This window comes from Apium graveolens, chromosome 1, assembly GCF_009905375.1.
Source record: "Apium graveolens cultivar Ventura chromosome 1, ASM990537v1, whole genome shotgun sequence".
Taxonomy (NCBI): domain Eukaryota; kingdom Viridiplantae; phylum Streptophyta; class Magnoliopsida; order Apiales; family Apiaceae; genus Apium; species Apium graveolens.
Window position 1 is genome coordinate 124,051,532 of NC_133647.1, and position 72,089 is coordinate 124,123,620.

Sequence of the window (72,089 nt, forward strand, 5' to 3'; positions counted from 1 at the left end):
CTTTCAAGAACTGAAGCAGAGGTTGGTGATGGCCCCTATGCTGGCGTTGCCGGATGGAAAAAGGAGATTTTGTGATTTGTAAGTGACGCTTCGCATAAGGAATTAGGGTGCTTCTTAGCACAACAAGATAATCGCGTCTGCGTCAAGATAATTAAGGTAATATGAAATTCGATATCCCCGCCCATGAGCTTAGGCTCGTGGCAATAGTTTTACCCTAAAGATTGGAGGCACTACTTGTATGGAGAGAAGTGCGAGAATTACCTAAGCCATAAGTGCTCTAGTACATTCTTACGTAGAAAGAGCTCAACATACGCCAGAGGAGGCGGTTAGAGCTAATCAAGAATTATGATTGGGAGATTCTTTATCATTTAGGGAAAGCCAATATGGTGGCTGATGCCCTTAGTAAAAAGGAGAGACTCAAGATGATAATGTCTTTTGGAGAGTTTATAAGAGATTTTGAGAAAATGGAAATAGTAGTGAAGGTAACCGGAGCCGGTACCGAAAAGCTGTTTGAGATAGCAATACAGCCCGAATTATTGGAAAAGATCATATTGTGCCAGAAAAAGTTATGAATGAAGGGAGAGAGCCAACAAATAGATAAGAGGTTAATACCGAGAAAGATGAGAAGGGAATAATGAGGTATTCCTACAGAATTTGGGTTCCAAATGTTCAAGAGCTTAAAGATGAGATCTTAGATGAAAGCTAGTTTGAGGAATAAGATTTAGAGCAAACCCTGAACGTGATAGTCAGGGAGGTCGCCATCAAGATAGAAGGAACCCATGACATAATGGAGTGGAAAATGAGGATTTTAAATTAAAAGATGACCCCAATTATGGGGAGTAGGATGAAACATTTCATACTAAGGAAACAAAAAGTCGAGTAAGGAAAGGAGACCCGAGATGGTACCCCTATACGGCAATTCATGGACCTGTCTAAAGAGAACTTAGACTATTATCCCCAACCACCACCCTGAGGAGACAGTACGGTGAGAAATTCTTTCAGGACCTTTAAGTCGCTAAGCTCTCAGAGTTCCATGGAACAAGCTGACCCAGCCGAGGCAAGAGCCTGGCTAAAGGAAATAGAGGAATCATTTGAGATTCTAAATGATTGACGAACCACAAAGGACTGTTTTTGTCACTTACCCTCCTAAGAGAGAGGCCACCCGCTGGTGAAAGACCAAGAAAGGCACGGAGCCAGAGGTTATAATAAACTGATTTAAGTTCAGTCAATTGTTTTAAGAAAGTACTTCCCAAGGTTATGGAGATAGTGTAAAAGCTTTAGAGACAGAACAAAGGCAGACGAGTATGATGAATTATGAATCTAAGTTGTAAAAGTTATCAAGATTCGTTCTGAGGACACGAATCCAGAATGACGGGATTTATGAAATCAATGTTTATGTTATGTTGGTCCATGAAATAATGATAAGAGAAAGGAAAATAAAATGAAATTGAAGTGGAAAGGAATATAACGGCAATAGAGTTTGAGGAATGATAAGGGAGTTGGGTATGAGGAAACCCTAAAGACTCGTAGCAATAGACATAGAAAAGTATGCATTCATGAGGATGAGGGTGATTCACCATGAGTTAAAATTGATGGTTGAAAGCATAAGAGTTATGTATATTTTATCCCCTTTAAGTTGGGAGGATTCGAGGAAACCTTGAGGTAATTCGAAGGATAAATAATGAGACGCGGATAGACTGAGGAGACAAGAAAGTAAGAAATTAAGAAAATTGGATGAAGGAAGTGACCTTCAAGAATGGGAAATGTAAGACCGGTGGCTTGATACCCAGAAAGGGAGACGCCAGGTATGAAAGATATCCCAACATTGAGGTGACTGTTGAGATAAACAACAAAAGTAAATAAGGAATTATTAAGAAGAAGTTCACGTTGAACACGACCAATATCTTCCAGAACATCCTTGTTATCGTTACCAAATTAGGCAAGACAAGCGGATAACCGTTGTTATCTTTTGGAGGCCATATGAATTGACCTCAATTTGAATAAGGATGCTATTATGAAGTTAGGTATAGACTATCGAGGTGGGAATGATGAATATGATAATCTATCAAGGAAATATGACTTGATTTATTCGTGGAAGGATGCAGGTACCTTTTAAAGGTGGAATTAAGGATAGAGCATTGGTAACTTAAAATGAATCCTAGGGGACTGCATAAAGGTTGGCATGTCACCCTTAATAGGGACAGTATAAGTTTTGACAGTATGATTGGGAAAGGGTTAAGGTAACAACAACCTTTAAGAATCAGTGGAGAAATTTTGCAGAAGTATATAGACAATGGTTCTACTATTAGTAAATGGTATTGTGATATGCCCTGTATCTAGGGAATACAGGAGGAACGATTGAAGGATAACCTTAGAGGTTTTATAAGGAAAAAGGTAATATTCAAAATTCTCAAGAATAGAAATATGGATAAAGGAAATATGACGTAATTATAATGATGCCAAGTGGGGCACGTGTTAAACCACAAGAAAGTATGGATCGAACCAGTAATGGTCGAAATTGTTCAGGGCAATTAGGACTAAAAAAAAAAATGTTCTAAGTATGATTGAGAGTCAGTCTTGACAGTGATTAGCCTCTAAAGACTGAGGCAATAACTTATGGAAAAATGGTGATATTTTTTTTTCCCATCTGATTTTAAGGAAAACATCTTCACTCAAGCAGTGATCGGAAATAAGGTAGAAAATTTATTTGGAGGTGGTTAAAATGACATTGACTGTAAGGAAATTTTACTATCAGGAAAGGCCAAAGAGGTGGCCGACACTTTAAAGGTAAGAGAATAATTATAGGCGCGTGTGCCAAAAGAATACAGTGATGATGGTTAAAAATTTGAAGGTTGAATTATGGTTTGGAAGATTGACATTCCTTCTGATGACTGTGCAATATCCAACCGTAATAGTAGTTGGTAAAAGTTTAATTCGTGTAATCGCCATGAACGGGCTATCTATCTTAGGAGGTCCTATCTTGGGATAAGCCAGGACCATGTTTCCAAAAGGACTAGACGAACCTTTGAGTTAAGTCTTCTATTTAAGGCATATGATTAAAAATGGTATTAACCTGCTATCGTTGCTTTGATTGAAACTCTTCTGCAATTTTATCTGCTTCATGTCATGAAAGTACGTCAGAGTTTGGAGTGTTCTTCATGAATTGTGATTGGTGGTTATGTTAACTCCTTAGGAGAATTTGATACGACATGTATAGACTCCGTATGGTTAGATATTAAGATTTTATGGAAAAATGAATGACGACAGTAGGTCAGTGGTGGACCATAGTAAGGCAACAATGATTCTGCGAGTATTGAGCTGATTACAACCGTGAGAGTTGTATTGGAATGGGTGTTGAGATTGAGTACCACTAATCGGGTCGTGGTAGTGTATAAGTTATCATTGATAGACTAATTAAGTAGAGTATCTACCTAGTGAATAATTATTCTTTCTTATCAATAGAGAGTCGTATTATTATACGAGGAAGGTTGCGGTGCAAGCATAGAATTCTAGTAACGATGATGTATAGAATGAGATCCCAGATTCGATTTTCGATGTCGAGGGAGTTTCAAAGGTGATTATGTATAAGCTCGAGGAAGAGTGTGGGTCCATAGAATGATGGACGGGATAGCGAAAATATTTAGGCATGGGAAATACGAGGCTATAATGCTTGATGCTGATATAAATACGTATATGTTTTGTTCTCCTATGACAAACCTCTATAGTTCAGAGGTAGGTTCCAAGCCAGATATTTTGTGGCAGTATATTTTTTTTCATATATACAATTCTCTTCAGTTCGTTCTTTTCTCTTCTTTTCATTTCATGTAAGCTGAGAAGAACAACCCTTCCAAAAGGGGAGGTATTGTCGAATGACTATCTATCTGTGTGATAGAAGCCGAGTAGGATACCAGCTATTGTTTAATTGCTTGTCAAGTACTAAAGGCTGGCCACCTTCTGTACTAACTATGCGATATAACAAGTGTTCATGATCATAGTGATCTCTCAACAAATTCCTTTACTTCTATTTGATTGATCAAATTTTGGAAAATAGAAACAACTGAAAAAGGAGTAATAAAGTGGTGGTAGTATGCAGAATGGGAACACATTCGTGATACTAAGGTTGACGTGGTTATTAAAAGGTTATAGAACGCTAACGAGCAAAAGTATAACCAGTATAATATTAGGAACGGAAGGTAGTAGCGATTACGAACTGGAAAAGAATGGGTATTGAGAAGCAGAAGCTCTAATGCTAAAAGCAATAATGAGAGTCTGTGCAATAGACTTGAAAGAATTTGGAATGATCACTTAATTCGGATTGAGTTATCTTACGACAATAGATCATATGTCATTATCGAGATGTCGCCTTATGAGATCCTTGAGGGAAGACAATGTCGATCTCCCTTATGTTAGGATGAAGTTGTAGAGCGCAAGATGCTCGGACCCGCAGTAGTCCAAAGGACCAAGGATGTGATAGATCTAATCAGAGGACGGCTGGTAGTAGCCCAAGATGGACATGATAAGTATGTTGATTTGACACGAAAGGATAAAGAGTATGAAATAGGGGACCTAGTAATGATATAGGTATCCCTTAGAAAGGATTGATGAGGTTCGGAAAGAAAGGAAAGCTAAGTCTACAATTTGTTGGACCCTTGGATATATTAAGACGTTTGGGAAGTTAGCATATGAGCTAGCCCTAACCCCGAACATGTAGCAGGTCGTAACGTGTTTCACGTATCAATGTTAAGGAAGTGTAATTCAGATGCCAGATAAATAGAGGCATATGAGCGCATAGATATACAACCCGATGTAACCTATATGGAGCAACTAGGAAGGGTTATAGAGTGAAAAGGAACAAGTGCTTAGGAGAAGGATTATCAAACTAGGCAGAGTTTGGTGGTAGAACCACAATGTGGGAAAATTGACTCGAGAGTTAGAAAGTGTAATGCTAAGCAAGTATCCCCATTTGTTTTCTATCTGATTCCGGGACGGAATCCTTTTAAGGAGGGGAGACAGTAATAACCCCAATTTTGGAGAAATTTTGAAACCCTTATGAATAGTGTTTTTGCTGAACGAGAAAACTTTTCATGCCACGCTATGTAGGGGTTCTGTTATTGATCTTATGGGATATTATTAGTACTCTATGTGGTATATAAGTGTATGTAAAGATCGTCAGAATCCAATTCCGAACACTTTGATTTTTCCCGGAAATCCACAAGATACGGAGAGAATTGAGTATAAGGTAACAGGATAAAAAGGATTTAAATTAAAGGATTATAAGAGAGGATCATAAAAGGAATACAATATATTGAGAAAGGTTAAGGGAACCTAAGTAATAAGATCCCGGGTATGATCCCTCAAACGATAAACGAGAACGAAAGATAAGCGAACCGTAAAACAAATAAGTGACCAAGAGACAAGCTTGTACAAGAAGCCAGGGATTGTGACATCATCAAACCACAAGGTGTGGACAAGTGGGAGCATTATGACATGTGCAAGGTGACACAAGCATGACATGGGAAGGAAGGAGGTGTGGTGGCTTTTTAACCACACAAATTCAAGGGCAACAAGGTAATTAACTAAATCAAACACAAAAACAAGCCAACCAAGCCAAGCAAAATCATTTTCATCAAAATCAAAAAGAAACCAAGGCATGGTTCATCATGCTCTCGGCTTTTTACTATTGCAAATGGGCAAGAATTCAAAAACTCAAGATCCAAGCCTCCTAAATTGGTGAGTTAATTCCCTAATCATCTTCATGCTTAGTTAGGGCTATATCATGAGTTTAAGCCATCAATTCCTTCTCCATCTTCTCCATTTAATCAAAGAAGAAGACTATGAATAGTGTTTTCAAGTTTTTAACATGAAGTTTTTCTTGTTTTTCTTGAAGATCCAAGCATTCTTAAGACTTCTCAAAGCTTCTTAAGGCTTCCTAGCTCCTCCCACCACTCAAAGGAAGGTATACCATCTCCAAACCCTAGATTCCTATATATTATAAGATGATTTTGATTATTAGGATGATATTGTAGCTTGTTGTTGTGATTAGAGTTTGGGATTTGAAATGGTAGTGAAATGGAATGGTAAATGTTGTGGTTTTGATTAAAAGAACTTAAGTATGATTAAAGTTAAGCTTAGGCATAAGTATGAATGATTAAATTGAATTGTTTGGGGTTGTTATGATGTGATGAGGATGGATGTTGGTTGTATGTTGGATTTGAGGTTGATTTGGAATGGGTTTAAAATATTGGAAATCGCGTAAATATAGCCGTCGTAACGTCCGATTTTCTTTGGACTGTTTTTGTGCATAACATTAGGACCCGAGAAACCCCTGCTAGATTGTGCACACTGCCATGTTTAGATAGCTCATGTTACGAGCTTCGTTTTGATATGTAGTTCGTTCGATTCCGATGCACGGTTTAGGAGAAACGACCGTTTCAAGTAACGGTGTTTCGCGAAAGAAACTTTTCCCCTCGCCTTACTTTGAAACATAGGTTAAAGACCAAAAAATGTTAATTAATGTATGAAACATTTATGGTAAGTGTGTTAGGCAGTTGGTAAGACACTCGCGAAGGAATCGCCTTAAAACTTGTAAAGGATTAAATTATTAAAAATGGTGGAGCCGAGGGTACCCGGGTGACTTAAGCAAATCAGTAAGCGCAAAACAAGCGTTAGAGTCTAAGTTAGTTAAAGTATAGATTTACAAGTGACTTTGGTTTAATTCCAACTTACTTGTTGTTTATAGGTTACCAGACTCGTCCCGAGCCTTTTATCACCCCAAGTCGCTCAGGCAAGTTTTCTACCCGTTATAACTGTTGTTGTGATGAATATATGTATTTGCATTATCTTGCGATAGATGCATGTTGGTTAATTAGCAAATGATGCAATATATTGAAGCATGCTGCTATGGTATATATATATGCATGCCTGTTTCGCATTCTTTCCATATATATATCTGTTGGTTCAGTTGATAATACCTATGCTAGAGGATAGCGGTAACTTGCATATACCTTAGTATAGGGACCCAAAGGTGAAAATATTTTCTAAAACCGGGAGTCGAGGATCCCGAGTAGATTTTGTATATATGGATATGGATATATATATATATATATATATTTATTTATATATATATATATATGGTTATAGTTTTCCAAACTATTAATCGAATAAGGTTTATTCGATAACTTTAACTTTATTTTATTATTGAATATTATTTCGAATATTATTCGAAGGCGTATGACTCCTTTTATTTATTTATCTGAATATTATTTGAATATTCATTCGAAGGCTTATGACTCAGTTTATATTATTTAATGAATATTATTTGAATATTCATTTGAGGATCTATGACTCCGATTATTTGCTGAGGTATATCCTTTATTTTATTAAAGAATAAGGTGTCAATAATCAAACTTATTTCCGATTATTCAAATAAAGATAATACTTTCATATAAGTATATCTTTGGTTATTTAATGTTTATTTCAAGTATAAGTTTTAATACTTCTACTTCAATTATTTTTATAAAGATTATTCTTTATGGGAATATTATTTAAATAATAATATTCAGATATTTTCTAATATATGGGGACTGATTTACTTCATTAAATCAGCTTTACTCCAAACACTCTTTAAAGTGTTTTCGAGTCTTCAAAATGATTTTTAAAAGTTAGAGCGGATCCCAAAACTCATTTTTATATTTAAGATCTTCCTTTTAAGGGGATTTAAATACTCGCTCAAAACCTGAGGGATCCGGCTCTATGGTGTATTTTATATTCGCAACAAGGTTGCTGTTTTGATAAATGAATTGATTACTTGCCCAATGTTCGGGAAGTAAGCCCATCTAATTGAGTCGGCATAAGCGACAGGCCGGGGTACGGTCTATCAAAGTGTAAGTGGCTGGGTGGCAGTCCATCAACGCGTAAGAGGCCGGGTGGCGGTCCAGCACAAGGTCCTTTTGTGGCCAGGGTGATGACCGGTGGGGGATTCATCCATCTACTAGTAGAAAAGGTTACTTATTGGTATCTTTGCCTGATCAGCAAGATATCTGGTTTATGCCAAAATTCTTTTCCTTTCCAAAATTCATTGGATATTAGAACTCTGTTCATACTTTACATGACAAAGATTTTCAGGAAATGTATGAGATATATATATATATATATGGATATATATCAGGACTTAATGAAGTATCTCGTAACTTCATTATATATAATGATATTTCAAAGATTGAATCTATTCAAGTCTTATCTTGTAGTCTCATCTATGTGATGAACCTTTGAAACTGATTATAACTTGAACGGGGGTAGTTCAAGTAGTATTTGGTAAAGATATAAGTATTTTGGGGTATCTTGTAACTTCATCTTTTAAACTTATATCTAATTAATAATTGTCTTATGAATGACAAAGATTTTCAGAAAAACGTTGAGACAAGGTTAGATATATGAGATCACCTTGCAACGATATTTTTTATACAGTTATACACTGGGACTTTGTGTATATTATGCATGGAACAGGACTTCCAATATTTTGAAAAGTATATATGTATATATACTGAATATTTTGCGACTTCATCGCATTAAGATATCAAACTTGGTTCATTTCTTTTGACCAAGACTTTCATGAGTATTATGAGTAGGCTCATATATTGTAAATCATTATACATATTATTTTGGTGGGCTTGCTGCTCACCCTTGCTTTATTTCTTCATCACACAACAACAGTTAGGAAAGATGGCCAGACTCCAGCAGACCCAGCACAAGCGCGTGGGAAGCGTCCCGCGTCTTCCCGTTGATGTTGTAGCTGCTATAGCTGCAGAGGTAGATCTATTATAGATCAGACCATCTACTTTTGAGAATCAATTATGTATAATTATAACTTGTGGCAGATAATGGCAATTAACTGTAAATTTATCAAGTAATCATTTTGGGTTGTAATAACTTTTAAATTGTGGATTCAAAGACTTGTACTTATTTAAATTTCATCTCTGAGACTATAACGGGTTGTGGTGTGTGTTAGTGTGGGGTCACAGCATAAGGTTATTTATTATTAATTAAGTGAAGTGATATTGTGGAAAGAAAGACCGTGACGACCCGGATCCCCGACCCCGGATCTGGGGGCGTTACAAGTCTCATTACTAGAGATGCTCAATTGGTCTTCTAATCTGAAAAATCTTCTAACTCCTTTGTCATCCATGAAGTCCATCAGCCAGTAGGGTCTTAGATGCACTCTTCTCCCTGTGTAAGGGATGATTAGAGTCTTTGGGAGTGCATCTTTAGCTCTAACACTCCTTAGCTCTTCAATCTTCTTCAGTACCAATCTTCTTGCAGTAATATTGAACCCAAAGTTCTTCTTAAATGATGAATAAACTTTAATCAGTACAGCTTGGCTTTCTTGAAGGATCCTGTGAAGTGGCCACTGAATCTCCTTTCCTCCTTTGTACTTGAACACTAACCTTTCAGGTAGGTTTCTGTATGCATCAATTCCTCTCACTTCATCTAGTTCATCTAGATAGAGGTTTAGATCAAAAAATTCTTTGATATCACACAAGTACATGTAATCTCCCTTATTGACTTTGGATTGTGCTTTGACTACTGATTTGGATTTGAGAGGTGACAGCTTCACTTTCTTGACTGCTCTTGACTTTGTTCTCTTTGGCTTGTTAAGGATTGACAAATAGAAGTCAGGAATTGGTATGTTCTCCCATTCTACTGGTTCATCCTTAGGCACAATTGGTTAACTATGGATGTTCCTGTAAGGATCTACCACCTTGATATCTTCAAATACCATAGAGGGTTTTTATGCTTGAGTTGTAGTTGGAGTGGATTCCTTGGGAAACTGATTCTCCAATTCCTTATCACCAATGTCCAGTTTCCTTTTAGTTCTTTTGGCCAATTCCTTGATTCTTGGAGATTTATTCTGTTGCTCAACTTGCTTCTTAGATTCAATAACTTCAGATGGCTGAGCAGGAATTTGTTGTGATGAATTTACAGCATGTAGCTTGGCTAAGATAGCAATTTGCTATTTCTTTTATTTAGTCTTTTTAGCATCCAGAGCATCTTGCTTCTTTTCCTGCTTCAATCTAGCCTTTTCTTCTATCTTTGCTTGAGCAAATTGAGGATGTCCAGCCATCACACAAATTTCTTTCCCATTCCCGAAAATTTTAGCAATTCTCCTTTTTGAAGCTGAATCAGCTGGATCTTTGTAGAAAGCAATTGATCTTGACATAAGCTTCTTTTCATCAGGCTTAGGTGTCTCATACACAGTATCCAAAGGGTTCTTCAATGATGATTTTGAGTAGTTCACCCTTGGTTTCAGAATTGTTTCAGCCTTTGGAGATTTGATGCAGGATGGCTGTCCTCTTTCCAGATAGTTATGCTCATCTCATTCACACTAATTTGCTTGACTTGAGAGTGATGGATGGCTGACCTAACTGGCTCCTTGACAAGTTCAAACTTCTTTTATATTTCCTCATCAATCTTCTCCCAGTTGACTAAACTCAACTTCTCCTTATCAGCTGCTCTTATGTTGGCTGCTGCTGTATTGATCAGATCTATACTATCTGTAACTAGTGGCTTTGAGATAGTAATTGAAGGCACAATTACTTTGCTGATTTGAATTTGAAGCCTCTCCCCCTCACTTGGTCCTTTCTCCCCCTTTTTGTTATCATCAAGTTGAGTAGAGGAGGAGGTTTGAGCAGCCACCAATTTTTGGAGTAGATCTGTCTGTTGGGCTTGATGAAGATGAATGGATGTTAAAGATGCTTCCATGGCTGACATTCTTGTGTCCAAGGCATCTATCTTGGTTGCAAGATCAGAATTTTTCCTTAATTACACCTTGATGTCAAGCATTGTAGCTTCTGGAAGTTTAGAATCCATCTTTTCTAAAATGGCCTTCTTCATCTCCTCTATATCACCCTTGATGGTGTTTACATCCCTAGCATGTTGGAAGCCTTGGATTTGTTGAAGTTGCAGGGAGGCTAGATATGCCTGAAGGAGCTTCTTGGTGCTGGCATTAGTAGTGGTTTGAAGAGCAGTGTTTGTCTGATTAATTAGCTGGATCAGGGTTGTCTTGAAGTAGTGCTCATCACAGTACTTTGAAAATGTCCATTATGGCATACCTGATCATGAACTTGAACCTACTTCTCCCCCTATGTCCATTGCCTCATCTTCACTATCCCCACTCCCATCACCAAAGAAATCAGCTGAACCACCAGTCTCATAGTCCACATCACCAGCTGTAGAGGGAAAAGTTGTGATGGCATCCTTAGCTCTTATCATAGACTGTGTGGTATGCACCAAATTCAGCATCATTTTTGCATTATCATTGCCCTGTTCAGCTAAAAGTTGATAAGCTGGAACAGGGTGAGTAAATGCCTCAGCATCAAGGGAGGTGGAATCTATAACAGCTTTAGGATACTGAGATAGTCCCTCCCTATCTGCATCCTGGACATTCATTAACTCACTAGCAATGACATCCATCCTTATAGCTCTAGTACTGTATTTCTCTCGTTTTCTCCCTTTTGTTGCATCAGGGTCTCACCCTGGCTCCCCACCCTCACACCCTCACCTTCACCTACTACGTGGGGACTCCTCTCACTTTCTTTTGCCAATCCTGAAGAAATGGATTGCATAGTGTCACTAATTTCCTCTCCTTTTCTCTGGGAGCAACCCAGACTCTCACTCAAAACACTCTTCTCTCTCAATCCTAATAGTGATTGTACAACCACTAAATCTTCTGCACTTGAAATAAATGAAGTTTGAAGCTGTGCAGAGACACTCGACGGATGAGTGATATCCATCGAGTGAGTGGTTTTGCTATCCGACGGATAACTGCTGTTAAGCTTATCCTTCAGGATACAATCACTACTCGATGGATGAGCAATATCCGTCGAGAGAGTAGAAATGAATGAACTGGGAATAGAAACTATTGTTGACTCTGTGCTGATTGAAGATATTTTGGGCACAGATGATACAACAGTTCTTGAAAGAATTGGCAAGTGAGCCAACAAATCATCTAAAAGATGATGCTCACTTACACTAGATTTTGGCTTCCCCAACAGAGTTAAAGAAGTGGAATCAGGAATTGATGTGTTTATCATATCCACATCCAGAGAATTTGTTGGTGAGTTTGGTGTTTGAGGTGCTTCTATGACTAGAGATTTTGGTTGTGACTCCACATTTATTGGAGCCACATCAAACTGAATTTGTGAAGGTGCAGTGATTGTGTCTTTAGCACCAGTTTGCACAGTGTATGTACCCTGTGCATCCCCAAGGGTTTTAGATTTCTTCTTTCTGGCATAAGTTTGTGGTGAGCTTGTGTCCCTAACCCTCTTGGCCTGTGCTCTTGGTTGAGAGCTTTGTTCAATAACTACATCCTTTTGGGAGGATGCAGCTAGAAATGAGCTTTTATCCTTTTAAGCACTACAGTTTGTTGGGAAACTGCAGTGTGGCTAGGCTGGGATCCACTCAACTCTCCATCCTTATCCTTAGGGTTTCTTTTATGTTCACCCCTTCCCTCACCTATCTTTCCCTCCTTCACACTCCCCTATTTGGTTTTAGTGGATTTTGCAACTGGCATCTTTTGAGAGATACTAGAGGGGGCTTTCTTAGATTTGGATTTTGAAATAATTGCAGGTTTGGTGGCTTGGGTTGGCAACTGTTGGATCATTGACACCGTTGCCATTGCCATACTAGAACTCAAAGAAATTAGTGAGGTTGGAATAGTGGTAAGGATAGATGAACTTACCTCACTTACCTAAGGTGCTTCCATTACAGGGAAATAGAACAATGGCACATCCTTGTGATGATTGGCCCTGTTCAAATCTGCAATGAGCCTTCTCTCTTGAACCCAACAAATCTAATTTGTTGTTTGGGTTCTCAAGCACAATCTCTTCACAGAGGTGGTTAGCTAACATCATAAAGAATCTAGCATAATACACATGTTAGTCCCTTAACAATATAGCAAGAATTACAGAAGGGGGGTTGAATGGAATTCTTGAACCTTTTTCTTGAAATAAAAATGTTCAACTCGATTATAGATATATTTGTTTTGATTAGCACAATGCGGAATGTAAACTTGATTGAATCAAAACATAAGTAATTAAAAATAAGAGTCTTTAAAAACTTTCTGGTGGATTTAAACAATTCCACCAGAGATATATATAATATATCGAGAGGACTCTGTGTGCAGAAATGATCACAGCTGCTTACAAATGGAACTACTGAGAATACAGGAAATGCTAAAGATTCTGCTTACAAAGATTTCTCTGTTTTTGTGTTTCTCAGCTATCTCAGTTATTTTTCTATTTGCTACTCTCTTGGTTTATATAATACCAAGATTACAAAGTCAGAAAGACTGAACAAATATAAAATCTAACAGTCTTAAGCTTTGTTACTTTTCGTCCTCTATTACCCAGTTAATGGGCTTCCACAGTGTGTTTGTATACATCTCAACGGCTGTGTGTCAGCTTTCACTGTTCAACTGCTGTTTGAATTCTTCATATGATCATCCGTCGACTTTCAGAACATCCGTTGATGGTTTAATTGATCATCCGTCGACTGCTATATTAAACATCCGTTGATAGTCATTTGATCATCCGTCGATGGCTTTGTTAATCATCCGTCGGTAGCTCTTTTGGCACTTGACTCTATTTCACTTATACAGAATCACAAGACATCAATTATGTATAATTAACCAACCTATTCTCCATATCTAGTTAAAGTCAACATGACTTATATGCTACTACAGATTCTATACAAAGGTGCATACATAACTGTGTTACAAACTTATTATTACATAAGCTACTCACTCGATGGATAATAAGTTAATCATCCTGAACATATATCTTTAAAGATAAGTAGATAAACTGAAAGTGCTTCAATTAATTAAAATGTGCAAGGTTTGGCTGACAGTCAATTCAAGATGCTCCTCTAGCCTGAGCAGATTTTTCTAGTTCCTTGAAGGTCTGGATCTTCTTCCAAGCTTTATGTTATTTTCTTCAATTTGATTCTGGAACTGCTTGTGGAATTCTAGTTCATCAGATTCTGAGAGATCTAGCTTTTCTTGCATTTCCAAGAGAGTCTCATTGCTAGAGATACTCAGTTGGTCTTCTAATCTGAAGAATCTTCTCAAACCCTTTTCATCCATGAATTCCATCAGCCAGTAGGGCCTTAGATGCACTCTTCTCCCTGTGTATAGGATGATTAGAGTCTTTGGAAATGCATCTTTAGCTCTAACACTCCTCAGCTCTTCAATCTTCTTCAATAATAGTCTTCTTGCAGTTACATTGAACCCAAAGTTTTTCTTGAAGGATGAATAGACTTTAATCAGCATAGCTTGGCTTTCTTGAAGAATCCTGTGAAGTGGCCACTGAATCTCCCTTCCTCCTTTGTATTTGAACACCAACCTTTCAGGTAGGTTTCTGTATGCATCAATTGCCCTTACTTCATTCAGTTCATCCAGATAAAGGTTTAGATCTGAAAATTCTTTGATGTCACACAAGTACAAGTAGTCTCCCCTGTTGACCTTGGGTTGAGCTTTAACTACTGACTTGGATTTGAGAGATAACAGCTTCACTGTCTTGACTGCCCTTGACTTTGTCCTTTTTTTGGCTTGCTAAGGATTGGTAAGTTGAAGTCAGGAATTGGTATGTTATCCCACTCTATTGGCTCATCCTTTGGCATAATAGGTTCACCATGTATGTTCTTGTAGGGATCCACCACCCTTATGTCTTCAAATACCATAGAGGGCTTTGATGCTTGAGTTGTAGCTGGTGTGCATTCCTTAGGAAATTGATCTTCCAATTCCTTGTCAACAACATCCAGTTTCCTTTTTGTTCTTCTAGCCAATTCTTTCTTCCTTGGGGATTTCGTCTGTTCTTCAATCTTCTTCTTTGATTCAGCAGCTTCAGATGTTTGAGAGGGAATTTGTTGAGAAGAATTCACAGCCTGTAGCTTGGCCAAGATAGCAATATGTTCTTTTTTTTGTTCAGACTTCTTTGCATCTAGAGCAGCTTGCCTCTTTTCCTACTTTAATCTGGCTTTTTCTTCTTTCTTTGCTTGAGCAAACTATGGATGTCCAGCTACCACACAAATTTCCTTTCCATTTCTGAATATCTTAGTAATTCTCCTTTTTGAAGCTGAATCAGCTGGATCTTTATAGAAGACAATAGATCTTAACAGAAGCTTCTTTTCATCAGGCTTGGGTGTCTCATACACAGTGTCCATAGGGTTCTTCCAAGATGACTTTGGATAATTTTCCCTTGGTTTAAGAATTATTTCAGCCTTTGTAGACTTGATGCAGGAAGATTGTACTTTTTTCCAGATAGTTCATGCTCATCTCATTCACACTGATTGGCTTGACATGAGAGTGATGGATGGATGACTGAACTGGCTCCTTGACTAGTTCAAACTTTTTCTGTATCTCCTCATCAATCTTATTCCAGTTGATCAAACTCAACTTTCCTTTTTCAGCAACTTTCAAATTTGCTGCTGCTGCTTTAATTATATCTATACCATCTGCAACTGTTGGCTTGGAGATTATAATTGAAGGTACAATTACTTTGCTGATTTGTACTTGAAGTTTCTCCCCCTTACTTGATTCTCTCTCCCCCTTTTTGTTATCATCAAGTTCAGGAGTTAGGCCTTGTGCTTTAGCCAGTTGCATGAGAAGATTTGTCTGAGTCTGTTGATTTTGAAGAAGGATAGCCACTGAATTCTCAATAACTTGAACTCTGCTTTCCAGCTTGGCTAGCTTCTTTTCTGAATCTGATTCTCTCCTCAATCTTAGTAGTAGATCTTGCATGGTACCATATGGCATTACTGAATCCAGCTTCTCAGAATTGTATGTCTTCAAGTCAGCTATATCTCTTTTGAGTTCATCCACACTCATATTCTGTCTTAAGTGTTGGATCTTCACGAGATGTAGAGAGTCTAGGTGAGCTTGAAGAATAGCCTTGGTACCAGCATCTGAAGTCTCCTGAAGGGCCTTTTGAATAGCCACCACTTGCTTGACCAAAGACACATCAAATTGTCCTGGTGTAAATTCCTTTGTCCATGCCCATCCAGGTAAATTTAAAACAGAACTTGGGCCTTTATCTCCCCCTAAGTTCATGCTTCCATCCAAAGAAACAGAGTCATCATCATTAGAATTTACTCCAAATTCTTCAGATGGCTTACCAGCTTGAGAAGGCATCCTATTGACAGCAGCTTTATCTCTTTGAAGAGATTCTGAGGTGTGTACTAAATTCAATGTCTGTTCTGCCTCCACATTGCCCTGAGCAGCCAACAATTGATAGGCTGACACAGGATGAGTAAAAGTGTCAGCATCCAAGAAAATGTTATCAATTTCAGCTTTGTAATGTTGCTGAAATTGTCTTCCCTTTTCAGCATCATCCACAATCATTGACTCACTAGCAATGGCTGGACCCATCCTTATTTCTCCTGTACCTGCCTTTCTCTCATAATCTCTCTTTTGTTGTATCAGGGTCTCACCCTGGCTCCCCACCCTCACACCCTCACCTTCACCTACTAAGGTGGGACTCCTCTCACTCACTTTTGCCAATCCTGAATAAATGGATTGCTGAGATTCATTCTTTTCCTCTCCTTTTGTCTGGGAGCAACCCAGCCTCTCACTCAAAGCACTCTCCTCTCTCAGTCCTAAGAGTGACTGTATTACCACTAAATCTTCTGCACTAGAAATAATTGAAGTTTGAAGTTGTGCAGAGACACTCGACGGATAAGTGATATCTATCGGGTAAGTGGTAAAGCTATCTGACGGATAACTGCTGTTAAGCTTATCCGTCGGGATACAATCACTACTCGACGGATGAGCAATATCCATCGAGAGAGTAAAAATGAATGAGGTGGGAAGAGAAACTATTGTTGACTCTGTGTTGATTGAAGTTATTTGAGGCACAGATGTCACAATAGTATCTGAAAGAATTGGCAAGTGAGCCAACAAATCATCTAAAAGATGATGCTCACTTGCATTAGATTTTGGTTTCCCCAACAGAGTTAAAGAAGGGGAATCAGGAATTGAAGTGTTTATCATATCCACTTCCAGAGAGTTTGTTGGTGAGTATGGTGTTTCAGAGGTTTCTATTATAAGAGATTTTGGCTGTGACTCCACATTTATTGGAGCCACATCAATCTGAATTTGAGAAAGTGCAGGGACTGTGTCTTTAGCACCAGTTTGCACTGTGTGTGTGCCCTGTGCATCCCCGGTTGTTTTAGATTACTTCTTTCTTGTGTAAGTTTGGGGTGAGCTTGTGTCCCTAACCCTTTTGGCATGTGCTCTTGGCTGAGAGCTTTGTTCAATAGCCACATCCTTTTGGGAGGATGTAACTAGAAGTGAGCTTTTGTCCTTTTTAAGCACTGCAGTTTGTTGGGAAACTGCAGTGTGGCTAGGCTGGGATTCACTCAACTCTCCAACCTTATCCTTGGGGTTTCTTTAATGTTCACCCCTTCCCTCACCTAACTGACCCTCCTTCACACTCCCCTCTTTGGCTTTGGTAGATTTTTCAACTGGTACCTTTTGAGAGATACCAGAGGGGGTTTTCTTTGACTTGGATTTGGAAATTACAGTTGTTTTGGCAGCTTTGGTAGGCAACTGTTTGGTCATTGTCATAGTTGCCATAGCTACTCCTGAACTCAAAGAAATTGAGGAGATTGGAATAGTTGAGGGTATGGATGAACTTACCTCACTAACCTGAGGTGTCTGCATTACAGGAAAGTAGAACATTGGCACATCCCTATGATGGTTGGCTCTGTTCAAATATGCAATGATTCTTCTCTCTTGAACCCAACAAGCTAATTTGTTGTTTGGGTTCTCAAGTACAATCTCTTGACAAAGATGGTTAGCCAATATCATGAAAAATCTAGCATAATATACATTATTTCCCCTTTTGGCTAACTCACCTAGTTTAAAACCCAACTCATACAAGACAAGGTCACTGAAATTGTAAAATTTATCTGTAACTAGCATGTATAGCATGTTAAGCATGGAAATGTTCACAAAATCAAAATTACTGACTTTTCCAGAGAAAACTTTAGTCACAACATCACACATGAAACTCCATTCTTTCCTAAGACCTAATCTTCTAATCTCACTTAGCTTATTACTAGGAAGTGCATAATGCATGGAATTAAGCATATTAATAATATCAGTGTCAGTGTGTGGTGAAGTTACATTATCATCAGGAATTTTGAAACATGCTTTTATCACATCACTATTGATACAAAACTGATTACCTTTGATAGTTAGAGTGATGGTTTTGTCAGTAGAGTTGTAGATTGCAGTGGTCCACATCTCTTCAACAACTTCACAGTAAACTGTGGGTGATTCAAGCATGGCATAACTTAACTTGCAGTTCTTCACGAAGTCCATCATCTTGTGATAGTCTTCTGATTGCTGAATACCCTTATTGACCAAAGCAGTGAAGTTGTTCTTCTCATAAATGAACCCAGTCTGAGACATGATCTTTACTACATGTGCCATTGTTAGAGAATGAAAGCTTGAAGAGAAAGAGGATATTTGCTTGAGAGAGAATAAAATAAAAGCAGTTGAATTTGAGAATGATAAAAGAAAATAATTAGAATGAAATAAGCTTTTATACTATCTCAAAAACAACGGATGAAAATAATAAAGAAAAGTAAATTACCCAATAGAAATTGCCTAAATTAGCCGTTTAAAAATAAACTGTAAAAATTCCACCCATTATCCGTCGTGTAATGCTTACAAACTGTAAGTATACTCGATGGATAATGTTCAGGGAATTAACGGTTAAGATTTAGACACTTCGACGGATGAGGATAAACTGTTATCCGTCGAGTTTTAAAAGATTCCAGAAAAGTAATTGATTTTTATTTGAACATAGTACATCGACGGATGACTCAACTCGATGGATAATGGTCATCCGTCGAGATGCAAATTTTGACTTAGCCAAAATTTCACTCATGACTAAAAATCAGTTAGATTTCTGGCTACATTTCAACTTGCAAAATAACTCAGATAGATTCAAGAGTAATTAAGCATACCTAACTCACTTACCAACCAAGAAAAGGTGGATTCATCCAGTGGCTTGGTAAATATATCTGCAAGTTGCTTCTCACTTGGAACAAAATGTAACTCTACAGTACCAATCATTACATGTTCCCTTATGAAATGGTACTTGATATCTATGTGCTTTGTCCTTGAATGTTGCACTGGATTTTCAGTGATGGCAATTGCACTTGTATTATCACAGAAAATAGGAATCCTCTCAACTTGCAAACCATAGTCTAGCAATTGATTTTTCATCCATAAAATATGTGCACAGCAATTGCCAGCAGCAATATATTCAGCTTCAGCTGTAGAAGTAGAAACTGGATTTTGCTTTTTACTGAACCAGGACACAAGCTTGTTTCCTAGAAATTGACAAGTTCCTGTTGTGCTTTTTCTGTCAATTCTGCAACCTGCATAATCTGCATCTGAATAACCAGTTAGATCAAAACCAGAATCTCTAGGATACCAAATGCCAAGTTTTGGTGTTCCCTTGAGATATCTGAAAATTCTCTTAATAGCTATCAAGTGAGACTCTCTAGGATCAGCCTGAAATCTAGCACATAAACATGTAGAAAACATTATATCTGGCCTACTAGTTGTTAAGTACAGAAGTGAGCCAACCATGCCTCTATAGCTTGAAATATCCACAGACTTTTCAGTAGTGTTTAGTTCAAGCTTTGTTGCAGTGGCCATGGGAGTTTTTGCAGATATGCAATCCATTAGATCAAACTTCTTTAAAAGATCAAAAATATATTTAGTTTGACTAATGAATATTCCATAACTAACTTGCTTAACTTGTAAACCAAGAAAGTAAGTTAGTTATCCCATCATACTCATTTCATACTTACTTTGCATCAGTTTGGCAAACTTTTTACAGAATTTCTCATCTATAGAGCCAAAAATAATATCATCTACATAAATTTGAACAAGTATGCTAGAGCCATTAACATTTCTGAAGAATAAAGTTTTATCTACAATACCTCTTGTGAAGTGATTTTCCAAAAGAACTTTGATAAAGTGTCATACCAGGCTCTAGGTGCTTGCTTCAGTCCATAAAGTGCTTTCAGTAGATAATAGACATACTCTGGAAAATTTGGATCTTCGAAGCCAGGAGGTTGACTAACATACACTTCTTCCTCCAAATCTCCATTCAGAAAGGCACTTTTGACATCCATTTGATAGACCTTGAAATTGGCATGGGCTGCATAGGCTAAGAAGATTCTGATGGCTTCAAGTCTTGCAACAGGAGCAAATGTTTCATCAAAATCTATTCCTTCTTGCTGGAAATAGCCTTTAGCAACCAATCTAGCTTTGTTCCTTACTACTATGCCATTTTCATCCATCTTGTTTCTGAATACCCATTTGGTGTCTATTGGATTCTTTCCTTTAGGCTTGGGTACCAGCTTCCACACTTTATTCCTTTCAAATTGGTTTAGCTCCTCCTGCATAGCTAAAATCCAATCAGGATCTAACAAGGCTTCTTCTACCTTCTTTGGTTATTCTTTTGACAGAAAGCTGATGTATAGACATTCTTCTTGAGTTTCTCTCTTGGTTTGAACTCTAGAAGAAACATCACCAATAATCAGTTCAAAGGGGTGATCTTTTGTCCATTTCCTTGGTTGAGGTAGATTAGCTCTAGATGAAGAGACCTCAATGTTGTCTTGATGTGTGATTGAGTTTTGATTGCTAGAAACTCCCCCTGAGTTTGTGGATCTTTGATTTGAGAAAGGGGTACTTTCTACGGGTGATCTGCCTTGACTTCCTGCTCCTTTTGATAACCCGACGGATGGTGAATCTTGAGTACCGACGGATGAGGCAGGTTGTCTACCGACGGATAACACAGATTGCCTTCCGACAGATGAAGCATTTTGCAACTCGACGGATGTTGAGTCTTGTGCTTCATTGGTGGTAGATTTGTCTACATTATCCTTAGACACTGTTTCTTGATCACTTTCATCATCACTTCCATCACTGACCATCTCAACATTGTTGAATTTGAGGCTCTCATGGTAATCTCCATCTCTCAGTCCTTCAATCTTTTTATCATCAAACACAACATGTATAGATTCCACAACAATGTTGGTTCTTAGATTGTAGACTCTATATGCTTTACCAACAGCATATCCAACAAAAATTCCTTCATCTACTTTAGCATCAAACTTCCCATTTTGATCAGCTTGATTTCTTAGAGTATAGCATTTACAGCCAAAGACATGAAGAAAGTTTAGAGTTGTCTTCTTGTTCTTGAACAATTGATAAGGAGTCATGCATCTTGCTTGATTAATCAGAGAGATGTTCTAATGTAGCATGCGGTGTTTACAGCTTCAGCCCAGAAATATGTTGGTAATTTTGATTCTTCAAGCATTTTCCTTGCAGCTTCAATAAGAGATCTGTTCTTTCTTTCCACTACTCCATTCTGTTGTGGAGTCCTTGCTGCTGAAAACTCATGCAAGATCCCATTTTCCTCACAAAATGCTCTCATGACATAATTCTTAAACTCAGTTCCATTGCCACTCCTGATTCTTCTAACTTTGAAATCAAGATGATTGTTAACTTGCCTTATGTGATTGATGATGATTTCACTAGACTCATCTTTAGACTTTAGGAAATATGTCCAAGAAAACTTTGAGAAATCATCTACAATTACTAGGCAAAATCTTTTCTTTGAAATTGACAATACATTGACTGGTCCAAACAAATCCATGTGAAGCAATTGCAGAGGCTCTTCAATTGCTGAATCAAGTTTCTTCCTGAATGATGCTTTGATCTGCTTCCCTTTTTGGAAGGCATCACACAGTCCATCCTTTGTAAACTCCACTAGAGGAATGCCTCTTACTAGTTCTTTCTTTACCAGCTCATTCATGGTCTTGAAGTTTAAATGGGATAGCTTCTTGTGCCATAGCCAACTTTCATCTTGACTTGCTTTGCTGAGAAGACAAGTTACAGATTCTGCTTTAGTTGAGTTGGAGTCAGCTAGGTACACATTTCCTCTTCTCACACCAGTGAGAACCACTTTGTTGTTTTGATTATTAGTCACAACACAGGCTTCTTTATTGAAGGTTACTGAGTTGCCTTTATCACAAAGCTGGCTGATACTCAACAGATTATGTTTGAGACCATCCACTAAGGCAACCTCTTCAATGATGACATTATCCTTTGAAATCAAGCAATATCCCACAGTATAACCCTTGCTGTCATCTCCAAAAGTAATACTTGGGCCAGCTCTCTCCTTAAACTCTGTGAGCAGGGTAGAATCACCAGTCATGTGTCTTGAACAACCACTATCCAAGTACCAAAGATTCTTTCTGTTTCCGTGCACACATCAAAATCAAATCAAGTTGATTTTGGTACCCAAGTTTCCTTGGGTCCTGCCTTGTTAGCTTTCCTCTTCTGTTTCTTAGGTTTTATCTCATTTGACTTAGGAATTTCAGATTCTTCCTTAGTCAATTGGGTTGTACCTTTGAAACCACTAAATGCAACAGAATTATCATGCATGTTATGGCTAGCAGGGAATGGCATGCTTGGTGTAAACATTTTATTCCAGTAAGGCATGCTAAATGGCATTTGAGGCATATTGTATGGAGCATAATATGGATTAGGTGCAAATGACATATTAGGAAACTGTGCATTCATATTCTGTGTAGGCATAACATTAACAGGCATGGGAGGCATGGCATTCATGTTAGGAAATTGAGGCTGAACAGACATGGGAGTAGACATGGCAGATTTGCAATTAACAGACAAATGATTTACACTACCACACTTAACACAGATTTTTCTAGGAGCATATTTATCAGGTGTGTAGTTATTGTGTTTGTTAATCCCTACTTTACCACTTCTATTGTTTTTCTTTTTAGTCTATGTTTTTACCTCTATTTTCTCAAGTTTGTCACTTAACTGTTTGACAGTCATGTGACCAACATTAGCCTTTTTCCCTTTCTTAGCTTGACTTGACTCTCCTGAAACAAAGTTCTTGGAAACAGACCCATACTTATCATTCAGCTTGATTAATTTGGCTTTGCTAATGGGTTTGCTTACAATCGACGGATGAGGATTTTTATCATTCGACGGATAACACTTTTTGTTATCCGACGGATAGTCCTCATCATCCGTCGAGTCTATATCTGTCAGCAACCCATCTACCAAAATAGGTTCTAGTTTCTCTTTATTCTTTTTTCAGGCTTCATCATAAAAAGACTCAATTCCTTGAACTTTGGTGATTTGAGCATGAACATCCCTGGATGTTTTCCATGCTTTAATCACCTCTTGTTCACGCTCGAGCTGCTTCTTCAAAATTTCTTCCTTTTTCATGGACTCAGTTAATTCCTCCTTGGAAATCTTACACTCAAGTTTTAGTTTCTCAAACTCAACAAACTGAGACTCAAGCACATTATTCCTCACACTTAAAAACAAGTTGTTTTCTTTGATTTTAGCATTTTCTTTAGTGAGAGACTTAAGTGTAACACGCAAATGATACAATTCTGTAGACATGTCATTTATTACATCATTACACTCAGCTTTAGATAAATGTGCAAGGTTTGTAGTGATTACCTGATTGCTTGAGGAACTTGTCTCTGTTTCATCAGACTTGGCCATTAGGGCTAGATTGACATAGCTGACATCTTCATCTTCATCCAAACCATCAGCTGCCCAGTCATTCTCTTGTGTAATAAAAGCCCTTTCCTTCTGTTTGAGTAGATCAAAGTATTTTCACTTATAATCCACAGACTCAAACCTTTTCTTACTGGAATCTGACTTTCTACACTCATTTGCAAAATGCCCTGCCAAGCCACATTTGAAACATTTGAATTTTGACTTATCCACCATGTTTCTATTTGGCTTGGCTGCTCCAAAGTTCTTCTTGAACTTGAGCTTGGCAAATCTTCTTGAAAGAAATGCTTGGTGCTCATCAATATCCTCCATGTCATCTTGGCTCAATGAATCTTTACTTTCTGCAGCTAGCCCCTTACCCTTATTCTCACAGACCTTTGAAGTTGATTCTACAGCTTACATCTTCACTTCCTTCTCCTTTTCCAGATCAGCAACTAGTGCAATGGATCCTCCTTTCTTCTTTCCTCTCTCCATTCTTTCATCCTGCTCTATCTCAAGCTCATAGGTCTTAAGAATGCCATACAGTCTCTCCAAAGTAAACTCCTTATAATCTTGTGAGTTTCTCAATGAGACTGTCATTGGTTTCCATTCCTTTGGAAGAGATCTGAGAAATTTGATATTGGAGACTTTAGTGTGATAGACTCTTCCATGCAACTTAAGAGCATTTAGTAGTTTTTGGAATCTACTAAAAATATCAGTGAGTGACTCACTTTCTTCATTGTGAAAGTGCTCATATTGCTGAATCAGGAGCTGTATTTTATTTTCTCTTACTTGCTCAGTGCCATCACAAATTATCTGTATTGTGTCCCAAACTTCCTTGGTAGTTTTGCAGTTGATGATGTTATCAAACATATCTGCATCAACACCATTGAAAATAATGTTCATGGCCTTTTTATCTTTCCTGACTTGTTCAATGTCAGGATCAGACCATTCATGCCTTGGCTTTGGAACAGATGGCTCGTTTCCTGTTGCAGCTCTCATTAGAACATGAGGGCCTCTTTCTATGCAGTCCACATAGGCCTCATCTTGAGAAAGCATATGAAGATGCATCTTTACCTTCCAATGATGGTAATTATCTTTATCAAGAAAAGGAATCTTGACTCCAACATCTTTCTTGTTCATCTTGCTGAATTATTTTGATCTTTAAACTCTTTGTAGATTAAGAGCCTGCTCTGATACCAATTGTTAGTTCCTTAACAATATAGCAAGAATTACAGAAGGGGGGTTGAATGGAATTCTTGAACCTTTTTCTTGAAATAAAAATGTTCAACTCGATTATAGATATATTTGTTTTGATTAGCACAATGCGGAATGTAAACTTGATTGAATCAAAACATAAGTAATTAAAAACAAGAGTCTTTAAAACTTTCTGGTGGATTTAAACAATTCCACCAGAGATATATATAATATATCGAGAGGACTCTGTGTGCAGAAATGCTCACAACTGCTTACAAATGGAACTGCTGAGAATACAGGAAATGCTAAAGATTTTGCTTACAAAGATTTCTCTGTTTTTCTATTTCTCAGCTATCTCAGTTATTTTTCTATTTTCTACTCTCTTGGTTTATATAATACCAAGATTACAAAGTCAGAAAGACTGAACAAATATAAAATCTAACAGTCTTAAGCTTTGTTGCTTTTCATCCTCTATTACCCAGTTAATGGGCTTCCACAGTGTGTTTGTATACATCTCGACGGCTGTGTGTCAGCTTTCACTGTTCAACTACTGTTTGAATTCTTCATATGATCATCCGTCGACTTTCAGAACATCCGTTGATGGTTTAATTGATCATCCGTCGACCGCTATATTAAACATCCATTGATAGTCATTTGATCATCCGTCGATGGCTTTATTAATCATCCGTCGGTAGCTCTTTTGGCACTTGACTCTATTTCACTTATGCAGAATTACAAGACATCAATTATGTACAATTAATCAACCTATTCTGCATATCTAGTTAAAGTCAACATGACTTATATGCTACTACAGATTCTATACAAAGGTGCATACATAACTGTGCTACAAACTTATTATTACATAAGCTACTCACTCGATGGATAATAAGTTAATCATCCGTCGGGACTATAATGAGTTATCCATCGGGACTATAATTCTTATCCGTCGAGTGCTACATAATTTCACTAAGTAAAATCTACTTAGATGTTTTGTTTATGAAATCATCAAGCACACAACATATGCACAACAACACACTCTTACCTCTTTTATTTATTCTCCTAATTTATAGCCCAACTCAAACAAAACAAGGGCACTGAAATCATAGAATTTATCTGTAACTAGTATGTAGAGCATGTTAAGAATGGATATATTGACTAAATCAAAATTACTGATTTTTCCTGAAAAGACCTTTATCACAACATCACACATAAAACTCCATTCTTTCCTAAGAACCATTCTCCTAATGTCACTTAACTTAGAAGTAGAAAGAGCATAGTTCATGGAATTAAGCATATTGATTATATCAGTGTCAGTGTGTGGTGAGGTCACAGTTTTATCAGGAATCTTGAAACATGCTTTTATAACATCATTATTGATACAGAACTCTTTACCGTTAATGGTGAGTATGATTGTCTTATATGTTGAGTTGTAGGTAGCAGTGGTCCACATCTCTTCAACAACTTCACAGAAGATTGTGGGTGATTCCAGCATGGCATAGCTGAGCTTGCAATCCTTCACAAAGTCCATCATCTTGTGATAATCATCAGATTGCTGAATACCCTTGTTTACTAATGCAGTGAAATTGTTCTTCTCATAAATGAACCCAGATTGAGACATAATCTTTACAACAGGTGCCATTGTTAGAGAATAAGAGCTTGAAGAGGAAGAGAGTAAGTTCTTTGAGAGAGAATGAAATTTGAGCAGTTGAATTGAGAATGATAAAAGAAAAGCGATTGAAATGAAATAAGCTTTTATACTATCTCAAAAATAATTGTTAAAAATAATAAAATAAAATAAAGTAACCAATAGAAATTGCCTAAAATAGCCGTTTAAAAATAAACTGTAAAAATTCCACCCATTATCCGTCGTGTTATGCTTACAAACTGTAAGTATACTCGATGAATAATGTACAGGGAATTAACGGCTGAGATTAAGACAATTCGACGGATGAGGATAAACTGTTATCCGTCGAGTCATAAAATATCCAGAAAAATAATTGATTTTTATTAGCAAATAATATACCGACGGATGATCAAACTCGATGGATAAAGATCATCCATCGAGATGTAATTTTTGACTTAGCCAAAATTTCATCCTAGACTAAAAAATCAATTAAATTTCTAGCTGCATACCAACTTGCAAATTAACTCATAAAGATTTAGGAATAGTTGAGCATACCTAACTCACTTACCAACCTTGAAAAGGTGGATTCATCAAGTGGTTTGGTAAAGATATCTGCAAGCTGCTTCTCACTTGGAACAAAATGTAGTTCTACAGTACCATTCATTACATGTTCCCTTATGAAGTGGTACTTGATATCTATGTGCTTTGTCCTTGAATGTTGTACTGGATTTTCAGTGATGGCAATTGCACTTGTGTTATCATCGAAAATAGGAATCCTTTCAACTTGCAAACCACAGTCTAACAATTGATTTTTCATCCATAAAATTTGTGCACAGCAACTGCCAGCAGTAATATATTCAGCTTCAGCTGTAGAAGTAGAAACTGAATTTTGCTTTTTACTGAACCAGGACACAAACTTGTTTCCTAGAAATTGACTGGTTCTTGTTGTACTTTTTCTATCAATTCTACAACCTGCATAATCTGCATCTGAATAACCAGTTAGATCAAAACCAGAATCTCTAGAGTACCAAATGCCAAGTTTTGGTATTCCCTTGAGATATCTGAAAATTCTCTTAATAGCTATTAAGTGAGATTCTCTAGGATCAGCCTGAAATCTAGCACATAAACATGTAGCAAACATTATATCTGGCCTACTACCTGTTAAGTACAAAAGTGAGCCAGCCATGCCCCTTTAACTTGAAATATCCACAGACTTTTCAGTAGTGTTTAATTCAAGCTTAGTTGCAGTGGCCATGGGAGTTTTTGCAGATGTGCAATCCACTAGATCAAACTTCTTTAAAAGATCAAAAATGTATTTAGTTTGACTAATGAATATTCCATCACTAACTTGCTTAACTTGTAAACCAAGAAAATAAGTCAGTTCTCCCATCATACTCATTTCATACTTACTTTGCATCAATTTGGCAAACTTTTTGCAAAGTTTCTCATCTGTAGAGCCAAAAATAATATCATCTACATAAATTTGAACAAGTATACTAGAGCCATTAAAATTTCTGAAAAATAAAGTTTTATCTACAGTACCTCTTGTGAAGTGATTTTCCAAAAGAAACTTTGATAAAGTGTCATACCAGGCTCTAGGTGCTTGCTTCAGTCCATAAAGTGCTTTCAAAAGATAATAGACATGTTAAGGAAAATTTGGATCTTCAAAGCCAGGAGGTTGACTGACATAAACTTCCTCCTCCAAATCTCCATTCAGAAAGGCACTTTTGACATCCATTTGATAGACCTTGAAGTTGGCATGAGCTGCATAGGCTAAGAAGATTCTAATGGCTTCAAGTCTTGCAACAGGAGCAAATGTTTCATCAAAATCTATTCCTTTTTGTTGACAATAGCCCTTAGCAACCAATCTAGCTTTGTTCCTGACTATTATTCCATTTTCATCCATCTTGTTTCTGATACCCACTTGATGTCTATTGGATTCTTTCCTTTAGGCTTGGGCACCAGCTTCCATACTTTATTCCTTTCAAATTGGTTTAGCTCCTCTTGCATAGCTAAAATCCAATCTGGATCCAACAAAGCTTCTTCTACCTTCTTTGGTTCTTCCTTGGAAAGAAAGCTGCTGTATAGACATTCTTCTTGAGTTGCTCTCCTTGTTTGAACTCTAGAAGATACATCACCAATTATGAGCTCAAATGGGTGATCTTTTGTCCATTTTCTTTGTTGAGGGAGATTAGCTCTAGATGAAGAGGCCTCATTGTTGTCTTGATGTGTGATTGAGTTTTGATTGTTAGAAACTCCCCCTGAGTTTGTGGATCTTTGATTTGAGAAAGGGGAACTTTTTGTAGGTGATATATCTTGATTTACAACTTCTCTTGATAACCCGACGGATGGTGAATTTTGAGTACCGACGGATGAAGCTGGTTGTCTCCCGACGGATAACACAGATTGCCTCCCGACGAATGAAGCATTATGCAACTCGACAGATGTTGAGTTTTGTGCTTCATTTGTAGTAGATTTTTCTGCATTATCCTTAAATACTGTTTCTTGATCACTTTCATCATCACTGTCATCACTAACCATCTCCACATGTATTGATTCCACAACAATGTTGGTTCTTAGATTGTAGACTCTATATGCTTTACCAGCAGCATATCCAATAAAAATTCCTTCATCTGCTTTAGTATCAAACTTCCCATTTTGATCAGTTTGATTTCTCAGAATATAGCATTTGCAGCCAAAGACATGAAGAAAATTTAGAGTTGGCTTCTTATTCTTGAACAATTGATAGGGAGTCATGCATCTTGCTTGATTAACCAGTGAAATATTCTGAGTGTAGCATGCAGTATTTACAGCTTCAGCCCAGAAATATGTTGGCAGCTTAGATTCTTCAAGCATTGTCCTTGCAGCTTCAATAAGTGATCTGTTCTTCCTTTCCACTACTCCATTCTGTTGTGGAGTTCTTGCTGCTAAAAACTCATACAGAATCCCATTTTCCTCATAAAATGCTCTCATGACAGAATTTTTGAACTCAGTTCCATTATCACTCCTGATTCTTCTAACCTTGAAATTAGGGTGATTATTGACTTGCCTTATGTGATTGATGATGATTTCACTAGCTCATCTTTAGACTTTAGGAAATATGTCCAAGAGAACTTTGAGAAATCATCTAAAATTACTAGGCAAAATCTTTTCCTTGAGATAAACAACACATTGACTGGTCCAAACAAATCCATGTGTAGCAGTTGCAAAGGTTCTTCAATTGTTGAATCAAGTTTCTTCCTGAATGATTCTTTAATCTGCTTCCCTTTTTGGCAGGCATCACACAATCCATCCTTAGAAAACTCCACTAGAGGAATGCCTCTAACCAGTTCTTTCTTCACTAGCTCATTCATGGTCTTGAAGTTCAAATGGGATAGCTTCTTGTGTCATAACCAACTTTCATCTTGACTTGCTTTATTGAGAAGACAAGTAACAGATTCTATATTAGATGAGTTGAAATCAGCTAGGTACACATTTCCTTTTCTCACACCAGTGAGAACCACTTTGTTGCTTCTTTTATTAGTCACAACACAGGCTTCTGAGTTGAAGGTTACTGAGTTGCCTTTATCACAAAGCTAGTTGATACTCAACAAGTTGTGTTTGAGACCATCCACTAAGGCAACTTCCTCAATGATGACATTGTCCTTTGAAATCAAGCCATATCCCACAGTATAACCCTTGCTGTCATCTCCAAAAATGATACTTGGTCCAGCTCTATCCTTAAACTCTGTGAGCAGGGTAGAATCACCAGTCATGTGTCTTGAACAACCACTATCCAAGTACCAAAGATTTTTTCTCTTTCCCTGCACACATCAAAATCAAATCAAGTTGATTTTGGTACCCAAGTTTCCTTGGGTCCTGCCTTGTTAGCTTTTTTTCTGTTTCTTTGGCTTTGTCTCATTTGACTTGGGGATATCAGATTCATCCTTGGTCATTTGAGTTGAGCCTTTGAAACCATTCATTGCAACAGAATTATCATGCATATTATAATCAACAGGGAATGTCATGCTATTAGTAAACATGTTATTCCAGTAAGGCATGCTAAATAGCATTTATGGCATACTAAATGCAGCATAATAAGGATTAGGTGCAAATGGCATGTTAGTAAACTGTGCATTCATATTCTGTGTAGACATAACATTCATAGGCATGGGAGGCATGGCATTCATGTTAGGAAAGTGAGGTGGCACAGACATGGAAGTAGGCATGGCAGATTTGCAATTAACATACACTACCACACTTGACACAGATTTTTCTAGGAGCATATTTATCATGTATGTAGTTATTGTGTTTGTTAATCCCTACTTTACCATTTCTATTGTTTTTCTTTTTAGCCTCTGTTTTTACCTCAATCTTTTCAAGTCTGTCATTTAATTGTTTGACAGTCATGTGACCAACATTAGCCTTTTTCCCTTTCTTAACTTGACTTGATTCTCCTGAAACAAAGTTCTTGGAAACAGATCCATACTTCTCATTTAGCTTAACAAGTTTGGCTTTACTGATAGGCTTGCTCACAGTCGACGGATGAGGATTTTCATCATTCGACGGATAACCCTTTTTGTTATCCGACGGATGATCCTCATCATCCGTCGAGTCTACATCTGTTAGCACTCCATCCACCAAATTTGGTTCTAGTTTCTCTTTGTTCTTTTTCCAGGCTGCATCACAGAAAGACTCAATTCCTTGAACTTTGGTGATTTGAGCATGGACATCCCTAGATGTTTTCCATGCCTTAATCACCTCCTGTTCACGCTCGAGCTGCTTCTTCAAAATTTCTTCTTTCTTCAAGGAGTCAGTTAATTCCTCCTTGGCAATCTTACACTCAATTCTTAACTATTCAAAATCAATAAACTGAGACTCAAGCACATTATTTCTCTCACTCAAAAACAAATTGTTTTCTTTGATTTTGGCATTTTCTTTAGTAAGAGACTTAAGTGTAACACGCAAATGATATAACTCTGTAGACATATCATTTATAGCATCATTACACTCAGCTTTAGATAAATGTGCAAGGTTTGTAGTAATTACCTGATTACTTGAAGAGCTTGTTTCTGTTTCATCATACTTGGCCATTAGGGCTAGATTAACATAGCTGATATCTTCATCTTCATCCAGACCATCTGTTGCCCAATCATTTTCTTGTGTTATGAAAGCCCTTTCCTTTTGTTTGAGCAGTTCAAAGTATTTTTGCATATAATCCATAGGCTCAAACTTTTTCTTACTGGAATCTGACTTCCTACACTCACTGGCAAAGTGCCCTGCCAAGCCACATTTGAAACATTTGAATTTTGATTTATCCACCATGTTTCTATTTGGCTTGGCTGCTCCAAAGTTCTTTTTGAACTTTAGCTTGGCATATCTTCTGGAAAGAAATGCTAAATGTTCATCAATGTCTTCCATGTCATCTTGGCTCAAAGAATCTTTACTTTCTACTGCAAGCCCCTTGCCCTTGCTTTCATAGACCCTTGAAGTTGACTCAACAGCTTCCATCTTCACTTCCTTCTCTTTTTCAACTCAACAACTAGTGCAATGGATCCTCCTTTCTTCTTTCCTCTCTCCATCCTCTCATCTTGCTTTATTTCAAGCTCATATGTTTTCAGGATGCCATACAGTCTCTCCAAAGTAAACACCTTATAATCTTGTGAGTTTCTCAATGAGACTGTCATTGGTTTCCATTCCTTTGGAAGAGAACTAAGGAATTTCAGATTGGAGTCTTTTGTCTGATAGACCCTTCCATGAAGCTTTAGAGCATTTAGCAGTTTTTGAAACCTACTAAAAATGTTAGTAAGAGGCTCACTTTCTTCCTTATGAAAATGCTCATATTGCTGAATCAGTAGCTGCATCTTGTTTTCTCTAACTTGCTCAGTGCCATCACAGATGATCTGTACTGTATCCCAAACATCCTTGGCAGTTTTACAGTTGATGATGTTGTCAAACATATCTCCATCAACTCCATTAAACAGGATATTCATGGCCTTTTTATCCTTCCTGACTTGTTCAATGTCAGGATCAGACCATTCATGCCTTGGCTTGGGGACTGATGGCTCGTTTCCTGTTGCAGCTCTCATTGGAACATGAGGGCCTCTTTCTATGCAGTCAATATAGGCCTCATCTTGAGAAAGCAAATGAAGATGCATCTTTACCTTCCAATGATGGTATTTATCTTTATCCAGAAAAGGGGTCTTGACTTCAACATCCTTCTTGTTCATCTTGCTGTATTATTTTGATCTTTAAACTCTTTGTTAAGAGCTCGCTCTGATACCAATTGTTAGTACCTTAACAATATGGCAAGAATTACACAAGGGGGGTTGAATGGAATTATTGAAACTTTTTCTTGAAATTAAATTGTTCTAACTCGAATATATATAAGTGTGAATTGATTAGCACAATGCGGAATAGTTACTTAAATGAATCAAAACACAAGTATTTAAAAACAAGAGTCTTTAAAAACTTTCTGGTGGATTTGAATGACTCCACCAGAGATATATAATATATATATAGAGAACCCTGTGTGCAAAATGCTCACAGCTGCTTACAACAATTGAACAACTAAGAATGCAGAGAAATGCTAAGAATTCTTCTTACAAATGTTTCTCTACTTGTATCTCTTGTTTATCCTTAATTGCTACTTCTTGGTTTATATATCACCAAGATTACAAAGTAATAAGACAGGATAATAAAACAAAAACTATCTAGTCTATTACAATGCTAATTCATTACTCTATTCCAGCATTTTTGAATATCTTCATAATAGCATGGAAATGGCAATGCTTCTTTGTTCTCGAAAACCCAGTTGAATAGGCTACCACATTCCATTTGCATCCACTCGACTCATGTGACTGTATTGTCACTGTCAACAGATATTTGAATACTTTATCCGTCGGGTTCATGATCATCTGTCGAGTTATTGATCATCCATCGGGTTGTTGATCATCCATCGAATTCATTGTTGTTTATCCGTCGGGTAGCAATCAGGCACTTGACTTCATTTCACTTATGCAAAATTACAAGACATCATCTATGTACAATTAATCAACCTATTCTGCATATCTAACTAAAGTCAACATGACTTAAGTACTACTACAGATTCTAAATAATGTGTATGCAGAAATGTGCTACAGACTTATTGTTACATAAGCTACTCACTCGATGGATAATAAGTCATCATCCGTCGGGACTATGAACCTTATCCATCGAGTGCTACATAATTTCACTAAGTAAAATCTATCAAGGTGTTTTGTTCATGAAATCATCAAGTACACAACATATACACAACAAGTATGATGGGAGAACTCAGCTATTTTCTGGGACTTCAAGTCAAGCAAAATGAAGAAGGTACCACTACGTGAAAAACTGGAATAGACATCGGTTATTAGCCGATGTAAAAAAAATCCTGACCGATGTCTTCATCGGTGTAGAGAAAGGTCCCCCCTTTGACATCAGTTTTTAGCCGATGTAAAACATAGCTTTCCACATCAGTTTGTTTCTAAAAAATGATGTTTATTAAGACTATTAACATCACCCCCGTTTAAAAACTGATGTTAAAGATTAACATAGACATCGGTTTTTAGCCGATGTCTATACTTTACAATGGTTGTTCATTCAATCAATGTTAAAACACATTTTACACATCAGTTAGTAACCGATGTAAAAAGTATATAATTTTTATTAAGGTCAAAGACATCGGTTTTGAACCGTTGACTAAAGTATATAATTTATGTTAAAATCAAAGACATCGGTTCAAAACTGTTGTTTATTTGATTTAACATCAATTTGGAATTGTTTTGCCTGATGTTATTGAGTTGTATATACATCAGTTTTGTGTACAAAAGAACACAATATGCCTGTTGTTTTTTATTAGCATAAACATCGGTTTTTACATTTTCAATGATGTGTATTATTCACATATTAAACTAGCCAAAAATTACTAATCGCAAACCAATCACAAACTAAACCAATCACAAACCAAAACTATCAAAACTGAACTTGACTAATCGCAAACCAAAACTGAAATACTAAAAGCTTTTTAGCTATATATCAAGCACCAAACAAGCACGAAAATGCAACAAAAGTTATATAATAACTTGCAAATCATCCAACAAAAGTTATAACAATCATTTAAACAAGTCAGACCGAATATCCACAATTCATGATCTGCCATAACTAGTCTAATTACGCAAGTCATTTCCAGCAAAGCGTGGTACTATACCACCTTACTTTGATCTGTTAAAAAATGAAGAAATAAAAATGTTTAAAAAAATAAGTGCAATACTATACTAAAATTCAGAGATAGCAAGAAACTTGTACTTCATCTTCCTCCAAACCAATATATCCTTTCCTTGAGCTTCTAATGCATCCACACGGCGGACATCAGTATTTAGTAAATCATCTCTCTTTCTTGGCATTGAACTTGACCTGTCCAGCAACAAGTTTACCTTTCTCTCTAGCTCATGAATTTTTGGGACAGGATCAGAGTGCCTCTTTTCTCCAAAGGAGTCAGTAGTTTGGGGATCATAACGTTCTTCAATATCTACTAAATCACGAGTCCGTGTTATAGATTTAAGGGCTGAAATTGCAGGTGCACATATCCTGTTCATCTGAGATATTATTGAGCAGATAAAAGGGAAAATTCCCATATAGATGAAAATAAGTGCAATATAGAATGAAGCAAGAAGTCTTCTCAATGTTGATGCTCTTGGCAAATGAAGCCCTTCTGCATACCATTGTAAAAAATTTAAAATGTAAAATATGAAGCCCTTCTGCATAGCATTGTAAGATTTTTAAAATGTATAATATGGTCTATACTATAGCCGGAAAACCCGGCTGAATTGAACAATGATGAACATTTACAGCATGGGCAATGGCTCATCAGGCATTACATAAAACTAAAAAGCGTGCAGTGTTAATGTTGGGATAATTGGAGATCTTTCTTCAGAATCATCAAATTTCTCACTCACTAGTGCGGATAAGAGACTTTTAAGTATCATGTACACAACCATCATGCATAGTTGAATTTCTTGCTCACTAGTGCAGATACAAGACTTTTCTCTACATGAAGTTTATTTATTTATTTATTTTGAAGGAAGAACTCAACTCTGTACGAAGTGTGCTAGAAAACCATTGCAGGGGGGGGGGTAAATACATTATAAACACAACATCTTGAGGCTTGATTATAGTGGTGACTGAATTGGTTGTGGTACAAGTTGCATTTAAAACTATTTTAAGCATTAACGCACATGAGCATACCCACAAGTTCAGATGCTAGCTTCACAATCTACAAGAATTGTATACAATAGAAATTATATGATAACAAGTTCAGATGCTAGCCTCATATCAGTTTTTGTTCTGGAAGCTGCTTCTTCTTTTTAGGATCAGTGATCTCCGGACCTACAGCTCCTGACTCGGTCATGGATATGCCCTTCCCTATCACCTTAGCACCATTATTTCAATTTTAATATTCAAAATCTCCCAGTAGTAAAAAAAAAGAGTTGAAGTTTTTAGCGAGCACAAAGTAACATGGTAAAGTAAAGCATACCCGTGGATAACAGAGGTTGCCCCTACCTGTTATTGTAAATTCACCTTTCATTGTGCTTCTTATATGTCTAGAACTTTGTTCCTCAATTCCCTGATCCATGTGTATGACAAATAATATGAGGTTTGGAATATACCAAATTAAGAAATACAAATATGGAAAGAGTGTCTCCTTACCTTTAATACATTAGGATCATTCCATGGCCCTTTATCGGATCTTAAACAGCCTCCTTTATCCATACACGTACAACAACCACCTAGAAACTCTGGTAACTCGCTAACAACAAGTATCAGCAGTAGGTGAAGAATGATTAGACTACTAAATGAGAAGAAGTTGGACAAATAACATATGCAACCAGGATTATACGTAAGTTACCTCTTATCTATCACCTTAAGTAATTTGTTCTTATATTTTTTGTCAAGAACCTGACGACAACGAAACATAAAAGTTATATAGCGAGAGAAAACAAGATATATGGGGAAAAAATTCTATTCTAGCAGTTTAACATTTGAAAGAAATGAACTCCCCTACATGCCTGAATTTTGGTGAGGGTTTTAGGATCAACGTATCTTTTACAAATGATATTCCAGGCCATCCAAAAGACAGGACCAACATTTATAATAAACATCTGATGAAGTGTCTGCATAATTTTTTTTTGAAATAAATATCTGAAAATAGATTAAAATCATGTAATGATTACATACCACTTGACAGAATTTCTTATAATAATTACTTCAGGATAATAATTCGTGTCGATCAACCTCATCTTATCCATAACGTCTCCGATAGAACCAACAAACTTCTTTGGGTCCTGAATGAGAAGATACCAAAAGCATGTGATAAAAAAGCTATGTAACAACAATAAAACTTGGCTATGTATTTCTGTATAAATAATGAAAAGGAAAATACCGCTCCTTGAACATCTAAAATGACTGTACTTGAATCTATATTCCTTCTTGCAGATATCGAGCATTCTGGAAACTTTATTAAAACCCTTTTTTCAAAGTCCTGCACACGATACTTCACCAGGCGATCCCAAGTTGTCACCTGCATAAGCTTACTTGCGTCAACTTTACCCACTGTTTTGATGTAAACAGGTCTTCCTTCCTTATCAACGCCATGGTGGCCATGACAATAGTATTTTCAAACTTCATCTAACTCCACAAAATTAAAATCCTGATAAAGACATCAACATATACATTTAGAAACACCGGAGAACTCTCAAGTCCTTGGGGTGAGAATTCATGATACAAACTACAGGATTGATATCATACTATAATATAATTAAGTAACAAGTTAATGTAACCGGAAAACTAAGTTTATCTGGTTATGTGAAATATTCTTTGGAAGAGGCCTTGAAAACACATTTTCTTGGTATGAGGTAAATACTTGGTTACGGTATCGTCGCCACAAACTGGACAACACATATCCTCAAAATCATTAACATCTCTTCTGTATTTTACTAATTTTATACCTTTTTTAACAAATATTTAATTAAGCTTGTGAACTTGTTCTCAAGCTCATACACAACACAACTGCCTTCCATAAATTGCACAGTTTATATAAATAAAAAAAAATTGTAAAGCCCCATATCAGCACAAACAGATAATCAAAACAGAAAGAGGATTACTAAAATACATACATAGTTTAAAACATACAATCAAAAAAGAAAGAGGATTACAATCATTTTAAATAACATTAGCACAAATATACCAACAAAGCCCCATTTCACACAAGTAAAAACAATGCATACACATCAATTCACAAATATACACAAATTCAGTAATAATCTGACTATAAGACACACACACACCAATCAAAAGTCCCAAAAAATCAAATTTAATTGAAAATACACTTACAAATTAGGGTTCGATTTCGGTGAAACAGAGCTCGATTTGTGTAAAACTTGCTTGATTCGGGTTGTATGAACACTTCTCGGGGCTGCATGTCAACCTTCTTGCTCGATCTGTAATTAGAGGGTTTAACTTTGTTTTAGGGCCTGTAACGGGTAGAGGTGAAAGAGAGGGGAGAGTGATAGTTGAGAGGTGAGAGACGGAGACGGAGATGGAGAGAGAGAGAGAGAGAGAGAGAGAGAGAGAGAGGTCGGGGAGGGAGAGTGTACCGAGAGAGAGAGAGGTCGGGGAGGGAGAGTAGTGAGAGAGAAGGGGGGAAATGAATTTTGTTTAAGTAAAAATTTCCCCTGTGTTTTTTTAGTTGTAAAGGGGGAACGATTTGTTCTGTGTTTTTTTAATTTTTTAAAAAGTAGTTATATACAACGGTCGGCCATGAAACTGATGTGAATAATGCTGTTTCACATCGGTTTGAGAGCAACTGATGTCAAAAATTATTTTTACATCGGTTTTTTTGTAACTGATGTAAAAAGTGTGATGTCTATTTCAGTTTTTCACTTAGTGTACTTTTATCTGTCAATCCAAGTACATAAGAAATTTACTAAAGAAGTTTGGAATGCAAGATAGTTCAACAACATCCACTCCCATGGCCACTGCAACCAAGTTAGATAAAGATATTGGTTCATCAGTAGATATTACTAACTATAGAGGTATGATTGGCTCTTTACTGTAATAACCCCAAAAATTTTCAACTTTTTGTAACCCTTGTGAATAGTGTTTTAGCTGAATGAGAAAACTTTTCACGCCACACTATGTAGGGGTTCTGTTATGGATATTCTGGGATATTATTAGTACTCTATGAAGTATATAAGTGTATGTAAAGATCGTCAGAATCCAATTCCGAACACTTTGGTTTTTCCCGGAAATCCACAAGATACGGAGAGAATTGAGTATAAGGTAACAGGATAAAAAGGATTTAAATTAAAGGATTATAATAGAGGATCATAAAAAGAAATATAATGTATTGAGAAAGGTTAAGGGAACCTAAGTAATAAGATCCCGGGTATGATCCTTCAAACGATAAACGAGAACGAAAGTTAAGCGAACCGTATAACAGATCAGCGGTCATTAGGCAAATGATTAGGAAGTTAATCAAAGGGATTAGTGGGAAGGATGTCATCCAACCAATAGGAAGAGGACAAGGAAGGGAGGATGACATCATGAGGATGACATAAGCATGACATGGGAAGGAAGGAGGTGTGGTAGCTTTGTAACCACACAATTTCAAGGGCAAGAAAGTAATTGACTAAATCAAATACAAAACAAGTCAACCAAGCCAAGTAAAAATCATTTCCATCCAAAAATCAAAAGCAACCAAGGCCTTAGTTCTTCATTGCTCTCGGCTTTCTTGTTTTTTTTAAAGGCAAGAATTTCAAAATCAAAGATCCAAGCTTCCTAAATTGGTAAGATAATTCTCTAATCATCTTCATGCTTAGTTAGGACTATATCATGAGTTTAAGCCATTAATTCTTTCTCAATCTTCTTCATTTAATCAAAGAAGAAGACAATGAATAGTGTTTTCAAGTTTTTTAACTTGAACTTTTCTTGGTTTTCTTGAAGATCCAAGCATTCTTAAGACTTCTCCAAGCTTCTTAAGGCTTCCTAGCTCCACCCACCACTTCAAGGAAGGTATACCATCTCCAAACCCTAGATTCCTATATATTATAAGATGATTTTGATTAGTGGGTTGATATTGTAGCTTGTTGTTATGATTTAGAGTTTGGGATTTGGAATGGTAGTGAAATGGAATGGTAATTGTTGTGGTTTTGATTTAAAGGAACTTAAGTATGATTAAAGTTAAGTTTAAGCATAAGTATGAATGATTAAATTGAATTGGTTGGGGTTGTTATGATGTGATAAGGATGGATGTTGGTTGTATGTTGGATTTGAGGTTGGTTTGTGGTTGGTTTTGTATGGTTTAAAATTTGGAAATCGCGTAAACATAGCCGTCGTAACGTCCGATTTTCTTTGGACTGTTTTTGTGCATAGCATTAGGACCCGAGAACCCCCTGCTAGATTATGACCACTGCCATGTTTAGATAGCTCATGTTACGAGCTTCGTTTTGATATGTAGTTCGTTCGATTCCGATGCACGGTTTAGGAGAAACGACCGTTTCAAGTAACGGCGTTTCGCGAACGAAACTTTTTCCCTCGCCTTACTTTGAAACATAGGTTAAAGACCAAAAAGGGTTAATTAATGTATGAAACATTTATGGTAAGTGTGTTAGGCAGTTGGTAAGACATTCGCGAAGGAATCGCTTTAAAACTCGTAAAGGTTAAATTATTAAAAATGGTGGAGCCGAGGGTACCCGAGTGACTTAAGCGAATCGGTGAGCGCAAAACAAGCATTAGAGTCTAAGTTAGTTAAAGTATAGGTTTACAAGTGATTTTGGTTTAATTCCAACTTACTTGTTGTTTATAGGTTATCAGACTCGTCCCGAGCCTTTCTCACCCCCAAGTCGCTCAGGCAAGTATTCTATCCGTTATACTGTTGTTGTGATGAATATATGTATTTGCATTATCTTGCGATAGATGCATGTTGGATAATTAGCAAATGATGCGATATATTGTAGCATGTGATATGGTATATATGCATGCCTGTTTCATATTCTTGGAATATATATCTGTTGGTTCAGTTGATAATACCTATGCTAGAGGATAGCGGTAACTTGCATATACCCTTAGTATAGGGACCCAAAGGTGAAAATATTTTCTAAAACCGGGAGTCGAGGATCCCGATTACATTTTGTATATATGGATATGGATATATATATATATTTATATATATATATATATGGTTATAGTTTTTCCAAACTATTAATCGAATAAGGTTTATTCGATAACTTTAAACTTTATTTTATTATTGAGTATTATTTCGAATATTATTCGAAGGCGTATGACTCCTTTATATTAAATGAATATTATTTTGAATATTCATTCGAGGGCTTACGACTCTTTTATATTATTTATTGAATATTATTTGAATATTCATTCGAGGGCTTATGACTCTTTTATATTATTTATTGAATATTATTTGAATATTCATTCGAGGGCTTATGACTCTTTTATATTATTTATTGAATATTATTTAAATATTCATTCGAAGGCTTATGACTCAGTTTATATTATTTAATGAATATTTTTGAATATTCATTTGAGGATCTATGACTCCGATTATTTGCTGAAATATATTCTTTATTTTATTAAAGAATAAGGTGTAAATAATCAAACTTATTTTTGATTATTCAAATAAAGATAATACTTTTATATAAGTATATCTTTGGTTATTTAATACTCGTTTCAAGTATAAGTTTTAATACTTCTACTTCAATTATTTTTATAAAAATTATTCTTTATGGGAATATTATTTAATTAATAATATTCAGTCATTTTCTAAATATTCTGGGGACTGATTTACTTCATTAAATCAGCTTTACTCCAAACACTCTATAAAGTGTTTTCGAGTCTTCAAAATGATTTTTAAAAAAGTTAGAGCGGATCCCAAAACTCATTTTTATATTTAAGATCTTCCTTTTAAAGGGGATTTAAATACTCGTTCAAAACTTGAGGGATCCGGCTCAGTGGTGTATTTTACATTCGCAACGAGGTTGCTGTTTTGAGAAAACATCTTGATTACTTGCCCATCGTTCGGGAAGTAAGTCCATCTATTGAGTCGGCATAAGCAACATGGGCTCAGTGGGCGTCCATGATAGTGTAAGTGGCTCAGTCGGAGTCCATCAAATGCATAAGTGGCTGAGTGGCAGTCCAGCATAAGGTCCTAATTATGACCAGGGTGATGACCAGTGGGGAATTCGTCCATCTACTAGTAGAAAAGGTTACTTATGGGTATCTTTGCCTGATCAGCAAGATATCTGCTTTATGCCAAAGGTTTTCTTTCCCTTCCAAATTTATTGGATATTGCAACTCTGTTCATACTTTACATAACAGAGGTTCCAGGAAATGTTTTAGAAATATATATATGTGGATATATATATATCGGGACTAAATAAAGTATCTCATAACTTTTTCATTCAATAATATTTCAAAGATTGAATCTATTCAAGTCTTAACTTGTGGTCTCATCTATGGGATGTTTTTCTTAAAACTTATAATACTTTGAACGGTGGTAGTTCAAGTAGCTTTATAAATGATATAAGTGTGGTGAAGTATTGGTAACTTCATTCCTTGTTTTTACATTATATCTAGTAAGTAATTATCTTACACACGATAAAGATTCTAGTGAGTACCCATTTAGATACTTATATTATTGTTATCACTATGTATTATCTTGCGAGCTGTAAGGCTCACTCTTGCTTTATTTCTTCATCACACAACAACAGTTAGGAGAGATGGCCAGACTCCAGCAGACCCAGCGCAAGCGCGTGGGAAGCGCCCCGCGTCTTCCCGATGATGTTGTGGCTGCTATAGCTGCAGAGGTAGATCCATTGTAGTTCAGACCATCTACTTTTGAGAATCAAATTATGTATAATTATAACTTGTGGCAGATAATGGCAATTAACTGTAAATTATCAAGTAATCATTTTGGGTTGTAATAATTTTAAATTGTGGATTCAAAGACTTGTACTTATTTCAATTTCATCTCTGAGACTATAACGGGTTGTGGTGTGTGTTAGTGTGGGGTCACAACATGAGGTTATTTATTATTAATTAAGTGAAGTGATATTGTGGAAAGAAAGACCGTGACAACCCGGATCCCCGACCCCCGGATCTGGGGGTGTTACAGAAATGGTATCAGAGCTAAGCGTTATAAACCTCAGAGATGATGCGACGATATAATAACAAACTCACAAAGATAATAAGAACTCTTGCCAAGTTCATGGTCGGACTACTTAAAGTAGTGCTGACAGTTAAAACCCTTATGGGAACCCTTATAAGTATCATGATAGTAACTTAGCTCGTTTAATGTGTAGGCGCCTGAGATAGAGGACCCTGAGATGTTCGAGCGTGAGCATGATGAGGCATTGCTAGATGTTGAGGATCAGGAGGAGCCTGAGATGGAGGAGGATGAGGAGGACCCCCAGAGGAGCCTGAGACGGAGGTCATTGCTGTTTCAGATGAGGAGGACCCCTCAGAGGAGTCAGAGACAGAGGTTATTGCTATTCCAGATGAGGAGGACCCGGATGAGGTCCCAGTAGCTGAGGAGCGTGTTGGATCTATGGTAGTGTATGCTGGTATCCCTTTACCCACACTTCCGGTGGTCAGAGCCCCTACCCCTCCACCACTATCTTGGATTCCTGATGATGACAGCTCAGAGACCCATACTTCCGAGCCTAGGCAGACCGAGGAGGCACCCTCAGCGGCTCCGGATTCACCACCTCTTGACCCTGCCCACAGGCAGTCTTCGTTAGCTCATGGATATGTTCAGGATGTATTGAGGACCCGAGTGGCTGTTGCCGAGGGCCGACTAGATGAGGCCAGGAGGGAGTTGGATGCAGAGAGGGCGGGTAGGCGTACCCGAGCTTATGAGACCAGGGCTTCTATACCCCGATCCTTGAGGAGGGAGCTTACGGGGATAGAGCTCACGTCCCGAGCGAGACTCCGATCTCTCCAGGGGGACAGGCATGGTAGGATCTCCAGGCGGCAGGCCGACTATATCTTCCGTCGTGCGATGGAAAGGGTTTGGGAGCTGACCCGCTCCGGTGTGTGATTCAGGATTGATGATGGAATAGTCTAGTTGTCTAGTTAGCCGAGGCCTTAGTAAGAGCCAATTTTCCGGGATAGTTGACTTGTATATAGCATCCCTTTTTCTGACTAGACAGATAGACTCTTGTGTATCACTTTTGGGATAGATGACTGTAGCACTGTTGTACTTTTGACCAGATCAAACTATGTATTTCTCACATTATGTATATATTTGTTTCCTTTCGGTTCAGTTCCATAGTGACGTGATCACTGTTTTATCATTATTATTACTGCACTTCGTATTAGAACTTTCTTAAAATAATGGAATTGCGATATACGTTCTCCCCATTATAAGAGCCGTGCAAGGCACAATGATGTATATGATTGTGACCTAACGTTGAATTTTCCCAATAATTGTTTTTATTATTATCAGAATCATGCCGCCAAGAAAGATTGGAACTAGGGCGAACCCTGGATCTGAGGACCAGGGAAGCCATAATCAGGACAATAGAAACCAAGAACACAGTGAAGAGGAAGATGAGGATTATGTGGAACAGGATGACTCCCTGTATGAAAAGGAAGAGGAAACATATGAGGTTGAGGGATTTGAGATAGAGGCTGAAGAAGGAGAAACCGAGGTTGAGCAACCAGTACCAAACCCAGGCATGGATCCCGTGAGCCAGTTCATGCAACTCCTAAGGCAGAATTTGGAACGTCAACCCAACCCACCCCCTCAAGGAAGTAACAATGCTGTGGCAAACTCTTTCAGGGCTTTTAAGTCCCTTAAGCCCCCTGAGTTCCACGGATCAGCCGACCCAGTTGAGGCAAGGGCATGGTTAAAGGAAATGGAGAAATCTTTTGAGATTTTGAGTACCGAGGAGGCACAGAAGACTGTATTTGCTACCTACCTTCTGAAAGGAGAAGCTAACTACTGGTGGGAGGCCAAGAAAAACATGGAGATAGATGCTATTATAACCTGGGAGAGATTTAGTCAGTTGTTTCTGAAAGTATTTCCCGAGGTTTATGGAAAGCCAGATGGAGCTCAAGTTCTTGGAGCTAAAGCAGAATAACTTGTCTGTAGCAGAGTATGAGGCGAAATTTACTGAGTTATCAAGGTTTGTGCCGGAGTTTGTGAGCACCGAGGAAAAGAAAGCTAGGAGGTTTCAGCAGGGACTGAAACCGTGGATTCAGAATAGGGTGGCAATCCTTGAGCTTACGGACTATGCCACTCTGGTGCAAAAGGCAACGATTGTAGAAGTTGGAAGTGAACAGATGCAGAAGGAAAGAGAGGAGAAAGGAATAAAGAGGAAAAGTATGAGCATGGGTGGAGGTTCCGCAGGAGGGAGCTTCCCAACTAGATTTAATCGAGGAGCAGTGTCCCTACCAGGAAGGAACACTGGGTTTAAGCGGCCAATGAGTGTGAGTGTGAGCCAGGGCGGCCAGAAGTCAAGAATGTCCTATTCCAACCAGTCTCGACCCCCATTGCCAGCCTGTAACATATGTGGAAGGAATCACACTGGGGAGTGTAAAGGAAGGCCAGTAACCTGTTTTAAGTGCGGTCGGGAAGGCCACTATTCAACTAAGTGCCCATCATCAATCCCTGCCGTCGTTCCAACCACCAATTGTCATCGGTGTGGACGCCCGGGTCATTGGAAGAAGGAATGCCCAATGAACAAACCAGCAGCTTCGGGAGCAAGCAGGGCTGCTTCTAATAAGCCACCTACTGCGAGGACTTTCAACATGACAGTCCAGGATGCTATGAAAGATTCAGATGTGATAGCAGGTACCCTTTCTCTAAATTCAGTCAGTGCAAATGTTTTATTTGATTCGGGAGCAACTAAATCTTTTATATCAAAGGACCTTGCGCGTAAGTTAAGACTTAAGGCTGAACCCTTGATAGAACCCTTACAAGTAGAAATAGCCAATCATGAAATTATTCCTGTTAACCAGATTCACCCCGCCTGTGAGATAGGCATAGGGGAGCAATCTTTCAGTGTTGATCTGATTCCTTTTAAATTAGGGGAGTTTGATGTGATTTTGGGAATGGACTGGCTATCTAGCAACAATGCTCAGATAGACTGTAAAGGGAAGAAAGTTAAGTTAAATATCCCCGGGAAGAAAGAAGTTATATTTAGAGGAAAGAGGCAGACGCGGAAATTTTTGACTATGGCCCAGGCCAAAAGGATGCTACGAAAAGGAAGTGAGGCTTACCTAGCCTATGTGGTGGACACGCAGAAGGAGGTGCCCAACTTACAAGATATTCCAGTAGTCAACGAATTTGAAGATGTATTCCCACAAGACCTTCCGGGATTACCACCCGATAGAGTGATTGAATTCGCTATTGAGTTGGCCCCAGGGACGGCGCCAGTTTCAAAAGCACCTTACCGGTTAGCCCCGTTAGAAATGAAGGAATTAGCTATCCAATTGCAGGAACTCTTGGATAAGGGTATGATAAGACCCAGTGTGTCTCCGTGGGGAGCACCAGTTTTATTTGTTAAGAAGAAAGATGGGAGCATGAGGTTGTGCATAGACTATCGAGAGTTGAACAAGCTAACCATAAAGAACAGGTACCCATTGCCTAGAATAGACGATCTGTTCGACCAGCTAAAGGATGCTGTTTATTTTTCTAAGATTGACCTGAGAACTGGATATCACCAACTAAAGATTAAACCCGAAGATATTTCCAAGACAGCGTTCCGTACCAGGTATGGGCATTATGAGTTCTTGGTAATGTCCTTTGGATTAACCAACGCCCCAGCGGCTTTCATGGATTTAATGAATAGAGTATTTAAGAAGTACTTAGACAAGTGTGTGATAGTTTTTATCGATGATATTTTGATCTACTCAAGGACTGAGGCAGAACATGCAGAGCATTTGAGGATAGCTCTAGGAATACTCAGAGAGGAGCAGTTATATGCCAAATTCTCGAAGTGTGAATTCTGGCGGAATGAAGTACAGTTTTTAGGACATGTGATCAATAAAGAAGGAGTATTGGTCGACCCCTCCAAGATAGAGGCGGTCTCAAATTGGGAAAGGCCAACCACACCCACAGAGGTAAGGAGTTTCATAGGATTGGCCGGCTACTATCGTAGATTTGTACAGGACTTTGCGAAGATCGCAGCCCCTTTGACACGACTTACTCGTAAGACAGAGAAGTTTGAATGGACGGAGAAATGCGAGAACAGTTTTCAGGAATTAAAGAAAAGGTTGATAACGGCTCCGGTATTGGCATTGCCGGACGGAAAAGGAGATTTTGTGATATATAGTGACGCGTCGCACAAAGGATTAGGATGTGTGCTTATGCAGCACGGTAGAGTTATTGCGTATGCGTCGAGACAATTGAAGGAATACGAGGTTAGATATCCTACTCATGACCTTGAGCTCGCGGCAATAGTATTTGCTTTAAAAATTTGGAGGCACTACTTGTATGGAGAGAAGTGCGAGATTTTCAAAGACCATAAGAGCCTCAAGTACATATTTACGCAGAAAGAGCTCAACATGCGCCAGAGGAGATGGTTAGAACTAATCAAGGACTATGATTGTGAGATTCTCTATCATCCAGGGAAAGCCAATGTGGTGGCTGATGCCCTTAGTAGAAAGGAAAGACTCAGAATGATAACGACTTCGGAAGAGTTGATAAGGGATTTTGAGAGAATGGAAATAGAAGTAAAGGTAACCGGAACCGGAACTGAAAAGCTTTTTGAGATCTCAATGCAGCCAGAGTTATTGGAAAAAATCAGATTGTGCCAGGAGAAAATAATGAATGAAGGCAGAGAGTCAATGACTGGAGAGGAGATCCATACTGAAAAAGATGATAAGGGGATAATGAGGTACTCCTACCGAATTTGGGTTCCGAATGTTCAAGAACTTAAAGATGAGATTTTGGATGAAAGCCATAGTTCAAGGTATTCCATTCACCCAGGAAGTACCAAGATGTATAGGGATTTGAAGGAATATTATTGGTGGCCCAACATGAAGAGGGACGTAGCAGAATGGGTAAACAAGTGTTTGACTTGCCAAAGAGTAAAGGCAGAGCACCAGAGACCCAGTGGACTTTTGCGACCCCTGGAGATTCCCGAATGGAAATGGGAACAAATAGCGATGGATTTTGTTGTAGGCTTGCCAAGGACGAAAGCCAATCACGACGCCATTTGGGTAATTATAGACCGACTGACAAAGTCAGCTCATTTCATTCCTATCAATGAGAGATACACAGTCGATAGACTGGTGGACATTTACCTTAAGGAAATAGTGACACGACATGGAGTCCCAGCGTCCATTGTCTCAGACCGAGACCCTAGGTTTAACTCCAGATTTTGGAGGAGCTTTCAGGAATGTGCGGGGACCAAGTTAAATATGAGTACCGCGTACCATCCCCAAACGGATGGACAGAGTGAAAGGACCATCCAGACACTAGAGGATATGTTGAGAGTCTGTGCAATAGACCTTAAAGGAAGTTGGGATGATCACTTGCCGTTGATCGAGTTTTCTTATAACAATAGCTTTCATGCTAGCATCGGAATGCCGCCTTATGAGGCCCTGTACGGAAGAAGGTGTCGATCTCCCTTATACTGGGATGAAGTAGGAGAGCGGAAGATGCTCGGACCCGAAGTGGTCCAAAGGACCAAAGATATAGTGGATCTTATCAGAGGGCGACTTGTAGCAGCCCAAGACAGACAAAAGAAATATGCAGACCTAGCCCGAAAGGACAAGGAATATGAAGTAGGGGACTTAGTACTGCTGAAAGTATCCCCTTGGAAGGGATTAATGAGGTTCGGAAAGAAGGGAAAACTAAGCCCAAGATACATTGGACCTTTTGAGATATTAAGACGGATTGGAAAGTTAGCTTACGAGCTAGCCCTACCCCCTAATTTGCAACAAGTTCATAATGTGTTCCATGTGTCAATGCTAAGGAGGTATCATCGGGATGCCAGACACATAGTGGAGTACGAGCAGGTGGATATGCAGCCAGATCTAACTTACGTGGAGAAGCCAGTAAGGATTATGGATAAGAAGGAGTAGGTGCTTCGGAACAAAGTGATCAAGCTAGTCAGAGTACTATGGCAGAATCATAATGTGGAAGAATCAACTTGGGAACTAGAGAGCACAATGCTAGAAAAGTACCCCCATTTGTTTTCTGTTTGATTCCGGGACGGAATCCTTTTAAGGAGGGGAGACTGTAATAACCCCAAAAAATTTCAACTTTTTGTAACCCTTGTGAATAGTGTTTTAGCTGAATGAGAAAACTTTTCACGCCACACTATGTAGGGTTTCTGTTATGGATATTCTGGGATATTATTAGTACTCTATGAAGTATATAAGTGTATGTAAAGATCGTCAAAATCCAATTCCGAACACTTTGGTTTTTACCGGAAATCCACAAGATACGGAGAGAGTTGAGTATAAGGTAACAGGATAAAAAGGATTTAAATTAAAGGATTATAATAGAGGATCATAAAAAGAAATATAATGTATTGAGAAAGGTTAAGGGAACCTAAGTAATAAGATCCCGGGTATGATCCTTCAAACGATAAACGAGAACGAAAGTTAAGCGAACCGTATAACAGATCAGCGGTCATTAGGCAAACGATTAGGAAGTTAATCAAAGGGATTAGTGGGAAGGATGTCATCCAACCAATAGGAAGAGGACAAGGAAGGGAGGATGACATCATGAGGATGACATAAGCATGACATGGGAAGGAAGGAGGTGTGGTAGCTTTGTAACCACACAATTTCAAGGGCAAGAAAGTAATTGACTAAATCAAATACAAAACAAGTCAACCAAGCCAAGTAAAAATCATTTCCATCCAAAAATCAAAAGCAACCAAGGCCTTAGTTCTTCATTGCTCTCGGCTTTCTTGTTTTTTTTAAAGGCAAGAATTTCAAAATCAAAGATCCAAGCTTCCTAAATTGGTAAGATAATTCCCTAATCATCTTCATGCTTAGTTAGGACTATATCATGAGTTTAAGCCATTAATTCTTTCTCAATCTTCTTCATTTAATCAAAGAAGAAGACAATGAATAGTGTTTTCAAGTTTTTTAACTTGAACTTTTCTTGGTTTTCTTGAAGATCCAAGCATTCTTAAGACTTCTCCAAGCTTCTTAAGGCTTCCTAGCTCCACCCACCACTTCAAGGAAGGTATACCATCTCCAAACCCTAGATTCCTATATATTATAAGATGATTTTGATTAGTGGGTTGATATTGTAGCTTGTTGTTATGATTTAGAGTTTGGGATTTGGAATGGTAGTGAAATGGAATGGTAATTGTTGTGGTTTTGATTTAAAGGAACTTAAGTATGATTAAAGTTAAGTTTAAGCATAAGTATGAATGATTAAATTGAATTGGTTGGGGTTGTTATGATGTGATAAGGATGGATGTTGGTTGTATGTTGGATTTGAGGTTGGTTTGTGGTTGGTTTTGTATGGTTTAAAATTTGGAAATCGCGTAAACATAGCCGTCGTAACGTCCGATTTTCTTTGGACTGTTTTTGTGCATAGCATTAGGACCCGAGAACCCCCTGCTAGATTATGACCACTGCCATGTTTAGATAGCTCATGTTACGAGCTTCGTTTTGATATGTAGTTCGTTCGATTCCGATGCACGGTTTAGGAGAAACGACCGTTTCAAGTAACGGCGTTTCGCGAACGAAACTTTTTCCCTCGCCTTACTTTGAAACATAGGTTAAAGACCAAAAAGGGTTAATTAATGTATGAAACATTTATGGTAAGTGTGTTAGGCAGTTGGTAAGACATTCGCGAAGGAATCGCTTTAAAACTCGTAAAGGTTAAATTATTAAAAATGGTGGAGCCGAGGGTACCCGAGTGACTTAAGCGAATCGGTGAGCGCAAAACAAGCATTAGAGTCTAAGTTAGTTAAAGTATAGGTTTACAAGTGATTTTGGTTTAATTCCAACTTACTTGTTGTTTATAGGTTATCAGACTCGTCCCGAGCCTTTCTCACCCCCAAGTCGCTCAGGCAAGTATTCTATCCGTTATACTGTTGTTGTGATGAATATATGTATTTGCATTATCTTGCGATAGATGCATGTTGGATAATTAGCAAATGATGCGATATATTGTAGCATGTGATATGGTATATATGCATGCCTGTTTCATATTCTTGGAATATATATCTGTTGGTTCAGTTGATAATACCTATGCTAGAGGATAGCGGTAACTTGCATATACCCTTAGTATAGGGACCCAAAGGTGAAAATATTTTCTAAAACCGGGAGTCGAGGATCCCGAGTACATTTTGTATATATGGATATGGATATATATATATATATTTATATATATATATGGTTATAGTTTTTCCAAACTATTAATCGAATAAGGTTTATTCGATAACTTTAAACTTTATTTTATTATTGAGTATTATTTCGAATATTATTCGAAGGCGTATGACTCCTTTATATTAAATGAATATTATTTTGAATATTCATTCGAGGGCTTACGACTCTTTTATATTATTTATTGAATATTATTTGAATATTCATTCGAGGGCTTATGACTCTTTTATATTATTTATTGAATATTATTTGAATATTCATTCGAGGGCTTATGACTCTTTTATATTATTTATTGAATATTATTTAAATATTCATTCGAAGGCTTATGACTCAGTTTATATTATTTAATGAATATTTTTTAATATTCATTTGAGGATCTATGACTCCGATTATTTGCTGAAATATATTCTTTATTTTATTAAAGAATAAGGTGTAAATAATCAAACTTATTTTCGATTATTCAAATAAAGATAATACTTTTATATAAGTATATCTTTGGTTATTTAATACTCGTTTCAAGTATAAGTTTTAATACTTCTACTTCAATTATTTTTATAAAAATTATTCTTTATGGGAATATTATTTAATTAATAATATTCAGTCATTTTCTAAATATTCTGGGGACTGATTTACTTCATTAAATCAGCTTTACTCCAAACACTCTATAAAGTGTTTTCGAGTCTTCAAAATGATTTTTAAAAAAGTTAGAGCGGATCCCAAAACTCATTTTTATATTTAAGATCTTCCTTTTAAAGGGGATTTAAATACTCGTTCAAAACTTGAGGGATCCGGCTCAGTGGTGTATTTTACATTCGCAACGAGGTTGCTGTTTTGAGAAAACATCTTGATTACTTACCCATCATTCGGGAAGTAAGTCCATCTATTGAGTCGGCATAAGCAACATGGGCTCAGTGGGCGTCCATGATAGTGTAAGTGGCTCAGTGGGAGTCCATCAAATGCATAAGTGGCTGAGTGGCAGTCCAGCATAAGGTCCTAATTATGACCAGGGTGATGACCAGTGGGGAATTCGTCCATCTACTAGTAGAAAAGGTTACTTATGGGTATCTTTGCCTGATCAGCAAGATATCTGCTTTATGCCAAAGGTTTTCTTTCCCTTCCAAATTTATTGGATATTGCAACTCTGTTCATACTTTACATAACAGAGGTTCCAGGAAATGTTTTAGAAATATATATATGTGGATATATATATATCGGGACTAAATAAAGTATCTCATAACTTTTTCATTCAATAATATTTCAAAGATTGAATCTATTCAAGTCTTAACTTGTGGTCTCATCTATGGGATGTTTTTCTTAAAACTTATAATACTTTGAACGGTGGTAGTTCAAGTAGCTTTATAAATGATATAAGTGTGGTGAAGTATTGGTAACTTCATTCCTTGTTTTTACATTATATCTAGTAAGTAATTATCTTACACACGATAAAGATTCTAGTGAGTATCCATTTAGATACTTATATTATTGTTATCACTATGTATTATCTTGCGAGCTGTAAGGCTCACTCTTGCTTTATTTCTTCATCACACAACAACAGTTAGGAGAGATGGCCAGACTCCAGCAGACCCAGCGCAAGCGCGTGGGAAGCGCCCCGCGTCTTCCCGATGATGTTGTGGCTGCTATAGCTGCAGAGGTAGATCCATTGTAGTTCAGACCATCTACTTTTGAGAATCAAATTATGTATAATTATAACTTGTGGCAGATAATGGCAATTAACTGTAAATTATCAAGTAATCATTTTGGGTTGTAATAATTTTAAATTGTGGATTCAAAGACTTGTACTTATTTCAATTTCATCTCTGAGACTATAACGGGTTGTGGTGTGTGTTAGTGTGGGGTCACAGCATGAGGTTATTTATTATTAATTAAGTGAAGTGATATTGTGGAAAGAAAGACCGTGACAACCCGGATCCCCGACCCCCGGATCTGGGGGTGTTACATTTACTCTATTTAACTGCAAGTAGACCTGATATCATGTATGCTACCTGTCTTTGTGCAAGATTTCAGGCTGATCCAAGAGAACCTCACTTAATAGCTGTGAAAAGAATTTTCAAGTACCTTAAGGGTATAGCTGATCTGGATTGTGGTATCCCAGAGAATCAGATTTTAAGCTAATAGGTTACTCAGATGCAGATTTTGCAGGATGCAAAATAGACAGGAAAAGCACTAGTGGAAACTGCAAATTTCTTGGAGGCAAATTGGTTTCTTGGTTTAGCAAGAAACAGAAGTCAATTTCCATATCAACTGCAGAAGCAGAATATATTATTACAGGAAGCTGTTGTGCACAGATTCTTTGGATGAAGAATCAGTTTCTGGATTATGGCTTAGAATTTTCTAAAATTCCTATTTACTGTGATAATCAAAGTGTTATTGCTATAACAGGTAATCCAGTTCAACCGTCAATGACAAAGCACATCAGCATTAGGTACCATTTTATAAGGGAACATGTGATGAAAGGTACAGTGGAATTGCATTTTGTTCCAACAGATCAACAACTAGCAGATATCTTCACAAAACCACTATGTGAAGCTACTTTTACAAGACTAGTAAATGAACTTGGAATAGTTTCAGGTTCTTTCTGTAACAACCCAAATCCGGGCTCAAGATTTGGGGTTACTAAACAATCTTTACATACAATAAAAGAATATTCAATTAACCCCTTGAATCCGGACCGTTTACAGGTTATGGCATGAAACAAGAATCTAATCTTCTACAACTTACACCAACTAAAATACAAATGGAATTACCTTTGTACTAATTCTCTTGTCATATTCCTCTAACATCTTCAACCTCCCGCAGCGGTGATTTTTCTAACTTCGGTTGTTAATCAAAGCTATTCACTTTTATCCTTATCTGTTTCTGGCAGAAATATGAATTCACAAAACAAGAGTGAGCCAAAAATGCCCAGCAAGTATATAATTTGAGTTTTAAGCATTAATATCAAAAGAAAAACTTCCGGACAAAATCTTAAAACAATTTTTAAACAATTCTATTTATTTGAGTGAGTTGAGCGAGTAAACGTTGGCTATCACCAGCCTTCGATTATAAATCTAAAAGCGACAAGTGATCCCCAGATTCATCTCCTGAATCAGGGTTTTGTCCGGTTTTGGAATCATGAAAACCTTTCGAGAGAGAATGGCGATCAACAATAAATTAGACTGGACACTAGTTCGCATCTATATTCTGCTGATCAGTCTGAATATAATGCAGATCTATATCTCAATATATAGATCTAGTCGGATATCCAGGCACTACGGCCCATCTCGAGGCATCAGTCATCCCGGTCCTCAGGATTAAGAAACACTTAATCCTAAAAACATCATCATTATCCAGCCCATGGAGTATTTTGATGTCAAATCATTTTGAATTCAAAACATCCCAATTCAGGGTTCGCAAATAACCCGAAAGAATGGGTATTTTCTCATGAGAGCAATCAAATTACAGGAATAATAATGAAAGGAACGTGCATAATCAGAGTAATTGCAGTGAAATGTAAAATAGTTAACTATTCTGAACTTAGAATATGAGTGAATATATATTTGCAATATTTAAAAGAAAAATCAAGAATACTTGCCTCGATAAGCGTTAACCATTATTATCGGTTGACTTTTATATTGCCTTGAGCGTTTGGCTTCATCGTCAAACCACTATCCTATTCTGGATACGATCCCAACACTCAGGCCCTTCGATTGGAACTTCGTTAATCTCAACATCTAACCGCTAGATCACTCTTAGTCCAATGTCAAATCTCGGGTCTCCCGACCAAGACCTACAGGGTTAAAATACCCTAATTCAGATAATCGCTTCGCTTAACATCACATCACTATCCTATTCTACCCATACAATTTCATAATCCAATTTATATTTATATGTATTATTTAAATACACATAGCAATTATGGTTCACATCTTCGAAACTCGGTTCGGTATTTATTTTTGGAAAAATACGTATATTTGTTATCTCGAAAATAGGGTAATCGATTACTTATAAATTATTTTGTTTCAATCGCAATTAAGTTTATATAATATAATCGTATATGATTATTCGACGTTTCCGATAATTATAGGTTATGTTCCCGTGTTTTCGGAATCAATTTTCCCAAAAATTGGGCAGCGTCTCCTCTGTTTATCGGCCTACCCGTCGAATAAGTTCGACGTCAATCACAACAACAACAACAACTAATCCAATCCACAATCCGATTATCAATCCCAATCACCGATATAAATTCAAATATTGTTATTCGTATTTTATTTTTCTTTTTGTTTCGAAATTAGTTTCACAACTACTTTTATTTATAATTTAGGACTTAGATAAAAATCATCATTGCCCACCGTCGGCTCGCCGAGGCTCATCGCCGACGGCGATAAAATTCGCGGGTTCCCGTTAGCATCGGACTTCCTGCGCGAGTTTCATCAATAAATTTTCTAATTATTAAAATAAATATTCGACTCATCACCAAAATTCATTCGAATAAATATGATAATAATTATCGAATAATTTCGTCAATAATCCGCAATCAGATTCGGACAACCAGCAAGAGTATTCGAATAATTAGAATTACTCGAAAGGGAATAAATGCAGCAAATATACAGGGGCAACATAACAACCACACACACATGTGCACATGCGCCGCGCACGCGCACATATCAGAAACCACCACCATCTCACCGGAATCCGGCGAAAGGCGGCGAAACACCCACCAAATCATCAACATACATACAATTGAACATGCATATATATATATATAATTTAGCAGAGAACGAAATCTTACAGCAACCAATCACAGGTGGCCGGAAAAAGGAAGAAAACGGCAGCCGAAGCTCGCCTGAAACAGGAAGAAACACGGAGAGCGAAAAGAATAGAGAGAGGGAGAGAAAGAAATTACGAGAAAAGAAAGGAAGGAAGAAGAAAAAATTAAAAAGAGAGAGAACAGGGAGGCATCGATTGAGAGAAAAGGAGGAGATGCGGTGAATGAAGCCGAGGGAAAAGGCGATGGGGGGTGTGCAGGGTAGATTTAGGATTTTAATTTTGTTTCTTCTTTTTTTTCGTTATTATCTCGATTCGCATCGCAATTTTTGTTTTAAACAAATAACCTACGAGTAATAATAACCCGAGAATCTATCCGAACATATTTTCAAAATTCTCGAGATAATTAAAATTAATTATCCTAAAAATTTTATAATTTAAAAAAATTTTTTTTTTAAAACGCGTATTCAGACCCATATTTATCATTTAACGAATGCACTTGCAGTTAAATAAAAGCCAGAAAATTCCCGAAGAAATTTTAAAATTCTCAAAATATTTAAAACTTAATAGAATCAAAATTTCCATAATTTTTGAAGCATTTCCGAATTAATTACTGATTTTACAATTTAATGAAATCAGAAAATCATTTAAAATTAAATAATTAATAAAATATTGATTTCTAAATTTTATAAACCCCTAAAAATAATAAATAAAATTATAAAACAATAAAAATAATTTTAGAAACAATTTTAGCATTTTTAAGAATAAATATTCAATAAAATCACTTTAAAATGAATTAAATGCATACAGCTCGATAATTAATTATAAAATTAATCTTCGCGTCCAACAATTCATAAACAATTAATAATACAGCAACACATAACTGACAGAACCATCAAATATTTTATTTATTTAATATTTCAATGATTACATTCACATATCTAATCCGAAAGTAGTTTACTTAGCCGCTAAGTAACTAAAAAGATGATACAATTTTAATACCTAAATTGAATAATTATCAAAACAGGTCCGCTTATAAAACACTTTATACAAAAATAAGATAGTAATGTCTCGCCTTTTAAGAATAGGGATTCTTATTGATATATAAAATGATTTGCGTATCGAAAATTTCACCCCGGGACTCGTACAGGTCAAACCGTACCCCGGATCGAAAAAGTCAAAACATGAAAAGTGTTCAGAATTATCAGATTAGGTTAGGAAGGAGTTTTCGGAAGAGTTTTGGGTTGTAAAAACGCAAAAACGATTGAAGCGGGACGATATCTGGTTCCAAAAAGTAATTTTTATAATTATGTGAAATAAGCATTATTAATTCTATAAATCTTTATAAAAGCATATAATAATCCAAAAATTACCAGAAAACCAAAATTATCCATATTTAATTCTGGATAATTAAAAATTAAAAATATCTTACTTTTTTATCAGAAATAAACAACCAAATATTAATATCAATTATCAAATAATTCACCAAAATTCACATAAAATCACATAATAATTATTTATTGATAAAAATAAATACATAATATTTCCCAGGCGTTACATCCTTCCCCCCTTAAAAGGATTCTGTCCTCAGAAGCATACTAAGGAACATACACTGATACATCTCGAGTATCTTACTTAACAATTTTCAAAACTCATCATTTTCACTACTACTCAACAGTCTTTTGTAAATATCAACATCTATCAGTTGCTCATTCAACCTAATTCAAATTTCCATTCCGTATATATCTATAGGGCTAAATTATTCTTCATGGTCATACACACATGAATGTTTTATGATCTCGTTATACCTATGACAACAAGACCAACTCATTCACAATCGTTCTATTTATCTCATTGATTCAAAGGACTAACTTAATTCACACTAATCTTCTTTTCTTTCCAATTCTAATAGATCGTGTTCATGAAATTTCTATTTTCACTAACCGTTCTACTTTACGTTTCAGGCCTCTTTCTTTTCGATTAGTCTGACCCATGATCGTTTTCAATCGTATTCGAGAATCCTTAATCGATCTCTTGCATTATTATTATTATTTTTATTTTTATTCGTCGGCGCCCGATATCCTGAGCTCATGACGTCTGATGCTTCGGAATGTTCTACATTTATGCAAAACTGAAATGGAAAATCTCGATAATTGCATATACTCACCATTTGGTAGCATACTTCTATTTTTTTTCAATCACTATCAAGTAGCCTCATCTAGCGAGAATCCCTTACTATCTGAAAGAAATTACATTAATTTGGAACAGAATGAATTAGGACTTTATTCAAAATCCGGTCTCTTGGTACTAATACCCATTTTGTTGTCATATCAAATTAGATATCAATACGAACTTTGATGCTTACAATGTCCCATACTGAAGTCAACATCAATCATCTGCATTAATACCATCTTTGATATCCAACAACCAAGTAAGTATCAGCATAACCCAGAAGACGGATCCAACCCTATTCTTCAATTTCCAACTTTTCAATTCTTTTAACCATTTCCCAACAATCTTAATGGTATTCACTCTTTTCTTTCTATTTGAAATACATGTTCCTAAATGGATCTTGCTTGATTGGTAATTAACCATACTTCCGTATCTCATAAACTATCATAACCAGAATTCATACCTTTGAAGTTGAGAATGCAGTTGCTATTTTTCAACTCCAGTCATATCTTCAGGCATTCAACTTGGTCTTCCTTAGTCCTTGAATTAGCGAGGATGTTATCAATAAATACAATCACACTATCCATGTACCCCTTGTACATTATGTTCATTTAATCTTACAGATTCAAAATTTCTGATAATCGATGCGTAACTTCATACCTCCATTCTCTTTTTCCATGGCCACTTTTGTGCACAGCGCAAAATACTCTTTATTTCATTATTCTTTCATTCCGCTTTCCTGAAGTTTTTCTTCACTTATTATTTCATCTTTATTGAGTTAGATGATACATGGCTTTTGACACCAGCTTGACTCTGTGCAGTAACCGACGAGAAATCCTCACCTCATTCCTTGAGGTAACCCTGGGTAAATCATTCATTTGAACCTCCGGGACTTCACTTTAATTTTAAAGGATTCCAACATGAGATTCATTGCAACGTTCTTCTCTAGCAGTTTGCCATTAATTCCTTTGTTTAATTATTCCTGCTTACACGCATTCCTTGAATGAAATTCCCATCTTCAATTATCGGCATTTCACTTCATTCTCCAATCCATTCTGGTACAACTGACGTTCATACCTTGCACATATCCTGGATTATTTTATAAAATTTCTTTATCATCCTTTTGATTCCACTTCTTGTCTTGATTAGTTCTTCATTCTCATTATTTATTATCTCTTTCAAACATAACAAATTTCTTTTTCTTAGTAATATTACTCTGTTTATTATTGGATAAGTCATTTCTGGAGTTCACACTGGAATGAAGGCTTTTACTTATAATGTTTAAATTCTTATTAACAGAATTATCAAATTTCATCGGTAGGTATTTTCTTAGCCTTGCTTAACGCATCACGGATCGCGTATTTGACTTCACCTCGTTGGTCAACATCTCTTTTCCTTGAGTTCACATGCGGACTTCATCAGCCTCCGTCTTACCTTAAATGCTTGCATTTACGAGCTTTCCGTTATTTTACAGCAACTTCCATTCAATCGGCATTCAAAATGAGTATACCTTCAAGTCCTTCCTGGAACGTCATTATGAATGATAATGTCTCTTTGTTTTGTTTTACACCTTCAGTTTTTTAGCAATATTCTTTTCATTAGCCTGTATTAATAACTTTCTGTTCCTCGTATTTATCGAAAAGGGCGTACTCCTCTGGATAAAACCTCGCAAATATTTGCAGTAACATCACGCTACTTTTACTCAATTTCCAATTTCTGTTAATGTCATTACTTCCTCCAAATTGCTAATTGCTTTGATTTTGGTTCTGGAAATCATGTCAGAGCTTGACTCACTTTAATTGGAATCGATTTCCATTTAACTAATCATTAGTTGGTAAAGTTGATCAATTAACTCATTTAACTGATCACTTAAACCAAATGCTGACTAGCTAACTGGAATCAAAGACCAATTATATAAAGTCAGTTTGGTCATAACAACTTTCTCAAGAACTGAGATTGTAGTCATTTGGAGTGATGAAAACGACCACATACTTCTTTATTCCTGAATGTAGGGTAATTTCTGAAAATTTGGGTAGCACTTCCCTTATACCATTGACTACCAGTCGGACTCAAGCCGACACCATCAATTAACCCGATCATCTACATTCATATCCACCCACTTTCATTAACTAAAATCATTAATTTTTTCCTCAATTCACATTTTATCATCTTGATCAGCACATGTCTGGCATATCATATATCTTTTAAAATGAGACTTAAGGTCTTAAATCAACACGGATTAATATAACCAATCCCTTTCCAGTTCTTTCAGAATCTTACAAATTTTTATTAGTGAACTTTAAAATTTATCTCGTTTCTCGAAATTTTATTTCGCGAGTATTTTAACTTATTTCTTGTCATTACTAATTGTGTACAGTTACTTTTAAGAATTATGCCGCATCCTTCAACCAATCATGTGAATCCTCTATCTTTGAAGATACACATTCAATTTCATTGATTAATTTGTTTATTTTCTAATAACCACGCATTGTTTTTATTATTATTGTCGCAATCTAGTGAAAACTCAGCCGTCAGTTCATTATTTCTCGAAAAGTTTCACAGTCGAGTCACCATTGCTTTATCTCCACTTATGGTTCCGCATCAACTTTCGTCACTGACCCGGGTATGATCATTGAATTCATCATCACTTATTTACGCAAGTTAGAGAACTTCACAATTTCTTGAAGAGCTCGAAGTTCGATTACATTTAAGATTTCTTCCATCTTGAATCTTCACGACAAACATCTTCCCACGATGAAGGGATGTTTCCCGTAGTAATTGCACGTCTGAATCATTGTTCAGAATTTCCTTGATCTTTGATTTGTCGTCCCGATACTCGTTTGTTCCGTCTGACGCACACAACTTTACTTCCTTGTTTTGTAATAGATCTAGTTATTACGGTTCACTAACGATTCATTTTTCATCAAAATCTTCCAATTCGAAGTGCATCGCGTTAACGTAATCCACTGTACTGATGAGATCCTCATAACACGAACAACTGCCAGATTTGATGTCTTTGCCATGACCGCGTTGTCGGGGTATCAATTATTCCTTGCTCGCAGATGTCCACCATTTATCGATTTGCAGTCGTATCTATGTTCGTTGTATGATTCCACGTATCACACTATTTCATTTCTTTTGAAATCATCAGAGAACAGACTCTACACAAGAGGAGAGTGTGTGAATAAGATTTTGAATGAAAAGAAGAATAAGGAATAACAATGCAATAAACAGTTGAAAGAATCTTTAAGTCAATAAATTGAAGGAAGAAGAATGAATGAAGATTTAGATGTGAATGAGACAACCATATTCGTACTCAAGATGGCCAGTCTTTCATACTATATGGCATACAACACATGGTTAGGTGGCGTCCCACCCGACTCTTTGTCATTTCGACAAAGCGTCATATCATAACACTGTTGTCTCTGTTAGGCCCCAATGTGTTTGTAGAAGGGGGAATTGAATACAAACAATACCGAATAATCGAATTTAGTGCGGAATAAAAAATTGAAACAAAATTCAAGTTAAATAAAAAATATTATTAAACTTGAAAGGTGTTACAACAACGGTATCGATTACAAGGAATTAATCTCAAATTAATTATCACAAATCTAGAATAAATTCGACATGAACTTTTTCTATTTTTGCAAAAAAAAGATTCAAATGCTAAACACAATTTGAGATTAAGTTCTAGGGATTTTGATCTGCTAGATAGTTACACAAGAACAAGAGAATGATTTCTAGTTGTTTGGATTTAACTTTAATAACTAGAAATGTGATCTTGAATTTAGCAGATGAAAAATAAAATGTTTTCTGCGCTGCTTTTCTTTTGTTCTTGAGTTGTTGGATTATTAAGAATGACTTCTGTTGCTTCTATCTTTATAATTCAATTAACAGACCTACTTGAACAGGCAAGACAATCCATTGAGCTAGCAAGACAATCCATTGAGCTAGCAAGACTTTCGGTGAGACAATTGAATGAACTAGCAAGACTATCAGAATGAACTAGCAAGACAATCCTCCTCCCAGTGTAACTTTCGGTGACACTATTGAAAATGGCCTGGCATGACAATCGGTATGACAATGCAGATTGTCATGCTAGTTAATTTTCAATTGTCTTGCTGATTTAAAACAGATTTTAATCCAATTAAAATTCTGAAAATCCTTAATATTAATTCAAAATTAATTAATCAATTAATTCAATTAATCAATAAATTAATCTTTGCAGATATAATTTATTTTCTTAATTAAATTATATGACTTAATTAATTAATAGAGAATTAATACTAATCTTGAGCAGCAACCATTCTTCTGAAAATCTTCTGAAAATCACTGAGAATTATGAATCAATTCCACCACTTCAATGTTGACACTCGATGAACTGTCTGGTTCATGAGTGACTAACTTCCGTGATGTTTCTTCATGTCTTGACTTTGATACTTGATTTTCTTCAGATTAAATCCTTGTAATTATCTGATACCCTGACGAGATCTCTGTCACTTGATTAAATCCACAATCTTGATTTGTATCACTGAGGCTTGATCAATTTCTTGAACTTCTTCCAGTGAAGTAATTCCTCAAGTCTGTAGATGAACCTTGTTTCTGAATCCTTTGACAGATGTTACTTTATGAGATCTCTTTGACGGTAGATCAACTATTTACTTATTACATTCTTATTTGAGTTGAGTTAAATCCTCGAATATACAAATAGGCTATGACATATACCTTACAATCTCCCCCTATTTGTTTGTTAGAAAATAACAACAAATACCTAGAGGATAACTCAACTAACAAATAAGAAAAAGATATAAACATAAATGCAAAGTAAATAGCAGAAAAGTTCTGGATAACATTTAACATTTTCCAGATTCCAAATAGATGTTCCTCTAGACTGAACATATCTTCAAGTAGTTTCATCTTCTTTTGTACAACCACATTTCCTGTTGAGAAGTGCATATCTCTTTTGCTTCTCCCCCTATGAGAATCAACTGATTAAAGAAGATCTCCTTCGTTTACCACATCTCCCGTACAATAGGATCCGCAGATAAAAAACCAATGGTACTCCCCTTTTAAAAAATAGCTTCTTCCCTGACTAGAAAATCACCTTGTGTTTACCACCTCTCCCGTACAATAGGATCCGTAGTTACAAACAACAATGGTGTGGTGTAGTGTACATATGCTTCATCTTTTTCTTCCTCCCTGCTATTTCTCCCCCTTAATTGAGGAATCCTCCAAACTATTACTTAAGCTTTTATCGCCCCTTTAAAGAAGGAATGAATGCCGTCGTCTGAAGGAGTTCTCATATTTCACTTGGTTGGAAAAGAAATAACAAGTAGTTTCTCTTTCTTCCTCACTGTGAGTATGTGATTCTGTTTAGTGTACCTCACATGTGTTTCACTCTTCTCTTCACTCGTGTTTACACTCATTCTCATAAGTGTATCACTCCTCTCATAGCTCCAAAATTCAGCTGTACCTGCAAGGAAAATCACCTTAGCCATCCTTAAGGAGGTCACAGGTGGTGCAATGGGAGTTCGCAAATCCCCATCCTTGTTAAACTCGTCAGATGAATCTGAGTCATAATCTACAAGTTGCTAGTTTCCCTTTTAGGGTTCCAGATTTGAATTCTGGGAAGGTGAACAATGATCCAAAGAATTTAGCATAAAGATCAAAGTTCCCTTCTAATGTCTGTGAAGACATTTCATTGTGACTCATCAGGTAATATTTGAATCATTGTCAACAAGTTACCGATCTGCATATATGTCAGATCCACTATCCGCAGATACATCCAGGGGATTTAAGCCTGGGGAGGCAGACACTAACCAATGACATATGGCTTTTGGATCAATATCCTCTCCTGACACCTGTAAAGGTAATTGGTCCATTAACGAACCTTGAACAATCGAATCTGACCTTAAAATGGTCGAAACTCTTGTTTCCGTCAACTCATCCTTTGTGTGTGTACCATTTCCTTATGCATCAAGAATTGTTTATGTTTGGAGTGGTGACACTACATCGGATACCCTGGCCGACAGGCAAATTTCAATAGACGCACCCTGTTGAGAGAATGAATCTAGTAACTGTTTTTTAGCCTTTTCAGCCATTACATCTTTTTGTGAAGATGTATGAGGGCTAGCCGTTGTCTCGGTTTAAATACTACTCATCTTTGTAGGAGACAGAACTGCTGGGTTGACTTCAGAACCTTCCTTATGTGGTGCACTAAGGCACTATCTCCCTCACGCTCACTCATACTTCATTTTAGTGGTAAGAGAGTGTTGGTTGGTTCTATTTCTGTGTTTGACTTTACAGTCTGGGATAGATGTTGTGGGTTTTCAACCTCATGACTGTCAATGAAAGCCATTGGAGACTGAACCTGTATCACAGAACATATGGTACTATAGAGATAAAATGTACTTAAGATCTTTAAGGAATGAAAATTATACATTTAATCTTTTGAGAGAAATGATGTACAATAGTGATTTGAAAAGATTTTAATGAAATAAGAAATCACTAATGTAGAAAAAAGTTTGATTTTCTCCTAAAACTCACTGCACATATAAAATAATATGTTTGTGCCTAGTGATAAGAGAGTTAATAATATGACGACTCTACTAGTTCATATTAAACTGTAACTTCAGTTAGAGTGCCATATCATGTTCTTGACGATTGCTTGAGTAGTACACCAGTTCATACCAACCTGAAGTGAGATTGTGAAGAAGAGATTGCATAGTCCAATAGATCTGCAGCTGCAAAGTCCATGTGGTGCACTGACTTCCTCTTTTGACTCACCAACCAGGTGTACACTTGTACACATCTTACTAGAGTCCAATTTCAAGTGTAATGTGCATCAGGTGCGTGATATGTCGTAATATTCTCAAGTCTCGTCACTGGTGCTATATGTTAGATACTGCTTCCTGATAATAACCTAACACAATATACAAATTTTCAATGATAACATTACTAGCTTACAAAAAGCCATATCCCTCAGATAAACCTTTGCTGTTATCTCCAAAGGTAACCAGTGGGCCAGCTTTCTCAACCACATTTGATAGCAGGGCTCTATCTCCGGTCATATGTCTTTGACGATCCACTGTCAAGAATCCACACTACCGGTTCCACCTGTTTACTGCCCTGCACTTCAAATGGATTAGACCTTCTTCGGAACCCAAACTTGGTTGGGCTCGGCATACTTGTAGAATTGACCTTTGTCAGGCAAAACAACATTCTTAACTTTAATGGTCTCAACTTTCTCAATGACTGAACATTTGACCTTGTAAACAGCCTTAACAAATTTCTGTTTGGGCTTAGGCACAAATGTCTCCTTTCTAGCCTTAGAAGGACTAGCAGTCTTAGACCTATCATGCTTCTTATTATTCACATGCTGACGAGGAGTAGTCTTATCACTAGAAACATGCTTACCATTAAAATAAGCATACATCAGATTAAAAGCACAAGACATACAATTAGAAACACCACATGCTTTATGAGAGAGATTAACAACCGGCAAAATATGCATGGTAGACATGGCATTTTTGTTATCCAACTCATGTGTGTCTGAGTTAGTCTCAGTTGCTTTCACAACTTTGACTGGAACTTTCGACACACTTGACTTGGAAACAACCTTCTCATTAGCAAGATCTTCAGCATGCATTTCTTCTTGAATAATAGAGGAGGTCGTATCAAATGGTTCAGCAATTGATCTTTTATAGAGGGGTTTATCAACACCCTTAAGCACATGTGGTACTTCCCTACCTTTAGCACAGACATCAGGAGGGGAGTTTATGCCTAATTCTCCAATAGCAGTATTATAATCATAACCTATTCCAGATGTTTGATTAACAGCTTGCTTATTATAGAACTCTTTAGCCTTCAAACAAGAATTGTAGTAGGCTCTAACCTTAGTCTCAAGATCGGTGATCTTGTCTTTGAGAATAGTTTCGAGTTGTCTATAACAGTCAACTCTATTCTCTAGAAAAGATACTTGTTCTTTTAACTTGTCTTGATTAATGTGCACAAGTCTTAATTCATTGACCTCTTTCTCAAGGTCTTTGATTTGCTGACTTAACAGTTCATTATCACGACGAGCACAATCTAAGGAACCTCCTAGATGATAAACTAATCCAGCATCAGTAAATTTTACCTCTTTTCTTGACGATGAAGCTTTTCCATCAATAGCCATAAGAGCAAGATTCTCATCTTTTTCATCTTCACTATCAGTATCATCCCAGCTTCTTCCCTTTGCCAGGTAAGCCCTTTCAGAGTTACTCTTCTGATTTGAATCATAAGAGTTCTTCCTTACTTGCTTTGGCTTCCTGCATTCTGTGGTAAAGTGTCCCAACTCATTGCAGTTATAGCATCTAATGGTGCTCCGATCAACCATCCCTGTTTTGTATCCACCACTACTGGTGTTAGAGGATGAATATCCACCTGTCTGGAATCTGTTGTAGTTGGACTTGTACTTGAACTTGGGATTTCTCTTGAATCTGATATTGGAGAATCTCTTGACAATTTGGGCCATTGACTCATCTTCCAATTGCTCCAGCTCTTCCAAGGAATAAAAATCATCAGTGGATTGATTTGTAGTAGGAGGATCATATTCTGCTACTATCACATTTTCCTCAGCCTTGGAAAACTGTACCATTCTCTCTGACTGTTGAGATTGTTGTTGTTGTTGACCTTCAGCTATAAGAGCAGTAGATGTGCTGACCATTCTATCTTTCCCGTAGACTTCCTTCTGCTGAATCTGCTCCAACTCATAGGTTTTTAACACACCATAGAGTCTATCCAAAGAAATCTCACTCAGATCTCTAGCTTCTCTTATGGCAGTGATACTATGTTCAAGATGAGTTGGCAGTGTTAAAAGGAACTTTTTGTTGACCTCCCTGATTGAATAATATTTTCCATTTATGTTCAGGTTGTTGATCAACGCATTGTACCTCTCAAACACTTCAGTAATTCCTTCTCCTGGATTGGATTTAAAATGTTCATACTCAGAGGTTAGGATCTCTAACTTGTTCTCCCTAACTTCCTCTGTGCCTTCATTAATCACCTCAATAGTTTCTCACATGTGTTTGGAAGTTTTACAGTTCATCACATGTCTGTTCATCAAGGGATCAAGGGAATCAATTAATATTAATTGAAGGCTGACATCCAATGAGGCTTCTTCTTTTTCAGTAGGAGAAAAATCCTCAGGCTCTTTTGGATAGGTTCTAGCTTTTGTAATCACAACATCATCTACTATCACCTCTGGTTCAATAACCATTGGAGTTGTTGGACCCTTCTTTAACAAGTTCAGATATTTGGGATTTGCAACTTGTAAAAACATGAACATCTTCTTCTTCCTCATGATATAATTTTCTTTATCAAATAGTGGAATTTTAACGGTTCCAACTTTTTGTGAAGTCATTATGAATTTTTGAATAAATAAAAATTCAAGGAGTTAAAAAATCATAAAAGTCTAGGATCTTGATTGGTTCGTTAATCAGAAGGCTCTGATGCCAATTGTTAGGCCCCAATCTGTTTGTAGAAGGGGGGGTTGAATACAAACAATACTGAATAATCGAATTTAGTGCGGAATAAAAAATTGAAACGAAATTCAAGTTAAATAAAAAATATTATTAAACTTGAAAGGTGTTACAACAACGGTATCGATTACAAGGAATTAATCTCAAATTAATTATCACAAATCTAGAATAAATTTGACATGAACTTTTTCTATTTTTGCAAAAAAAAGATTCAAATGCTAAACGCAATTTGAGATTAAGTTCTAGGGATTTTGATCCGCTAGATAGTTACACAAGAACAAGAGAATGATTTCTAGTTGTTTGGATTTAATTTTCATAACTAGAAATGTGATCTTGAATTTAGCAGATGAAAAATAAAATGTTTTCTGCGGCTGCTTTTCTTTTGTTCTTGAGTTGTTGGATTATTAAGAATGACTTCTGCTGCTTCTATCTTTATAATTTAATTAACAGACCTACTTGAACTGGCAAGACAATCCATTGAGCTAGCAAGACAATCCATTGAGCTAGCAAGACTTTCGGTGAGACAATTGAATGAACTAGCAAGACTATTAGAATGAACTAGCAAGACAATCCTCCTCCCAGTGTAACTTTCGGTGAGACTATTGAAAATGGCCTGGCATGACAATCGGTATGACAATCCAGATTGTCATGCTAATTCATTTTCAATTGTCTTGCTGATTTAAAACAGATTTTAATCCAATTAAAATTCTGAAAATCCTTAATATTAATTCAGAATTAATTAATCAATTAATTCAATTAATCAATAAATTAATCTTTGCAGATATAATTTATTTTCTTAATTAAATTATATGACTTAATTAATTAATAGAGAATTAATACTAATCTTGAGCAGCAACCATTCTTCTGAAAATCTTCTGAAAATCACTGAGAATTATGAATCAATTCCACCACTTCAATGTTGACACTCGATGTACTGTCTGGTTCATGAGTGACTAACTTCCATGATGTTTCTTCATGTCTTGACTTTGATACTTGATTTTCTTCAGATTAAATCCTTGTAATTATCTGATACCCTGACGAGATCTCTGTCACTTGATTAAATTCACAATCTTGATTTGTATCACTGAGGCTTGATCAATTTCTTGAACTTCTTCCAGTGAAGTAATTCCTCAAGTCTGTAGATGAACCTTGTTTCTGAATCCTTTGACAGATGTTACTTTGTGAGATCTCTTTGACGGTAGATCCACTATTTACTTATTACATTCTTATTTGAGTTGAGTTAAATCCTCAAATATACAAATAGGCTATGACATATGCCTTACAGTCTCAAACAGAAATCAAGAATTTGAGAAGAGAAATAACTCAAAAGGAATACAATAAATTTTCTTTCGTTTTTGCCTCATATAATTTATCAACGGAAAAAGCTCATACGAATTCAAAACTCGAGAAGAGCATATGCTGTCATATTTGTAAAATAATAACATTGTAGATCACCATTGGTCACCATCCATGCTTCATTTACGTATTCCTTCAGGGACCATTCGGATGAGAGATTCACCGTATAGGTCACGTTATAGCTTCCGAATGTCTTCTGGAAATGCCTCCATATTCAAAGCTTTAATAATTCGATCATATCGCGTCCTTACAAAATTTATAATCATTGCTTCCAGTCGCATTCCAGAATCAAGAAAATGTATACTATCGTATTAGAAGAAAGGATGTCAATGTTAATCACCTTCCATGCTTCGCCTACATCTGCCTTCAGGATCGTTCGGATACCGGTTTACAGTTTAAGTCACATCATTGCTTCAAAATGATGTCTGGAAATGCCTTCACATTAAATGCTTCAATGATTTGATCATAATTACGTCCTTGCAAAATTTATAACCACTGCTTCGGATTCCATTTACGCAGCATAAAATAACCACTGATCACACAATGCCTCACTTCGACGATTAGGATATTATTATTTTTCGCCACTCGTATGGAAGAGTCTTCCATTTCCTTCAATCGCACTCTGTCCGTTCGAATCACGAATCTCGTTAGATTTTAATAATTTTGTAAATTGAGTAAATAATATTTTAATATGTTGATTAAATTATTGATTTTATTAAACAACGTTTACTTTCATTTTTCACAGCAAACTTTAAAACTTCTCCCTGCTGGGGGGGTTTACTTGGCCCTTCGAATTAACAACACTGAGCCTAATTCCATTCTTCATTTTTGGTCATTTTCTGTTTATAATAACAAGAACTTAATTAGTGACTTGACAACCAATTTGTAAAACTCATTTCATGCAAAAATCTTCTGAAAGTTGATTAAGAAAATCTTTTCCGAAATCTCATTTTAAAGTTTTGTTCGGAAATCAAATATTTGGTCGTCATTACTATATACATTACTTGCTATTTTTATGGTTTACCAATGAAATGTCTAATTAAAAGAATGCCCATATAAGGTCTATCCATTTTGGTACTTCTTCCACTTTTCCTTGGATTATACATGCACTTATTAGCCGACGAAACTCCATTCACCGTTATATGCCATTTTATTCCTAACTCGGACCCAACGCTGATGTCTGCCATTGTCTTTCATATTTTTGTCGTCGTCCTTGACGTTATGCTTACAACCACGCACGCGATTCAATGTTCTGTCTATAGATAGGGTTGCATCTTCTTGCTAATCTTACCTATATCTAGAAAGGTAGATATCATTCCTCGCTCAGCGTCCGGTATGTGATAAAAATCTTCATGCAACGATGATGCCTTTAAAATGTGCCACCTTGGTTCTTCATCAGCTTCCATCAATTGGTTGCCTTTGTTGTGGAACTCGTCCTAATACCTAAGTTAACTCGTACCATCACTCACCTAGCTTCCCTTACACAAGTGCTCACGAAATCAACCGCATTTCCTTCAAACCAAATGAAAAGTAGGGTAACATACCCAGTCTCCGTCGATTCATCGATTCCTCATTATTGTATGATCTGAGAATTCAATATACCTATAATGTTATGATATTCGCCTTACACTTTCTCAACGATCCTATCTTAGCAACTCCATCTCGGATCTACTAACCCTTATTCACACTCAACTCAATTTATCCTGAATATGCCCAGGGTGTTTCCTATCCTGTACGACCTATCATTCCTATCTTACTCTCACCTATTCTTATTTCAGTGACCAATAACCTGCATCTCTGATGCCAACTTGTAACAACCCAAATCTGGGGTCAAGATTTGGGGTTACTAAATAATCTTTACATACAATAAAAGAATATTCAATTAACCCCTTAAATCCGGATCGTTTACAGGTTATGGTATGAAACAAGAATCTAATCTTCTACAACTTACACCAACTAAAATACAAATGGAATTACCTTTGTACTAATTCTCTTGTCATATTCCTCTAACATCTTCAACCTCTCGCAGCGGTGATTTTTCTAACTTCGGCTGTTAATCAAAGCTATTCACTTTTATCCTTATCTGTTTCTGGCAGAAATAAGAATTCACAAAACAAGAGTGAGCCAAAAATTCCCAGCAAGTATATAATTTGAGTTTTAAGCATTAATATCAAAAGAAAAATTTCCGGACAAAATCTTAAAACAATTTTTAAACAATTCTATTTATTTGAATGAGTTGAGCGAGTAAACGTTGGCTGTCACAAGCCTTCGATTATAAATCTAAAAGCGACAAGCGATCCCCAGATTCATCTCCTGAATCAGGGTTTTGTCCGGTTTTGTAATCAAGAAAACCTTTCGAGAGAGAATGCCGTTAATGGCGATCAATAACAAATTAGACTGGACACTAGTTCGCATCTATATTCTGCTGATCAGTCATAATATAATGCAGATCTATATCTCAATATATAGATCTAGTCGGATATCTAGGCACTACGGCCCATCTCGAGGCACCAGTCATCCCGGTCCTCAGGATTAAGACATACTTAATCCTCAAAACATCATCATTATCCAGCCCATGGAGTATTTTGATGTCAAATCATTTTGAATTTAAAATATCCCAATTCAGGGTTCGCAAATAACCCGAAAGAATGGGTATTTGCTCATGAGAGCAATCGAATTACATGAACAATAATGAAAGGAACGTGCATAATCAGAGTAATTGCAGTGAAATGTAAATAGTATTTAAAAGAAAAATCAAGAATACTTGCCTCGATAAGCGTTAACCATTATTATCGGTCGACTTTTGTATTGCCTTGAGCGTTTGGCTTCATCGTCAAACCACTATCCTATTCTGGATACGATCCCAACACTCGGGCCCTTCGATTGGAACTTCGGTAATCTTAACATCTAATCGCTAGTTCACTCCTAGTCCAATGTCAAATCTCGGGTCTCCCGACCAAGACCTACAGGGTTAAAATACCCTAATTCAGATAATCGCTTCGCTTAACATCACATCACTATCCTATTCTACCCATACAATTTCATAATCCAATTTATATTTATATGTATTATTTAAATACACATAGCAATTATGTTTCACATCTTCGAAACTCGGTTCGGTATTTATTTTTGGAAAAATACGTATATTTGCTATCTCGAAAATAGGGTAATCGATTACTTATAAATTATTTTGTTTCAATCGCAATTAAGTTTATATAATATAATCGTATATGATTATTCGACATTTACGATAATTATAGGTTACGTTCCCGTATTTTCGGAATCAATTTTCCCAAAAATTGGGCAGCGTCTCCTCTGTTTATCGGCCAACCCGTCGAATAAGTTCGACGTCAATCACAACAACAACAACAACCAATCCAATCCACAATCCGATTATCAATCCCAATCACCGATATAAATTCAAATATTGTTTTTCATATTTTATTTTTCTTTT

The 72,089-nt window shown here is 36.8% G+C and overlaps 1 protein-coding gene across 1 annotated transcript; it reads right to left on the reverse strand.

Annotated features, from left to right (window-relative positions):
• Nucleotides 1–34,720: 34,720 nt before the first annotated feature.
• Nucleotides 34,721–37,029, reverse strand: LOC141706090 (phosphatidylinositol/phosphatidylcholine transfer protein SFH4-like). Its single transcript, XM_074508925.1, has 8 exons — nucleotides 36,886–37,029; nucleotides 36,710–36,787; nucleotides 36,512–36,616; nucleotides 36,352–36,401; nucleotides 36,153–36,252; nucleotides 35,980–36,069; nucleotides 35,691–35,718; nucleotides 34,721–35,157 (listed from the first exon to the last, which is right to left on the reverse strand). Exons 1-8 carry the CDS (start codon nucleotides 37,027–37,029, stop codon nucleotides 34,721–34,723), a joined length of 1,032 nt encoding a protein of 343 aa, XP_074365026.1.
• Between the last annotated feature and the right edge of the window lie 35,060 nt (nucleotides 37,030–72,089).

Excerpts from the sequence above, each read along its gene's own strand:
- LOC141706090 (XM_074508925.1), bottom strand. The coding sequence starts at position 37,029 with ATGCAGGTGACAACTTGGGATCGCCTGGTGAAGTATCGTGTGCAGGAC. Across the intron at positions 36,788-36,885 it reads TTTTAGATGTTCAAGGAGCG|GACCCAAAGAAGTTTGTTGG; the intron begins GTATTTTCCTTT and ends CTTCTCATTCAG. Across the intron at positions 36,617-36,709 it reads ACACGAATTATTATCCTGAA|ACACTTCATCAGATGTTTAT; the intron begins GTAATTATTATA and ends AAAATTATGCAG.